At 44.0% G+C, this 72,089-nt stretch overlaps 1 protein-coding gene across 1 annotated transcript; it reads right to left on the minus strand.

Annotated features, from left to right (window-relative positions):
* Window positions 1-6,171: 6,171 nt before the first annotated feature.
* Window positions 6,172-37,463, minus strand: LOC120052428 (lysyl oxidase homolog 1-like). Its single transcript, XM_038999317.1, has 6 exons — window positions 36,356-37,463; window positions 20,277-20,385; window positions 18,448-18,585; window positions 9,342-9,498; window positions 8,951-9,046; window positions 6,172-6,291 (listed from the first exon to the last, which is right to left on the minus strand). The coding sequence occupies exons 1-6, from the start codon at window positions 37,461-37,463 to the stop codon at window positions 6,172-6,174; spliced, it is 1,728 nt and encodes a 575-aa protein (XP_038855245.1).
* Between the last annotated feature and the right edge of the window lie 34,626 nt (window positions 37,464-72,089).

Genomic DNA, 72,089 nt, shown 5'->3' on the forward strand with positions numbered 1-72,089 from the left:
AGGCCATGGAATGAAGATCCATGTAGCTATGACATGATTAAGTGTTCTGTGACTGGTTATTAGATACATCAATTACCTGTCCACTCCCTCTGGCCTCGTGGGAGTTTTAATAGATGGATCTCTAGGACAGTAAGCTGTCCTGTACCTCTCCTATGGGTGTGAATGGACCTCAACTTTGTCCTGAGTGACGGTCTGTGACACCCTCACAATGAGGATAATGTCAGATTTAACTCTGCAACACTGTACAGCTCACCATGCATTTTACAAGTCACTCATCACCCTCATCGACCCTCCTCACACCCACTGCTTCCTTTCCTAGAGCCTAAGAAGTACAAGACCTCAGTTGAACCCCATAGAGCCACGCCAGTAGTATGAGAGTTCTTAGATGCCAAAATGTGTTCCCAATGTTTGCACAAAACTGAATCACATGCCATAACTTGGATTACATTCACACTTTTCCATTTTTTATGTAAGAGCCTAGAAATGCCTACACACCCTGTTTATAAAGCTGATGTCAAATTATGTACAGTAACTCACTGCAGTGAGTATTCTGTTACCCTGTCCTCTCTTTCAAGCAAGCACACACACACACTCGCACACACACACACACACACTCACTCACTCACGCACACACACACACACACACACACACACACTCACACACACTCACACACACACTCGCACACGGACACACACACAAATACCTGGAGGACTTTTTTGGAAGTGTCTGTGTACCGTAAGGAAAAGGCTGAGAGCAGCCTGAACAAATAGCCATCACAGAGAGGAAGTCCCGTCAGAGTGGTCAGGGTAATACAGGGACAAACAGGAGGAACATAACAACCGTGGGGATGACACAGGAAATATTGGACATTTTGTTCTCCGGAGATGAAAAATATTTTAATTCCGAAGGATGACAATGCTTCCTGAGCAAACACCACTGACTTTCGTCACCCAACATATTAAAATCATAATTGTTCACTCAATCATGATAAAACATTGCCTTCAATGTCCAATGCAGCTGTTTTTATCTCAATATCAAACATTTCTGGGTAACAAATTAAGTACCTTACCGTGATTGTTTTAAATTAAAATTGTAAAAAAATTGCTTCTTATTAAGAACAATTTCTCAAGCAACAATTTTGCTAGGACTATATGGGCATGGTCTGAGTGGGGATGGGAAACTGAAAACTAGCTGTTATTTGCAGAGAGGTTTGGAACTCTCTTTCTTATTGGTCTATTAACTAATTTAACGCATGGTGATGTCACCATGGAAAGCCGAAACTCCCTCCCACCAAAACACGCTGATATTTCAGGCGGTATTTTCAAACAGCTCTTATACTAAAAGCGCATTGATCATTATCACTATTTCGCAGTATTATTCCAACCTTATAGTATGGAAATATATATACAATACAGGTAAATCTAATTTTTGACTGCACCGGGCCTTTCAAGTATTACAGCAAAAGTAAAGTTGAAGTGAGTTTAACAGAGGGCAAATCCCTGTTTTTAAAATCTTATCCTGCTGCATTAGTAATACAGGAAAAGTATCGGCCAAACTGTTACACAGGCAAACAGTCCCTCCCTCACAGTATGAATCTAGGCTGCTCCACTCTCCTGGTGAGACAAGCCTGTGAAATATCCTCAAACACTTTCACTCAGCCTCTCTGTGTGTGTGTGTTAGTATGTGTGTGTGTGTGCGTGCGTGCGTGCGTGTAGGTGGGTTGTATCTGTTCTTTTCTCCTTTCATTCTCTTCCATTGGGTTTTTCAAAGAAACCAAATCAACTCTTCTTTGTTTGAAGAACCTTCTAATAACCCTTTCTACCGAAGGTGATTGTTGCTTTTAGGAAGTCTTCAAAAGGGTGGATATTGCTTGCTGTGATATGTTCTATACCCCCTACTCAGGCTTTCCTGTTACCTCTTGTTGCTTTAAGTGTGTATCACTAACCCACATATTTGTAGTCCAGTTAGATTGGCCTGTACTGTGGGGTCAGGAATGCTCAGTAAAATAAGCCTAAGCCCTTCAGCTGCTGTTGGAAAAGCATCATTATTAAGAAACACATCAACAAATGTTACTTTTCAGTATTGGGGTCATTTGAGAAAGCTTTTGCTTTTGATAAAAAAGGCTACACTTATTTGTATTTCTTTACCGAAGGCACTGTGTGTCCATATCCATATTCTTATATGGACTTTATGGCATTGGATGCTCATAATGATGTTCAACTGTAAAGCCCAATCGAGCTGATCTTGCAACATGTCTCCGGACAGGAGATGTGTGCTCTGTTTCAGGCTTACTAACATAGAGAGAGACTGATGACCACCAAGCCTGCCCCGAGACACAAAGTAATTAGTTGTGCGATATCACATGATGAATGCATGACACAAATGAGACAGCCGTGTCTCTTGCTTGGCCATGAAGAGCTGTCTGTATATTTGTATTCACCGTATATTTTTGTGAATCTGAAAAGGTCTGTTTTGCATTCCTGCCTGGATGCTGCATGATAAATGTACACAACTACACAGACAGACCTACAGTAAATGCCATAATGCATTAAACATACCGCACCTGACAGAGTAGGAAACCATAAATAACTTTTCAATATTCAAATCTCAGGGCATTTCTGAATCAACAGCACTGTTTGTTTGGATGTGTGGCCTATTATGTGAACGCCCCGGAGCAGTGGAATCCCAAACTGACACTGGAACTCTTATTTACACATAATAGGGACAATAAAATGAAGGTACCATAACAAAATGGATGTATGTCCAAATCCTAACATGAGATACACACATGAAACTGGAACTTTAAGTACTTTCCAGCATTGAAGTTTGAATACATTTTTGATCCATTTTTGTGCTATTATCCCACAAAATGCAACATATTTTTTTTAAACGCAATGACAGAAACCACATCGGTAACTACAGCCTGTAAACAACATTCACATGTCAGTCCAAACACCTTATAGAGGTGAAAATATATGTCTTTATTGGGTATGTCATTTTTGACAGGTGTTCAAGAACAGAAGAATTCAAGCAAATCAACATATACTCATATATTTAATAATACCTGCTATAATCCACAAGTCTAATAGTGTCATTCCATTGATTGAATAGAATCTCCTAATTATACTTTCCACCTGTCTTGGTAAACATACAATATCAAGAGCAACCAGAATACAAAGAAGTGTTGGTCAATGACAGCATTGATAGACTACTATGTACAATGTTAAAATGGTAACGTTAACGTGTAATATGGTATATAAACAGTATACAAGACTAGACCTGTTCTGCATTTGTTCATGTTTCTAAATCCTTTCTCTTAAGTGTTTTACTGTAGGTGTGTGTTGCAACGGAGTGTGTGGGAGGCCATAGTGGGCCATCATCACAGGGATGTGTAATAGAAACCGTACACTCAACTGGAAACAATAGCTCACTCTTTTAGAGGTAGGTAGAGGCGGCATTTCAGCACTCTGTCTGTCTGTAATGCCAAGCTAAACCTACTAGTGTAACGCATCACAATGATAGGTTTTTTACCACATCAGTTTCTTTTTTACAGTCACTCTCTGCCGCAACACACTCAATTTGAACAAATCAAAACTATGATCTGGATTTGCATAAAAAACGATATATGAGTTCCTGGAATTTCACAAATACAGCAACAATTCAAACACAGTACTAAAGACCCTTTCGTTAAAAAAAGAGAAGAATCAAAATACAATCAATTAAAACAAGTACAGTTCTCCATAGCTAAAACCATGCATCAGTGGGTTAATTGTCATGTACATTCTTCTTACAAAGCTACAGATAACCTATTTGGCATCTGACCAGTGTTGGTAGTTAAAAAATAAAACTCCAATGTAAGTTTTATTCTGGAAAGCACCTGGTTGAAAATAAATGGCAGTTCTGCCAACTAAGCTTTATGTTTTCCTGTGAGACAAATACAAAAATGAAGGACGAGGACGGAAACTGACTTCGACGGTATTTAGAGGCGGTAACGCTCTAGGTTCTGACAGCCTCTTTGTGTTGAGTGACTACTTGATGGAGACTAACGTGTGCAAACAAACAAGACCTGGTTTCTCCCCTCTCTCTAGTCTCTCCATAATATTACACTATGCAAATGTTCTCAGAGAATCACCATTTTTCAACCTGGCACAAAGAGGCAGAGAGAAGAAGAAAAACAACACTATAATGGTCCTAGTGAGTCACTGGCTGGGCTGCCATGTCTTCCTCCCAGACAGCATGGATGAATGCACAATTTTTTGAATTTGTTGAATTGCAGTTGAGCCCAGACTCGTCTGGGACCACTAATTTCAGCACCAGCTCCATTTCACACCTTATTTATAAACTAAACCGAGCCACTCTGCTCACAGCTGTGAGCAACGTATTCACAATGTCCAAGATGTTTACTATTTCATGGACAAAAGCCTCATTAAGGCTGTCAGAGTAGAAATAAGAGCAGTGGGGTTGGTCTGGGAGAGAAGGTTGTGGATAATATAGAAGGAAAACAACAATGGAGACTGTGGGAGACTGGAGTGTTGAGTTTGGTATGGGTTTTCAGTTTGTGTGCTTGTGTAAATATCCCCATGTTCTCTTCAGTGCCACTGGAACCCTTGTTCACTCTGGGCCCAGGAAACCAAAAACAGCACAAACAAAACAACAGCAACAACAATAACAAAATGAATTCCATTCACATTTCAATGGAACAGCACTGTCCTGGAGGACTCACCCTGGCTGGGCAGCCTTCCCACGTCCGATCAGGACCTTCAGGATGGACACAGAACAAACAACACAATGAGGCGGTGTTCATAACACGGAGAGACAGAGAGGTTAGCGTACCTGTCCACACATTCTTACTAAAGGCCTTTTCTGTAGACCGAGGCAACGTTATTATAGTAAACTTAAACTGAAGCTAAAACGAAAACAAATCATGAAAAAACTATTTAGAAACCGAAATGAAATAATGAACAAACCCGTTTGAAAAACGAAAACTATTATCTTTGACTCCAAAACGAACTAAAATAAAATAAAACAATCAGGAATTATGTTGTTTCATTTTTTCCCCTAAACTTTGGACAGAAATCGAATGGGGTTTTCATGCTTTTGAAGTGTTTTAATGCTACTGAAATGCTGCCAGGAGATGGAGAAGTTTCAAATAGGCCTAGTTTGTGCATCACTGTCACTAGCTATCACTAGGTAACAAGGAAAAAAATCATCTAAGTAGCTAACTTGATTCGCCTTTAGGAACGGACTGGCCGAAATGTCAGATTGGCTGGTGCATTTTTAGCCCAGTGGGCCTGTCTAACATTTTTGTTGTTGCACTAAATCAGCATTATCTGGCTAAAATTGGGGGCCTTAAATAAATAAAATGGGCTGGTGAGGGGGCCTCAAGTGAAAAAAATGTCTGGTTTATCAGGGCTGATTTCTGGTCCCAGTCTGCCCCTGTTCTTCTTATATGTACCACTAAAGTTAAAAAGCATTGGATTGGCGTAAACATGGGTGAGAGAGAGTTTCCTTCCACCATATCTTTTAGTACCAGTCTCAGCGCTTGAGATGGAGTTTATAATTTAAACCTAACCTAACCTATGACCTGATCAATCAGCCCCAAAAACGTTACAATAGAAATGGCTCCACATGCTTTCTGTCCCTAACACAAAAACGAAATTGCATGTTTGTTGTTAGTTATTCACAACTAGGACATACACAGAGGGTATATACTGTCATTATATGTTTCGATATCATTCCAATGTCAAATAAAACTTCACATATCACTGTTGTCTCATAGGGTGACATGGTTTTCTGAATGCTTTAGCCCACTCACCATTTATTTATCTGTGTACTCCCTATATACTCCATAGAAATAGAGGTGATTTACCACCTCACCTGTACATTTGCATAGCTCTAAAGCTAAGTATTTTTCATAAAAAGGATTTATCAGTAATTCGGAGTGTAATAATACACTTCCTAATCAACCCATTGAAAGTACCAATAGCCTTACTGCTCCTTATGAGAGGCAGTATAAAACTGTCAGTAATCATTCATCTTGGTGACATTGATGAACATGATTCACAGAATCATTAGGTAATAAACTAAAAAACATGAGTTCTAACAGGTAGTTTGGCATAATAATGAGAGCTTGTCTTTTGACTAGTGTCATAAAAGAGACGTTGCTGTACTCACTGAGATATCTTGCAGTTGGTTGTTGTGACGAAGCGTCCCGTGTAGTGGATATTACACCTCACCACATTGTTGGTGAAGTCGGACTCCAAGATAAGGTACTTGGGGTTGACCTGGAGCTAAGAGGCAGAGGAGGACACAAGAGGATACCACTACAGCTAGGCAGGTAGGAATAAAACAATAACTTACACAGTACTATTATCAGTGGAATTCTGGGCAGAGACTGGTGAGAGAATCTTGATTTGAGATACTGTATGTGTAAATAAAACATTTGAAGTGCTGCTTAAATCATTTGTTGATATCAATGGGGAATTGATGAGGAACTAAGATAGCTATATGTGTGCTCTAGGCTAATTTATGTGCTCTCTGACACCTGGAGTTGCATGGCAAATGGTCCAGGAACAAAGGACAATGCCCAAGGATTAGTCAGCCCTTCCCCTTCTGAGGGGCCAAGAATATTCGCCCCTCAGAGGGGGAAGGGCTGACTAGTCCTTCGGCATTGTCCTTTGTTGTATCTCTGTTATCTCTATAGTATCCACATATGGTTTCTATCTGAAACTTGTTCACTGAGGATAACTCTGATGCTATCTATATATATGTATTATCTCTGTGGTTACTGTTCACTGAGGAGAACTCTGATGCTATCTATATATATGTATTATCTCTGTGGTTACTGTTCACTGAGGAGAACTCTGATGCTATCTATATATATGTATTATCTCTGTGGTTACTGTTCACTGAGGAGAACTCTGATGCTATCTATATATATGTATTATCTCTGTGGTTACTGTTCACTGAGGAGAACTCTGATGCTATCTATATATATGTATTATCTCTGTGGTTACTGTTCACTGAGGAGAACTCTGATGCTATCTATATATATGTATTATCTCTGTGGTTACTGTTCACTGAGGAGAACTCTGATGCTATCTATATATATGTATTATCTCTGTGGTTACTGTTCACTGAGGAGAACTCTGATGCTATCTATATATATATGTATTATCTCTGTGGTTACTGTTCACTGAGGAGAACTCTGATGCTATCTATATATATGTATTATCTCTGTGGTTACTGTTCACTGAGGAGAACTCTGATGCTATCTATATATATGTATTATCTCTGTGGTTACTGTTCACTGAGGAGAACTCTGATGCTATCTATATATATGTATTATCTCTGTGGTTACTGTTCACTGAGGATAACTCTGATGCTATCTATATATATGTATTATCTCTGTGGTTACTGTTCACTGAGGAGAACTCTGATGCTATCTATATGTATGTATGATCTCTGTAGTTACTTGTGTCTGTATAGGGTGAACTCTGAATTACTATATGCAAAAAGATTTGATGTTCCTCTCAGGAATTCTGGCTTATTTACATTGGTCTCATCCCCCACTCAAGCCTTTCAAATGCTGTGACACCCTGTGTAGATTGGGCCTGGGAGTGTTTAGGTTACTGCCAACTTGGTATCATTTGATTGATCAGTGGTGGTTGGTTTTGGGTTGAAAGGTTACACCTTCAGATGTTATAAATGGAATTAAATGCCTTTGATCTCTCTCTCATCCTGTATCCAGTCCATGCCCCAAAAATGGTCAAAGACTCCAGTCACCCAAGTCATAGACTGTTCTCTCTGCTATCGCACGGCAAGCGGTACTGGAGCGCCAAATCTAGGACCAAAAGGCTCCTTAACAGCTTCTACCCCCAGGCCATAAGACCGCTGAACAATTAATCAAATGGCCACCTGGACAATTTACATTGACCCCCCACCTTTGTTTTTACACTGCTGCTACTCTCTGTTTATTATCTATGCATAGACACGTTACAAATTACCTCAACTAACCTGTACCCCCACACATTGACTCGGTACCGGTACTCCCTGTATATAGCCTCGTTATTGTTATATCATTTTCTTGTGTTACTTTTTGATGATTTTTTTTTCAACTTTAGTTTATTTCAATATTTTCTTAACTCTATTTCTTGAGCTTCATTGTTGGTTAAGGGCTTGTAAGTAAGCATTTCATGGTAAGGTCTACACCTGTTGTAGTCTGAGCATGTGACAAATTACATTTGATTTGGAGGAAGGTTGAAGGATCAATTCCAATTTCTTAGGCTTCCAGGCCTCTGGACTAGTAAACATATTTTTGTTCATACTTTGTCCTGTAAATTAATCTTAGAATCTACTGTATATACTTAGAATAATGCCTTGTAATGCTTGTTAATGCTTTGTAACTTAAGCTTTATGGCTTGTAGGTGAATCCATTCATTGTACAATGTTAATTAAATACCTGCCTTTGATATAGACAATTCTCAGACCAATTCTTGCTAGTCAACGTCAACTCATTGCCTAATGCTTACTTGTGTATTTTAATTATCTTTATGGAGTCAGAGAAACATTTTAATAGGCTAATTGTTTAGTCTTCTTACGAGTCGCATGTGAGGTATTTATAATATCATATATACTGTATATAGACATGTCAAATATTACTGTCCACTACATGCAACCCAAGTTAGGATTTGTCCCACACTGAAACACTTGAGGTCAACACAGACAGGTAGAGAGCGATGGGACTGAATGGCAGTCAAAACTAGTAGATCAGTATGAGCCACAGTCTAGGAAACGTAATGTTTTATAGCTTTAGACAACTTTCCAAATGTAAAACTTTCCGATACATTTTTCCAGTAACCTTTTCCTTTGGAATGTTGCCTTTGGAATGTCGCCTTCCTGGAAGATTACCAAGTACACATCAGAACTTTCCTCTGCTCTTAGTCTCACCTTTAGTATGTAGTTCCCAGGTTGGATGTCTGTTATATCGATCCACTGGCAATCAATATCAGCGTTGTACGTATCGTAGCAGCCCGGACTCAGACCCTGGAGGAACATAGAGGAGAGTTATTCATGTGGAACATCAACAGACTATGCTTATAGCTCAGCACCAGAGAGACGTGCCTGCACCATCTCTGACTCATAGAAAGACTGAGTGGGGTGGAAGAACTGTTAAACAAGAGACATGTTGTAGTTGCTCGCTGAAATCTCAGATGATGATACATTGTTGCAGTACCTGGTGCAAGACCATGACACCGACTTGCCGTCGGACAAATGAATGATGCCATGCCAAGTGTATTGGCAAATCTACCTTTGTGAGATATGGTGTTGGTGTATCTACCTGAGTGTGAGATGTACAGGCATAACGCTTCAGGTGACCAAAGTCACAGGTGGTGTCCTCCAGACAGAAGCTGGCCTTGTGTCCCTCAGCCACCTTCCTTCCTGTGGTGACCTCCAGCAGGTCATAGTGGCTGAACTCATCCATGCTGTGGTAGTGTCTGTGGGTAGACAGAAGGGCAAATAGGTGGTCGGTAGTGCAAAAAGAGGGGAGTAAATGTCCACTTTTACCTTATTAAACCTCTCTAGGGTACGTGGGACGGTAGTGTCCCACCTGGCCAACATCCGGTGAAATTGCAGAGCGCCAAATTCAAAATACAGTATTATAAATATTTAACTTTCATAAAATCACAAGTGCAGTACATCAAAATAAAGCTTAACTTCTTGTTAATCCAGCCAAGGTGTGAGATTTCAAAAAGGCTTTACGGCGAAAGCAAACCATGCGATTATCTGAGGACAGCACCTCGCATACAAATGCATGACAAATAATTTTCCAACCAGGCAGTTGCGACACGAAAGTCAGAAATAGCGATATAATATATGCCTTACCTTTGAAGATCTTCTTCTGATGGCACTCCAAAAGGTCTCAGTTACATTACAAATGGTCCTTTTGTTCGATAAAGTCCTTCTTTAAATCCATAAAAACTCAGTTTAGCTGGCACGCTTCAGTCAATAATCCACCCAGTTTCCCTCCATCAAAATGCATACAAAATGAATCCCAAACGTTACCAATAAACTTATCCAAACAAGTCAATCAACGTTTATAATCAAACCTTTGGTACCCTAATACGCAAATAAACGATCAAATTTAAGACGGAGAATAGTATGTTCATTACCGGAGAAAAATAACAAAGAACGTGCTTTCCTCCACATGCTTGGAAACACTACAGCCAAAATGGGAAAACTACAACTTCTCCCTCATTAAAAAAAAAAAACTGCCTAAAACTCTTTCTCAAGACTGTTGACATCTAGTGGAAACCCTAGGAACTGCAATCAGGGAGGATTTCACCCTATAATAAAAGTGCCAGCCATTGAAATCAGTGTTATGCTGATTTTTTTGGGGGGGGATGGTTTGTCCTCGGGGTTTCGCCTGCCATTTCAGTTCTGTTATACTCACAGACATTATTTGAACAGTTTAAGAAACTTTAGAGTGTTTTCTATCGAAATCTATATTATACATATCTATATATATATATATATATATAGATATATATCTATATATCTATATTATATGCATATCCTAGCTTCTGAGCCTGAGTAGCAGGCAGTTTACTTTGGGCACGCATTTCATCCGGACGGCAAAATACCACTCCCTAGCCCAAAGAGGTTAAAATGAATTTGTGACAGGTAAAAAGCGTCTGTGTTTAGCGCAGGAGAGAGAGGAGGCATGGAACAGGGTGGTCAGCAGGGGAACAAAGAAGAGTCTAATTTTAACATTTATAAATTCAGTTAATGACAGGTACAACAGCCAATACTAGAGACATGCTCAATTTGCATAAAGTATAATTACATGATAATCAGTAAACCAACACAAAGCAAACTGTTTACTGCAGGCCACCATCCAAAGTCTTTAAATTAGATGTGCTTGTTTATTCGAACAGCCCATTGCCCTCACCTGTCAACACTTCAACTCGGTGCAGCTTGACTGAGCATATCACAATGTACCAAAGGAGACTATAATGTAATTAATACCTACAACCATGCACTGATGAAGCAAGACATTAACAATCGATTGATGTATGAGGTCTCGTTAATTACTTTATATCAATCTGGAAAGTTTTAATCACTACCGCAAGAGAAGTGAAGGATTGAGCATGTGTTTGTGTGTGTGTGAATGTGTTTACACAGCTTTAACAGTGTTGGAATGCTGCGTTTTGCCACTGCTAGCCTGGTTACCCATGAGAACAAATCATATCCTCAGAATGTGAAATGAGTTACACCACTCCGTGTCTCAGTGTACTGCTGGTGCTGGTCCATCTGAAATCATTTACTCTAATAGCCTTTTACCATCTTGTAGCTGGGATGTGGACCAATGCCAAGTGTCAGACAGTGACCTGAGAGGGCTGGCTGTTTACTGTTGCCCTCTGCAGACCAGCATGTTGTGAATATCCTTTCCATACTAACTGTTAACACTGTGGTACTCAGATAAATCAGACAGATACCGTTACACTGTAAGGTTGAGAATACAAGTGACATACATGGGGGATTCCTTTAAATATGCATTAGAAACAGTGTTGCACTGTGAATAAGAAGGCTTCCTCTGTCTTATTCAGTCTCCTGCTGTTTGGAATAAATGGCAGCATGGTAAATGTTAAACATATTGCATCTTGATTCCCAGATACATTAATGGCCTCGTATTCCCGCCAAGTTAGATTTCCTATGAAAGACGTCATCTGAACTGTGAACACAGCGTCTAATGGCTGAAAAGCTGGAGTGCTTTGTCAACCTATTCATCTCACATGTACTTAAATGTATCCTAATCCTAATTATTGAAATTAATCACCCTTTCTTGCAATTTTTACCGAAAGTCACATTCCAGATTCCAGACACTAAGAATTTTGTCAGTGTTTGTTTTGGTGAATGTAGTGCAGGTGTGGTAAGTGCTGGAGCTGGTTCAGTCAGTTGGACTCAGACTGTATAAATAATAACCTAGTCTCCTTACCTCATGTTCCCTGTTTTAACATAGCTACAACTTTTTACTGGCGTAGTCATTAAAGATTGAATGGAGGCTTGGAGGGAAAGGCAGACGGGTACTTTCCACCAATGGAGGAGGTGACAAATGAAAGAAGAAGTCATTCTTTCCATAGCAGTTGAAGATGGTAAACAGCTCCTCTCAGGTGAGGAACAGTGTGTTTCCGCAGGCTAAAAGCTACACCATGTGATTCTCTAAGGGGGATCTGCACCGACTACACAGGGAATCTGTAAACCCAGAGGAATTGAAAGGGCTGCACACTGGGTATCCTGAGAGGGCAGCTCTCTGCAAAACACCCTCTGTATGTGGTGTGTGTGAGTGTGTTTGTGTGTGTGTGTGTGTGTGTGTGTGTGTGTGTGTGTGTGTGTGTGTGTGTTTGTGTGTGTGTATGTGTCTATGGGCAGGGGTTTTGAGGCAGGTGTTCAGTGCAATGGGGGTTTCAAATATGGCCATACTTTTTTCCCCACGACAGACGTTTATTTATAGATGGTAGCCTTGAGATTGTTATCTCTCTGTGAGAGTGGGACAGACAGGGAGACACTGGGCCTAGAGCTGTCTGGGCTGGAGGGCCCTTTTCCTCGCCTTGGAATCCTGGATCTCCCCCTGTGACTATGTCAACTAGAGAGAATTAACTTTTGGAAGGACACAGGGAGAAGGCTGGAATAAGACTGGCTTGTAATCCTAACAGACAAACATTCCAATCCAACTTTGCACTTTATACCCATGAGTCATTTCCCAGTTGTGTTCAAATGCAATACAAAGACTTCCAGGAGGCCAGGCAGGAAAAGGGGGGAAATATTTAGTGGATGGTGTTTGCATTCCATACAGTGCAACCAGATTACAGGAATCCCAGAAATGTATCACATTACACCTGGGCAAACAGTAGCCATGGCCTTTGACCTTAGAGGTAAGGGGTCACTGTATGCTTGTGCTGCATAGAGATAAAGAGAAGAAAAAGGACAAAAGATATCTGCATGTACGTGCCTTCGGAAAGTATTCAGACCCCTTGAGTTTTTCCTTATTCTAAAATGGATTCAATAAAATAAAACTCAATCTACACACAATACCCCATAATGACAAAGTGAAAACATGTTTTTAGAAATTTTTGCAAATGTATTAAAATTAAAAATCAGAAATACCACATTTACATAAGTTTTCAGACCCTTTGCTATGAGGTACGAAATTGAGCTCAGGTGCATCCTGTTTCCATTGATCATGCTTGAGATGTTTCTACAACTTGATTGGAGTCCACCTGTGGTAAATTCAACTGATTGGACATGATTTGGAAAGGCACACACCTGTCTATATAAGGTCCCACAGTTGACAGTGCATGTCAGAACAAAAACCAAGCCATGAGGTGGAAGGAATTGTACATAGAGCTCCAAGACAGGATTGTGTCTAGGCACAGATCTGGGGAAAGGTAGAGTTCATCTTTGGAGATGGGAGAACCTTCCAGAAGGACAACCATCTCTGCAGCACTCCACCAATCAGGCCTTTATGGTAGAGTGGCCAGACGGAAGCCACTCCTCAGTAAAAGCCACAAGACAGCCAGCTTGGAGTTTGCCAAAAGGCACCTAAAGACTCTCAGACCATGAGAAAAAAGATTATCTGAAATCATTTACTCTAATAGCCTTTTACCATCTTGTAGCTGGGATGTGGACCAATGCCAAGTGTCAGACAGTGACCTGAGAGGGCTGAAACCAAGATTCAACTTTTTGGCCTGAATGCCAAGCGTCACGTCTGGAGGAAACCTGGCACCATCCCTACGGTGAGGCATGGTGGTGGCAGCATCATGCTGTGGGTGTGTTTTTCAGCGGCAGGGACTGGGAGACTAGTCAGGATCGAGGCAAAGATGAACAGCGAGATTCTTGATGAAAACCTGCTCCAGAGCGCTCAGGACCTCAGACTGAGCCCGGTCGAACATCTCTGAGGAGACCTGAAAATAGCTGTGCAGCAACGCTCCCCATCCAACCTGACAGAGCTTGAAAGGATCTGCAGAGAACAATGGGAGAAACTCCCCAAATACAGATGTGCCATACTTGTAGTGTCATACCCAAGAAGACCCGAGGCTGTAATTGCTGCCTAAGGTGCTTCAACAAAGTACTGAGTAAAGGATCTGAATACTTATGTAAATATGATATTTCTGTTTTTTATTTTATTATTTAGTTTTAGAAAAATAATAAATTACACATTTTAATAAATAAACATTTCTAAAAAACTGTTTTTGCTTTGTCATTATGGGGTATTGTGTGTAGATTGTGTGCAGATAGATGATCCTAAAATCAATTTTAGGATAATGCTGTAACGTAACAAAATGTGAAAAAGGTCAAGGGGTCTGAATACTTTCCGAAGGCACTGTACGTCATCCGGATTTTAACTGTGTACATCTGTTGTACTGTTTGATCATTATTGATCACTCTATTTTGTAAATGGACAGAAATGTAATATTGAGATGTACATAATTCTTAATAGAGAAATCTGAATCTAATGATGCACACTGTATTTAAATTAAACAGAGTTCATACTATCTGTTTTACTCCATAAAACACTGATTCTAAGGTTTTATCCTAAACTTTCTGTACCGTACAACATTTGCTCAATACACAAATTAACATATGGATGGATTAAGGGGGCATACTCTGACTACACATTGTATTGAAATATTCCATTGGGGTGCAAAATGTAGGACAGTAAAGTTGATTTGACAAAGAGTGTTCGTTTTCTCAAAACAAGCACACTTGTTACTGTGTTCTTTATATTTATTTAACCAGACAAGTCAGTTAAGAACGAATTCTTATTTACCATGATGGCCTACCCCAGCTGACGCTGGGCCAATTGTGCAGCACCCTATGGTACTCGCAATCCTGGCCAGATGTGATGCAGCCTGGATTTGAACCAGGTACTGCAGTGACGCCTCTTGCACTGAGATGCAGTGCCTTAGACCACTCGGGAGACGAGGAGTTCTGTGCTGTTCCACTAACACAAAATCATGTCACCATATAATATCAGGCACCAGGCCTATGATGCCAGGGCACAGATTGACAGGAACATTAATGGATTCTATTCCCATTTCCATCGGCTAGTCAAATCAAGCTGTTGCATTGGCTAACTCCCGCCCTGGAAACCAATGTATAAACGAACAGTGATGTCAGCAGGCAACATTGCCAATCTGCTAATGGGCAGTCAACATTCCATAGAGCTGAGGACAGTAAGTACAGCCTGAGACTTGTTGCACAAACCCAATGAACCCAGACATACTGTGACCAACAAAACCGTTGTGGAACGCAAGGTCATAGAAGAGGGGCAGGGCAGAGGGTTTCCAAACATATCAGTGATGTCATGACATACTGTATTAAGTAAAGTCATATTTCACCAAAAAGAGCAAATGTGAACGCACTGAACTCAGCTAACCAAACTAATAGAAAACGAATGAGCTAAACAGACAACTTTTAATGTCACGTGAAACAGCAAATCTGATTAACCCTGTAGAGCAAGGATCTTACAGTTTTTAGCATAGCAAGGTTGTGTACAATGGCAACGGAAAGGATGGCTGCCGTTTTATGGGCTCTTTAACCAATCGTGCTATTTTGTTTGTTTTTTCGCATTGTTTGCAACTTATTTTATACATAATGTTGCTGCTACCGTCTCTTATGACCGAAAAGAGCTTCTGGACATCAGAACAGAGATTACTCACCTCGAATTAGACAAATCATTTTTCTTTAATGAGTCGGAAGAGAGGGATTTACTCCAGACACCCGAACAGGCCCTCATCCCCGTCATTCGCAGGAGAAAGAGACTGAGTTTTCGAGGAAGGAGATCGGGGTGCCTTGTTAGGATCCGTCAACGAGTGGCTAATCTGCCTTTGCCATTGGTACCATTGGCCAACGTACAATTGCTGGATAATAAAATGGACAAACTAAAAGCACGTATATCCTACCAACGGTACATTAAAAACTGTAATATCTTATGTTTCACCGACATGAATAACATGAATAACCGACATGAATAGCTGACGGGTTATACACTGTACCGGCAGGATAGAAAAGCGGCCTCTGGTAAGACAAGGGGTGGCACTCTATGGATAGTTGTAAACAACAGCTGGTGCACGATACCTAAGGAAGTCTCGAGGTTTTACTCGCCTGAGGCAGAGTATCTCATGATAAGCTGTAGTGGCTTCTACCTAGAGAGTTTTCATCTGTATTTTTCATAGCTGTCTACACAACACCACAGACCGATGCTGGCACTAAAACCGCACTCAATGAGCTGTATACTGCCATAAGCAAATAGGAAAATGCTCATCAAGAGGCGACGCTCCTAGTGGCCGAGGACTTTAATTCAGGGAAGCTTAAATCAGTTTTACCTAATTTCTATCAGCATGATAAATGTGCAACGAGAGAGAAAAAAATTCTAGACCAGCTTTACTCAAACACAGAGTACAATCCACAGTACAAAGCTCTCCCTTGCCATCCATTTGGCAAATCTGACCCTAATTCTATCCTCTTAATCCCTGCTTACAAGCAAAAATTAAAGCAGGAAGCACCAGTGACTCGGTCTATAAAAAAGTGGTCAGATGAAACAGATACTAAACTATAGGACTGTTTTGCTATCACAGACTGGAACATGTTCCAGGATTCTTCTGATGACATTGAGGAATACACCACATCAGTCACTGGCTTCATCAACAAGTGCTTCGAGGACATCGTCCCCACAGTGACTGTACGTACGTACCCCAACCAGAAGCCATGGATTACAGGCAACATTCGCACTGAGCTAAAGGGTAGAGCTGCCGCTTTCAAAGAGCGGGACTCTAACCCAGAAGCTTATAAGAAATCCCACTATGCTCTCCGACGAACCATCAAACAGGCAAAGCGTCAATACAGGACTAAGATTGTATCGTACTACAACGGCCCCGACGTTCGTCGGATGTGGCAGGGCCTGCAAGCTATTACAGACTACAAAGGGAAGCACAGCTAAATAACTTCTATGCTCACTTCGAGGCAAGTAACTGAAAAATGCATGAGAGAATCAGCTGTTCTGGACGACTGTGTGATCACGCTCTCCGCAGCCGATGTGAGTAAGACCTTTAAACAGGTCAACATTCACAAGGCTGCAGGGCCAGACGGATTACCAGGACGTGTACTCCGAGCATGCGCTGACCAACTGGCAAGTGTCTTCACTGACATTTTCAACTTCTCCCTGTCTGAGTATGTAATACCAACATTTTTCAAGTGGACCACCATAGTCCCTGTGCCCAAGAACACTAAGGTAACCTGCCTAAATGACTACCGACACGTAGTACACATGTCTGTAGCCATGAAGTGCTTTGAAAGGCTGCTCATGGCTCACATCAACACCATTATCCCAGAAACCCGAGACCCACTCCAATTTGCATACCGCCCCAACTGATCCACACTGCCCTTTCACACCTGGACAAAAGGAACACCTATGTGAGAATGCTATTCACTGACTACAGCTCAGCGTTCAACACCATAGTGCCTTCAAAGCTCTTCACTAAGCTAAGGACCGTGTGGTGCAAGGCAACAATCTCTCCCTCAACGTGTTCAAGAGCAAGGAGATGATTGTGGACTACAGGAAAAGGTCCGAGCAAGCCCTCATTCTCATCGACGGGGCTGTCATGGAGCATGTTGAGAGCTTCAAGGTCCTTGGTGTCCACATCACCAACAAACTATCATGGTCCAAGCACACCAAGACAGTTGTGAAGAGGGCATGACAAAATATATTCCCCCTTAGGAGACTGAAAAGATTTGGCATGGGTCCTCAGATCCTCAAAAGGTTCTATAGCTGCACCATCGAGAGCATCCTGACGGGTTGCAATACTGCGTTGTATGGCAACTGCTCAGCCTCCGAACACAAGGCACCTCAGAGTGTAATGCGTACGGCCCAGTACATCACTGGGGACAAGCTTCCTGCCATCCAGGACCTCTATACCAGACGGTGTCAGAGGAAGACCCTAAAAAAGACTCCAGACACCCTAGTCATAGACTGTTCTCTCTGCTACCACATGGCAAGCGGTACCGGAGTGCCAAGTCTAGGTCCAAGACGCTTCTAAACAGCTTCTACCCCCAAGCCATAAGACTCCAGAACATCTAACCAAATGGCTAACATATATTACCTCAATTACCTCGACTAACCGGTGCCCCCGCACACTGACTCTGTACCGGTATCCCCTTTATATAGCCTCGCTATTGTTATTTTTACTGCTGCTCTTGAATTATTTATTACTTTTATTTAAAAAAAATTCTTCAAACTGCATTGTCGGGTAAGGGCTTGTAAGTAAACATTTCCCTGTAAGGTCTACACCTGTTGTATTCGGCGCATGTGAGAAATACAATTTGATTTGATTTAAGTATCATAAAACAATAGCATATATGGGTTTGGGGAGACACTGGTTACTCACTGATGGCAGCTGTGCCACTCCCAGGTGTGTCTGGGTCGGTTGGGCATGAAGTCAGCCGTCCCCTGGTTCTTAACCCTCTGTGGGAAGCGAAGGAGGACTCTGATGTCATAGTCTGTAGTCTCAGCGCTGTAGGCAGTGCTGTGGGGAGACAAACACAAAGTATGGAATAGCAATGAGTGAAGGAAAGTACAGATGGCTACAGAGAACTAGTCTCCCAAGGGTTGTCCCGGTGAGTTTCTGATACCTCAGGCTCACAATGTGTTCCTGCAACTAGACAGAATTGAGCGGGCCTGGAAAAGCTACAGGGAAGGAATATGATAAATAAATAATTCACATTACAGATTACTGTGATTAATCTCCATAGCCTACTGCACACCTTTTCAGTCTTGTAGCAAGGAAATATTTGTAGTGGATAGGCATACACTGTGTAGAGAGTTCCAGTATGAACACATGTTTTAGAATTGTTTTAATATTAACCTGCATTCCAAAGTATCAGTAAATATCTTTGTAATTGTTGTTGACATTGGAGTGTATAGCACATTATACAAGGCCATCTGTCCATGATTGCTGATAACACAGACAGGATATGAGAGGGCTTCGAGGAATGGCTGTGCTTGAGATGGGAAGGAGGGCAACCAGGAGAGGCAGTGGGACAACAAAGTTCATCGCCATCATTTAAATGCTCTGCAGCCTGGGCAATTGTACCGTACCCATCTAACCCTGGGGCCAAAGTCAGAGGCCCATTATGTGTGCTGCGACTGCAGACCAAACCACTCAGAGAACCATTTACTGACACGCCAGGTTAGATAGACAAGCTTTAGGCTGTGTTTACACAGGCAGCTCAAATTTGAACTTTTGCCCAATTATTGGGAAAAGATATGATCTGATTGGTCTAAAGACCAATTAGTGTCAACATATCCGAATTGTGTAAATGCAGCCTTAGTGACAGGCATAGGTGACCAGATTTTAGGTTATTGATGTTGCACTGTGAACTGGGTTCCAAACTTTATATACTGCAAATTAGATAAGGAGTAACTTTACTAAGCAGGTAGATATAACAGTCCGGTGCTGAGACATTAAATGAGAATATTCACCGATAGGTGTAACGGATGTGAAATGGCTAGTTAGCGGGTACGCGCTAATAGCGTTTCAATCAGTTACGTCACTTGCTCTGAAACCTAGAAGTAGTGTTGCCCCTTGCTCTGCAAGGGCCGCGGCTTTTGTGGAGCGATGGGTAACGACGCTTCGAGGGTGACTGTTGTTGATGTGTGCAGAAGGTCCCTGGTTCGCGCCCGTGTCGGGGCGAGGGGACGGACGTAAAGTTGTACTGTTACATTGAGGCTGTTGACCCGGATCACTGGTTGCTGCGGAAAGGGGGGTGAGTGTAACGGATGTGAAATGGCTAGCTAGTTAGCGGGTACGCGCTAATAGCGTTTCAATCAGTTACGTCACTTGCTCTGAAACCTAGAAGTAGTGGTTCCCCTTGCTCTGCAAGGGCCGCGGCTTTTGTGGAGCGATGGGTAACGACGCTTCGTGGGTGACTGTTGTTGATGTGTGCAGAAGGTCCCTGGTTCGCGCCCGTGTCGGGGCGAGGGGACGGACGTAAAGTTATACTGTTACATAGGCACATGGAATCTTTCAATCTGTTCTAACTGGAGGAGACTGATTGTTCATCAGAATGTGTATACTGGCTTACAAAAACTGGTGATAATTTTTCATGCCATTAAAGTGTGCAGAGTGACTACTAACAACATTATGTGTGTTCTCTTCATCCAAAGCAAATACAGACATTTATTAAAACACTTAAAAGGTTTAAAATGGTCTCTTACCTTGCCAAGCATTTCTCCTCGGCAGCACAACGGAGAGAGTACATGTGAGCTCTCTGGATATACGTGGAGGCCTGCACATAGTTTGGATCAGGAACCAGGTCTGGCAAACCTAGAACAATACACTTGGCTCAACACATAGTATCCTTCAACAGCAATTGATTCAATCATGTTAGTACCAGCACCTTGATGCCAATGTCAACTTTAACAGTTCTGCATCATCCCTTGACAGAATATAGAGTATTGATGTGGTGCACCGACCAGTGGGGTCATTCCTCAAATAAAACAGCACAGCTTTACACCTATTTATCAGCTATATTTAATTCCCCTGCATCGTGTTATTGTAAGGACTTTGATACAGATGCAGTAGAAGGTCCTGCCTTAAATCACATGCAGCTTATAAAGCCTTCATAAACACTGCAAAAATGTGTTACAAATCATCTATAACCGTATGTCATGCTTTATCAATGGTTCATAAATGTGGCATAACTGTGTGACATAACCACCAATGTCAAATGTGACACAACCCACTATGTCAAATATGACATAAACCTGCGCTTTATAAAGGGTGGTATAAGCACCGCTTAATAAAGGCCTTATAAATCATATTAAATTGAGGCTTCACAAAGCATTTATAACTCTGTCATGAGCATCGCAACGGCAGGCTATTGGGTTTGATTCCCAGGACGACCCATACGTAAACATTTATTCATGCATGACTGTAAGTCGCTTTGGATAAAAGCGTCTGCTAAATGTTCTATATTAATTCACTAAAACATTTCTAGGATGGCCCAACCTCTTTCCCTCTTGGGTGCAGAGTCAATATTGGACCTGAACTCAACTTCCTCCAAAATGCTGTGTTGCAGAATGAAACACACTCTAATGTGCAGTCATGCACAGCAAAACACGTTGGCAGGGCCTTTTTCACACTTTTTAAATTGAAAAACAACCAAATTGGATTTTCTGTGTTCACAACAATGCTTAAAACTTCTTAAGGCTAGGGGGCACTATTTTCACGTCCGGATGAAAAGTGTGCCCAAAGTAAACTGCCTGCTACTCAGGCCCAGAAGCTAGGATATGCATATTATTAGTAGATTTGGATAGAAAGTTTCTAAAACTGTTTGAATCATGTCTGTGAGTATAACATAACTTATTTGGCAGGCAAAACACTGAGGACAAGAAACATTTTTGAGGTCACTCTCTTTTCAATGGGTTTTCTATGGGGATCTAGATTTCTAAGGCACTTAGAAATGCAGTTCCTATCGCTTCCACTGGATGTAAACAGTCTTTAGAAATTGGTTGATGTTTTTCCTTTGAGAAATTAAGAAGTAGGGCAGTTCAGAACGAGGGTTGAGTGAAGTGTACAGTTTGTTAGAGGCTCGTGACCTGAAAGCTGGCTCCACTTTGTTTTTATCTGCTATTGAACGCAGTTTATCCCATCTTAAATTGTATCGATTATTTACGTAAAAAAATACCTAAAGTTGTATTAGGAAAGTTGTTTGAAATGTCTGGATCAAGTTTACAGGTAACTTATTAGATACTTTGTAGTCCTGTTGCGCGAGTTGGAACCGGTGTTTTTTCAGAATCAAACGCGCCAAATAAATTGACATTTTGGGGATATAACGACAGAATTAATCAAACAAAAGGACCATTTGTGATGTTTAATGGACATATTGGAGTGCCAACAGAAGAAGATCTTCAAAGGTAAGGTATGAATTATACGTTATTTCTGTGTTGTGTGTAGTTTCTGTGTAGTGTTGTGCCTGGTGGGTCGAATTATGATTTTCATGTGTATGTTTGATGGGGTGCTGTCCTCAGATAATAGCATGGTTTGCTTTCGCTGTAAAGCCTTTTTGAAATCTGACACTGTGGCTGGATTAACAAGAAGTTCATCTTTAAACACTTGTATGATTTATTCATTATTATTATGAGTATTTCTGTTTTTGAATTTGGCGCGCTGCTATTTCACTGGGTGTTGTCAAATCAATCCTGTTAACGGGATTGGCGCGCAAAGGGATGACTAAGAAGTTTTAAACCACATTAAGGGATGACTTTTGATGTCTGGAAAAAATCTAAGAAACTAAGATTTTTGAGTGTTGTTGACCTTTAATTCAATGAGCATGCCCTGCACTGTTGTTTGGTTTGCGGATTTTCTGTAGTGAAGTAAGCGCACATGTAATGTGATTCGGGCGCCAATGGAATTGGTTGAGTAAAAGGCCAGGAACACCGTATTATTCAGAGCCCCATGAAATGACACCATCTATACATTCTAGAGACCCTACTGAGTATTGGCTACAATACTAAGCCCATACGTATTCCATATACAGTGATTCATATTGGGGGCATTGATTTGACCTTGGAACATATTTTAAAACCCAAATGTAATGCAAATGTCACTTAAATATGAAAAATATGAGTCATTGTTAATGTTTAGACAGTTATTGTTCATATCTCATTAATGGTTATTGACACTTTTCTGCTATTACGTTGGGCACATTTATTTTTTTTAAATCAGAAATTCCGTGACACGGAAGTACTTTTTTAGTGTTGCCGACGAGACGCTGATCATGTGATGAGTTCAAATGCCCACTTGTGCTGCCGCTTGACAGTAAAAAACAAGTAAGTTAACCTTTATTTATTGTAATTTAAATTAGTTTGTGGTAATTAAGTGTTGAGTTAGATTACATACTATAGCTACCTCAATTGTTATTTAAAATCATTTTGGTGACTTCACAGGATTTGCTAGCTAGCCGAAATGTAGCTAGCTAGCAGGCTCAGCAAAATACAAATCCCCCTAGATACAGCCACGTCTCATAGTCACGTCATGATAGTAATATTACGAAGTGAATATAGTTTTCCATCTTCCTTCCCATTTAGAGTTAATTAACATGAACATATTAGCATCTCCTGGCTTCCACGCATAGCATACAAGCCACTGACGCAGACCTTTAAAACATCTACATTTTAAAAAGTCAATAAATCCATATAAGAATAGTCTACACCATCACAATGAATCCATTATTTATTTTAGACAAGTCTAAGGAAACATGATATGAAGAAAATGTAGTCTATTTCAGAAAAACAGAATTGCATATTCTGAGCTCTCCTTATGTTAGGCCCTGATCTGGCTATGCCATATGGCTGTGGTCTACACTAGGTCCTCACTACATATCCGTCGCCAAACCCACTGGCTACAAGTCATCTATAAGTCTTTGCTAGATAAAGCCCTGCCTTATCTCAGCTCACTGGTCACCATAACAACACCCACCCGTAGCACGCGTTCCAGCAGGTATATTGCACTGGTCATCCCCAAAGCCAACACTTTCTTTGGCCGCCTTTCCTTCCAGTTATCTGCTGCCAATAACTGGAACGAATTGCAAAAATCTCTGAAGCTGGAGTTTTATATCTCCCTCTCTAACTTTAAGCATCAGCTGTCAGAGCAGCTTACCGATCACTGTACCTGTACACAGCCAATCTGTAAATAGCACACCCAACTACCTCATCCCCATATTATTACTTACCCTCTTGCTCTTCTGCACCCCAGTATCTCTACTTGCACAACATCATCTGCACATCTATCACTCCAGTATTAATGCTAAATTGTAATTATTTTGCCTCTATGACCTATTTATTGCCTACCTCCATACTCTTCTACATTTGCACACACTATACATAGATTTGTCTATTTTTCTATTCTATTGTGTTATTGACTGTACATTTGTTTATGTGTAACTCTGTGTTGTTGTTTTTGTCGCACTGCTTTGCTTTATCTTGGCCAGGTCGCAGTTGTAAATGAGAATTGGTTCTCAACTGGCCCACCTGGTTAAATAAAGCTGAAATAAAAAAATAAAAAAATACATTTAGCAGACAAGATTTGCTTAGAATTCCATTGCATTATTTTATATTATTATATATTATATTATATATTATATCTACATGGCATGTGCGACTATGATTTTAGAGGGTAAATCAGTTTAATATTACAGATAGATTGTGGCTTCCATCAATGTAATTGTCTGCATCATTTCCATTCCCCCATATTTTTTTTTTGTAAATATACACCAACGTTCAAAAGTTTGGGGTCACTTAGAAATGTCCTTTATTTTGAAAGAAAAGCAAATTTTTGGTCCATTAAAATAACATCAAATTGATCAGAAGTACAGTGTAGATGTTGTTGTATGTTGTAAATGACTTTGTAGCTGAAAAAGGCAGATTTTTTTACGGAATATCTACATAGGCGTACAGAGGCCCATTATCAGCAACCGTCACTCCTGTGTTCCAGTGGCACGTTGTGTTAGCTAATCCAAGTTCATCATTTTAAAAGGCTAATTGATCATAAGAAAACCCTTTTGCAATTATGTTAACACAGCTGAAAACTGTTGTGCTGATTAAAGAAGCAATAAAACTGGCCTTCTTTAGACTAGTTGAATATCTGGATCATCAGCATTTGTGGGTTCAATTACAGGCTCAAAATGTCCAGAAACAAAGCACTTTCTTCTGAAACTCGTCAGTCTATTCTTGTTCTGAGAAATGAATGCTATTCCATGAAAGAAATTGCCAAGAAACTGAAGATCTCAGACAACGCTGTGTACTACTCCCTTCACAGAACAACGCAAACTGGCTCTAACCAGAATAGAAAGAGAAGTGGGAGGCCCCGGTGCACAAATGAGCAAGAGAACAAGTACATTAGAGTGTCTAGTTTGAGAAACAGATGCCTCACAAGTCCTCAACTGGTAGCCTCCATAAATAGTACCTGCAAAACACCAGTCTCAACGTCAACAGTGAAGAGGCGACTCCGGGATGCTGGCCTTCCTCTGTCCAGTGTCTTTGTTCTTTTTCCCATCTTAATCTTTTCTTTTTATTTGCCACTCTAAGATATGGCTTTTTCTTTGCATCTCTGCCTAGAAAGCCAGAGTCTCCACTTTTATATAATGTCAAAAACACGATTTCAAATTTTGCTACATAAGACCGAATCCAGGTGGTGAGTCACATATTCGACATAGTGGGTTATGTCACAGTTGACATTGGTGATCATTTTATGTAGCGCTTATGAAGCCTTTAGAAGCTGAACGTCATTTAAAGAGGGACCTAAAATTTTGTGTAGACTTACGACCACAAGTTACATATGGCAGCACATTCAGATAGGTGGAAATAAGGGTCCTGTGGTCAGTAGTCAGGAATCACTAATTACAGTACATTCCTGATGATCATCTTAGCAGAATTAGTACTCCCTCCCTATAGGTCACTATAGATTCTGATCTTAGTGTATAGAAAAAAGCTAATCATGCCAAGAAAAATAAAATGAGTATACATGAATGAGTCATTCATTCGTTAAAAAATTCTTCCCTAGAATCTGAATGTGAAAGTGAAAACATGGTTGGTACACACACAGGGAGAAATTATGCTAAGACGCTGGGGCTTTCCTAATATGATGTGATGTTTCACGACACTAATCCTAATATGAACCTGTCATTCCATGTTAACCTTTGGCATGAAAAATACATTCAGACTATTCATATCTGGAGGGGATAATGCTAAGCATTAGAAAGTCGACTTCACCAGAATACTAGACAATTATGTTCTGCTACAGTATCCAAAGTTTATATTTCATATTTGTTGTAGGCTCCTAGTAATCAAATATTGAAAGATATTTCACGTTTATGCAAGAAAATGTGAGAGATGGAGGGATAGAGAGAGAGAGAGAGAGAGAGAGAGAGAGAGAGAGAGAGTTTGAGTTTTTATAAAACCTTTATTTTATACTCACGTGTTAACATAAATAATGACACACTGCCTTTTCAGAAATGAAACAACAAATGTAATTCCTAAACAAAATAAATAAAATAAAAATACAAAAAAACATATACATTCAACTTATTTCATCAACAAAAAATAATTTCCCCTCCTCTACAAAACAAAGCGCTCCTTCGTAGGCCCACTTCTCCTCAAACAATAGGAGATCTTTTACAGCTGAGAAGAACTCAAAATCCACTTTTATTCTTGCTTTCACTAATCCTTTAAAAACACATCTTACATCCTGCCCATATCCCGTTTCTATCTTATGTTTCCTACTCAGAAAAATTGACATCTTAGCTTGTCCCAAAATAAAATTTAACAGTTGACATTTTCTTTTCTGTTGCTTACTATATTGAAACCCCAAAATAAAAACAGTGTTATTGAAAATCTCCCCTACAGCTTTAAACAAAGATTCCAGCATTTCCAATAGAGGTTTTATCCTCTCACACTCCATAAAACAGTGAAAAATGGTTTCTCTTATATTACAAAACGGACATCCATCTCTAACATCTGAGTTAATAACAGATACAAAAGCATTAACTGCAATGATGCCATGTAAAACCCTCCATTGCATATCACCAGTACCCTTTTGTAACGGTGGCTTGTACAGTGCTCTCCATTCTGGCTTTACCTTGTCATCAATGCCCAATTTTACCCTCCATGGAGTGTCTTTTCTATTTTTCAATTTATCTTTATTCAACACCTTGACACACCCCCTATACAAGTCCTTCCCATTCACCTCATCCAAACCCACCTCTTCCAACCCTCTCAAATCCAGCAATAACGCCTTTCTTTCTGACTCTGGGATATTTGGTGTAATCCCTAGTCTTGGAAATGAGACTTCTTCATCTTGTACCTTCTTCTTGTGGCTATTAAGCATACCCCACTCTTCCGCTGACAGAGCCTTCCTGCAGCTTCCCAGCAGTTGTCCGACAATCCTTTCCGACCTCACCCCCAAATGTTCAGCCACCCGTCTTCCATCCATTAAGGCGGGCCCAGCCATGGCCATGAACTGTTTTAAGGTGATGATTTTGCCCTTCACCAGAATCTTGGAGAAATGTGGAACAGCTGCAGTTGTACAATCCAGTCTTGCCCCATACACCAGAGGTTCCTCCAACAGCCAATGCACTGACTCCGCTGAAGTTCGTCTGGACACCTTCATTATGCTCCACACTCTGAGAAGGCCTCTGTAAAACGGAGGTACTCCCTCCCTAGAAATCTGGCTACTATCAACCAGAAATAAAGCCTTCTTTAAACCTAATCCTCCAACCCGCTGTAATACAAGACCTGCCACCCCTCTCCACACCACATTTTCCGGTCCATAAAGCAACCTTTGAATAAACTGAAACCGGAAAGCAGCAGCCCTACTAGCAAGATGTACAAGACCTTGTCCCCCCTCCTCTTTTGACAAATACAAAACACTTTGTGGAACCCAGTGATATTTATCCCAAAAGAAATCCACAATAATTGCCTGTATCTTAGCCAGAAGGCCAGATGGTGGTTCTAAAACTGACAACCGATGCCACAGTGCAGAGGCAATCACATTGTTAACTATAATAGTACGCCCCCTATATGACATACGAGATAGCAACCAACGCCATCTCCTCATCCTCCCTTCCACCATTTCAACCACCCCAATCCAATTTTTTTCCATAGTCCCCTCATCTCCTAGGTACACTCCAAGATACTTAAAACCTCCCTTACACCATTCCAGCCCCCCTGGCAAAGCCATGATCCCTCCAGACCATTCTCCAATCTGTAAAGCACAACTCTTTTCCCAATTTACCTTTGCAGAGGATATTCCCCTAAAACGATCAACCATTAGACTCAAACTATCCACCTCCGCTTGATTTTTCACTAACACAACTACATCATCAGCATAGGCTGAGAGACGAATAGGAGGAATATCCTCTGAAAGGTACACCCCTTCAATGCGACTTCTAATGCTATTTAGTAGTGGCTCTATAGCAATGGCATATAACATTCCTGACAAAGAACATCCCTGCCTAATACCTCTACACACTTTAAAAGGAGCACTCAAACCACCGTTAACTTTCAATACACTTTCAATGTCACCATATATCACCTTTATCATGGCAATAAAACCAGAGCTGAACCCAAACGCCTCAAACGTGTGCCATAAATATTGATGTTCAACTCGGTCAAATGCCTTTTCCTGATCAATTGAAATTAGACCAGCATCCAACCCAATAGCCCTAGAGACGTCCAAAAAATCACGAATCAGAGAAATGTTATCCCCTATCTGCCTGCCAGGAACACAGTAGGACTGGTCCGTATGTATGATTTGCCCCATCACCTCCCTCAGCCTGTTGGACAAAGCCTTTGACAAGATCTTATAATCAGTGCACAATAAAGCCACCGGCCTCCAGTTCTTCACCTCCCTAGGGTCACCCTTTTTGGGCAGTAGGGTGAGGACAGCCCTTCTGCAGCTTATTGGTAGTAACCCTCCGGTTAAACTATCATTAACTACTGCTAGCCAATCCTCTCCCAACATAGCCCAAAAAGACTTAAAAAAGTCAACGGAAAGCCCATCAATGCCTGGTGCCCTTCCATTTTCCATGTCTTTTAATGCAGTGTATAACTCCTGCAAAGACAATGGTTGCTCAAGCTCAACCTGAGCTTCTGCAGCCACCTGTGGGAGCCCATCAAGGAACTGCTGTGTCACTGTTTTATCCTCTTTGTACTCACACTTGTAGAGCTCAGCATAGAACTCTACTGCCCTCTTTCTAATTTCACTAGGGCTAGTGAGCTCTTGTCCAACAGCTGATTTGAGACAATGAATAATTTTTCTTTGTCCATTCTTTTTCTCTAAACCAAAGAAAAATTTGGATGAGGCATCCATTTCAGAGATTCCCTGAAACTTACTTCTCACCAATGCCCCCTGTGCTCTGATACCCAGCAGGTCTGCCAATGCAGCTTTTTTCCTCTTGAGGGCCTGAGTATGGCCTCGATCTCCTGTGGTCTCAACCAACGTCATGAGTTCCACTATTTCAAACTCTAGGGCTTTCATTGATCTGGTGATATCCTTGGTGACATTCCTCGTGTATTGATTACAGAATTGTTGAATCTGGATTTTCCCTATATCCCACCACTGTTGAAGGGATACAAAACTGGCCTTTTGAGACCTCCACCTCTCCCAGAAAAAACTAAAACATTTCCTGAAGTGAGCTCAATAAAGTTATATTAAAATGCCAGTATGCGCTTTTGGGTTTTACATCGTTAATGAACACCAGCTCTGTTATTAAACAATGATCAGAAAATCCCACTGGGGTTATCACACTTGATTTACAGACCTGAGATTGATGCTCAAAACAATAAAACCTATCTAACCTGGCCATAGAGATGGTGTTCTCTCTCACATGCGCCCAGGTGTACTGCCTTGTGCCTCCATGTTGACTCCGCCAAATATCACACAGTTCATGTGTTACAATGAGGCGTTTTAAAAAAGTCCTTGAGGCTATATGAGGTTCTTGGTGATTTCTATCTAAATCGCTGACTGTGCAGTTAAAATCCCCAGCAATAAATAAATAATCTTCATTGTTACATTTCTCAATGGTATTTGATAATGTCTCTAAAAAACATACCCTCTCAACTGCCACCACTGGGGCATATACATTTATCAGACACATAGTGATGTTTTCATACCTTGCTCTAACTTTAAACAACCTCCCCTCAACTACCTCTTCAACCTCATATGACAAAGGCAAAAACCCTTTTGAGAACAAGATAGCCACACCCCCACTTTTTGAGTTTTTATGACTACACACCACTGTCCCCCCCCACTCCTGTTGCACCATAACTTCATTTTCCAAATTACTATGCGTTTCTTGTAGAAAATTTATGTCACTTCCCTTTCCCCTAATTAACTCATACACTATGGCTCTTTTTTTACCATCTCTTGCCCCATTTACGTTTAAAGAAGAAATCTTAAAACTGCTCATGGATGAAAAAAATATACAGAGGAAGATACAGACACCACATCTCTTTACAGAGTTAAAACTGCAACTGAACTCTTTCATTTTCTTTAGAATTTACATCACTTATCACTCTCGTGACCACTTTCTTGAGTCTAGCAATTTCAGAGCTTGTCAAACCTCCCCCTGTAATTTTTGACATCAGAAACTTTGCTGATTCAATAAACAATTCACTTTCAGGGAAAAAATCAGTTACATTGTAATCCTGCATATATTTCTTCCCTTTTGTCAACTTGAGAAATTGACGTACCTTCTCAATCCCATACCTCCCTTCCACCCCATTTATCTCGCTATTTTGTTGTGACGCGTCAGATGACTCACTCTCGCTATCCTCCCCAGAAGAAAACTCCACCATCTCTACAACCTGTTCATCCTCAACTGATTTATCAATCTCTACCTTCCTCTTAGAATTAGACCCTTCACCACCCCTTAAATTCTTCCTCTTACTCCTCGGTACTTTGAAAACAGCTGCTTCCTTTTCCGTTATTTCAATCTCCTCTTGACCTCCAATTTCATTTTCCAGCACCACCTCAGCGACGGCAGTCGCAATCTCACCGACTGTTTCCCCTCCCTCTTTGTTCTGATCTACCACAATTGCCCCCGTATCCACAATGCCTTCCTCTCCTACTTTTCCAACCACATCTGCCCACCTTCTCCCTTCCCCTGCACCCTTAGCATGTTCATCCCTTCGCGGTGGTGCGTTAGCTGCACCAGCACTAGAGCTACTACCGGGCTCTGCGTGCTCATTCTCAGGACAACTACGCACCAAATGCCCCTCTCTTCCACAGCCAAAGCATTTCATTGATTCAGTAGAAGCGTAGAAGACATAATCAAATCCATCAATCTTAAAACTGAACGCTAAATTCAGTTCATCAACGTCCTTTTTTAAGATCATATGCACTTGTCTCCTATGAGACACGACATGTTTCAGCAACGGAGATTTGCATCCAAAAAGAACCTTCTTTATTGTAGATACGATTTGACCATGACGAGATAACTCTCGCTCCAACACTTCATCTCTAACAAATGGTGGCACGTTAGAAAGTATAACTTTCTTCGCCGGATTCATAAGCGGAAATACCAGCGTCTGTGTCTCCCGCAACACAACACCCCTCTCAACTATCTTATTCACCTTTTCAATGGAATCTAAGAATATCACTACAGCGCTATTCATCCTTGAGGCTGATTTGATGCTATCATACCCAATGATAGCACCCACAGCCAAGCTACATTCTTCCACTGAACACCCGGCCGCAGCAGGAATCTTTACTCCATGCCGCCGACTAAGTTTTTCAAACTCCAAACTTCCGCGAGTGGCCATTGCAACCAGCCCCACCCGCTGGTTGTGCCCTCGCAAAAACCAACCTCAACGATCCCACCACCCCTATACGTGCTTAGTGATAGTTAGACAAGATACCCTTAAAACAACTAAACTAATCAATATATATATATATACACACCAAAACCCAATAGAGTGAAAAGAATTCCAGTCGCTCTCACCATCACTCCTGCTTGACGCCTCACTCCCAGCATGCACTCCGACGAGAGAGAGAGAGAGAGAGAGAGAGAGAGAGAGAGAGAGAGAGAGAAGCACACTAAGGTAAAACAACAATGATCTCCCACCCCGCTGTTCCTAAACTGGGCCAGTGATCGACTCTGTCAGAGGAACAGAAGAATAAATAAAAAAGCAGGCCTGAGTTGTCAGAGCTAATGTGTGTCCCATTTCCAGTAAAGGGCATGCCAGAAAGGGTCACTGGGATACCTTATCACCACCCCCTTCCCTCCCCCTTTACCTCAACCTCAAAGGCCAGACATCCACTTAAATATGAACCAGTTGGAGCAACATAAAGTCAATCCCAAGTTTTGACCTCTGGTACCATTCAAAAAACCTACCATCTGCTTCATTTTGGTTCCAGTAAAATTGACAAAACAGTAAAACAACTGAAGGCATATGGGGATATGATATTTAGCGTTGTGCTTTTCTATTCCCACTCTGTCGTTACTGTTGTTTACAGCAGGCCTTGGATACAATTTGTTTATAGGAATTCTACAGAGAAAGCTTCCTATCTCCTCTGCCTGTTTAACGTCCAGGTGAGCCTTCCCCAGTTTAGACACAGGTTCAAATGAGGGTTCTGTCTTTCCTAGCACTGTGTACACATCCAATTTGTCATCTCTCTCTGAAGCAGACTTACAGGCCACGGGAAGCTTCCTGGGGCAGACCATGTAAACACTGTAAGGCCTGTGTGAAATGCAGAGGTTTTCCATCCAGCAGTGGACTCTTCTCCCTCTTCTTTCGGCAAGGCCTTTGTTCTCTGGCCCCCTAATCTCCGGAAACTGGTAATTGGGTATTTTTCAGAGGGATAGAGTGTGTCTGAACCAAAAGCTGATCAGCCCTCGAAAGCATTTGACAAGGCTACATACTGTATCATATTCTAAATGGGGCACTAGAGAAAATATGTTGGATTTTGCCATTTCTTTAATAATGTCTTTCCCTGAAAGTCTACAATGCACAACATGCCAACTCATCCCTTTTGCTAAGTCAATGGCATGTCATTTCTTTTTGAGAACAGCTCTTTCATTATAGTGGGTGCATGTGAGAATACGTGAGAGCTTATGAGTGGTGAGAGAATAGAGTGCAATACAAATATTGCACTATATAATAGTCTGTGACGGTTGCAGTCACAGCACTACGTGAACAAGACAAGCCCGAGCCTATTGCAACACACCAACACAGGCTCTTTCCACCACCTCATTGTATCATGTTCCCATTAAGGCCATTTGGCAATAAACAAGACAAGTTACTACTTATCTCTATTGATAACTCAATACAGTAACACTTCCCACCGGGCAAAAACTAGTTGAATCTACGTTGTTTCACACTAGTTAACAACTCAACCAAATATAAATCAAAACTAGACATTGAACTGATGTCTGTGGCCAGTGGAGTTATTTGGATAGCCCATATGTAGATGCTCTACAGACTATCACTAACATTTCAAATAACTATCTACTGACCCTAACCCTAAACTTAACCCTTACCCTAACCCTAGCCCTTGCCCTAATGTTGCTTATCAACAGATTGCTAATCAACAGATAGTTTGTTGATAGTATGACCATACATAGAGCATCTACAGATGGACTAGCCAGACTATCCAAATAAAATGTGACCCTCAATACTTCTGTATCTAATCTCTCTTTGATTTGAGTCAGTTCAATTGGAATCCCTTGCAGCCTGCGTATGCTTCTATTGACTGTCAGCCCATTGGAAGAACTTCTATCACATTGATTAAATGGCGTGTGAGAAAGCTGAGGCATCTGCACACATGTTGGCTGCGTCTAGGACAGAGAAGAATGCTTCCACATTCCAGTGTCTTAATGAGTGAGACTGAGTTATGGAACTGAAGCACATGGCACATTAAAGAGCCTGATGCACAGCCAGGCCAGGCAGAGGAATAGAGATATGTGTAAGTCAGTCTTCCATGCTCCCAACCAGAGGAGAGGATCCCATCTGATGTCCCACCCCCTCAGGCCATGGAGGCTCCTAGCAGCTAGAACAGAGAAAACGGCCACACACGTGTTGGCAATTGCGTCACTTTACGCCACAGGGCTTCAGTTACTCTAAATAAATGTTTTCCACATTGCCAACTTTGGGTTCCAATAATAAAGTCAGTGTCCACCCCCTACCCTCACCCTCACCCTGCTCCCTAACCCAGCCCTGTGATTGGCTCTCAGAACAGAGTCTATCAATTACCCATGGTTTTCAAGAAATGGTGTGTTTTTAATTACGAAACAAGTCCTGGGCCTTTTGGCTGGGCCGCTGCATGCCTAAGAGCAGCTCATTGATGCTCCCTCCCTCTTCACCTCAGCTCATACTAAATATTTGTTTGATTTCCTGAGGCAATGGACCCCATGTGTTACTGGGACTTTCCACGTCTCTCCCCGTCTCTCTCTCTCCCCGTCTCTCTCTCTCCCCGTCTCTCTCTCTCTCCCCGTCTCTCTCTCTCTCTCTCTCTCTCTCTCTCTCTCTCTCTCTCTCTCTCTCTCTCTCTCTCTCTCCCCGTCTCTCTCTCTCTCTCTCTCTCTCTCTCTCTCTCTCTCTCTCTCTCTCTCTCTCCCCGTCTCTCTCTCTCTCTCCCCGTCTCTCTCTCTCTCCCCGTCTCTCTCTCTCTCTCTCTCTCTCTCCCGTCTCTCTCTCTCTCTCTCTCCCCGTCTCTCTCTCTCCCCGTCTCTCTCTCTCCCCGTCTCTCTCTCTCTCTCTCTCTCTCTCTCTCTCTCTCTCTCTCCCCGTCTCTCTCTCTCCCCGTCTCTCTCTCTCTCTCTCTCTCTCTCTCTCTCTCTCTCTCTCTCTCCGTCTCTCTCTCCGTCTCTCTCTCCGTCTCTCTCTCCCCGTCTCTCTCTCTCTCTCCCCGTCTCTCTCTCTCCCCGTCTCTCTCTCTCTCTCTCTCCCCGTCTCTCTCTCTCTCTCTCTCCCCGTCTCTCTCTCTCCCCGTCTCTCCCTCTCCCCGTCTCTCTCTCTCCCCGTCTCTCTCTCTCTCCCCGTCTCTCTCTCTCCCCGTCTCTCTCTCTCCCCGTCTCTCTCTCTCCCCCTCTCTCTCTCTCCCCGTCTCTCTCTCTCTCTCTCCCCGTCTCTCTCTCTCTCTCTCTCCCCGTCTCTCTGTCTCTCTCCCCGTCTCTCTCTCTCCCTCTCTCTCTCTCTCCCCGTCTCTCTCTCTCTCTCTCTCCCCGTCTCTCTCTCTCTCTCTCTCCCCGTCTCTCTCTCTCTCTCTCCCCGTCTCTCTCTCTCTCCCCGTCTCTCTCTCTCCCCGTCTCTCTCTCTCCCCGTCTCTCTCTCTCTCCCCGTCTCTCTCTCTCTCCCCGTCTCTCTCTCTCCCCGTCTCTCTCTCTCCCCGTCTCTCTCTCTCCCCGTCTCTCTCTCTCCCCGTCTCTCTCTCTCTCTCTCTCCCCGTCTCTCTCTCTCTCCCCGTCTCTCCCCGTCTCTCTCTCTCCCCGTCTCTCTCTCTCTCTCTCTCTCTCTCTCTCTCTCTCTCTCTCTCTCTCTCTCTCTCTCTCTCTCTCTCTCTCTCTCTCTCTCCGTCTCTCTTTCCCCATCTCTCTCTTTCCCCGTCTCTCTCTCTCCCCCCGTCTCTCTCTCTCTCACCCCGTCTCTCTCTCTCACCCCGTCTCTCTCTCTCACCCCGTCTCTCTCTCCCCGTCTCTCTCTCTCTCTCTCCCCGTCTCTCTCTCTCTCCCCGTCTCTCTCTCTCTCTCCCCGTCTCTCTCTCTCTCCCCGTCTCTCCCCGTCTCTCTCTCTCCCCGTCTCTCTCTCTCTCCCCGTCTCTCCCCGTCTCTCCCCGTCTCTCTCTCTCTCTCTCTCTCTCTCTCTCTCTCTCTCTCTCTCTCGCTCTCTCTCTCTCTCTCTCCCTCCCCCCCTTGGTGTGGTACAGGCAGCACCCCCCTCTCTCCCATCCCGCTCACCCAGGCCCCAGTCACCCTCCTCCAGCCAGCCCCAACACTGAGGTCACCTCTATTCCCAAGTTCTGCATCCAGGTCTCCCCAAGAGCCAAGCCATTTTCAGCAGACTATTACTCCCCAAGCTATGACACAGTGAGCCCTGTGTGTGCGCTCACCACATTGGCAGGCCTTTCTCAACACCTGGTTTCAATAACCCCTGTGAGTGGGAAAAGATAAACCGTCCTTCAGTACAGTTTGCTTTTGTTTGGCAAAATGGAATTGAAAGACTTGAGCCAGTAAATAACAATGCTATTCTGGTCATTTAAAGGGATTTCCATGTACTGTGTTTTGGGCCTGAGAGATGTGAAATGAAAGACCTCTAGAAACAGTGTACTTCTCCAGCTGCAGAGGCACATAGCTGGGGAGACAGGTGGTAAGGGTTCTGCTCCCCCTGGGCTCACACTGTCCACCGCTGTCAGGAAGCAGCAGAGGAGCAGAGGAGAGGAGCCACATTCCCTTCTTGTTTTCTCTCCTTCAACTGAGGAAAAACTTGGATGTGACCCCACAAGCGCATCATCCACTTCACATGTGCACTACCATTAGGATCTGGTGGTTCCTTTGTGGTTTGCATGACTGTCTTGTACTGCTCACATCAAACAGTCTATAAAGTTGACTAAAAAGAAGATGACGAATCTCTCTAGTTTCTTTAGGACCACATACAGATAAACTTTCATACTCTCAAAACGAAATACTGTACATTCTGATGATTTAAAACATCTGGTTGGACAGTGGACAAAGAGCTGGCTTTGTTATAGGACATAAGACGTTGAACTAAATGACTTTGTGCATGTACATTGCGCATACCTCTCTGTTCCGGCCGGTAGACACTCCCGACGTTGACGCTGGGGTTCTCCACGGCCATGTTGGGGTTTCTTCCTGGCACCACAGGCTGGAGGAAAGGAGGCTGTGGCTGCACCTGGGGCCTACCGAACGGGGGGAACTGCTCGTACTGGGGGCTTCGTACTGGAGGCTGAGCGCCACCCACTGTCCTGTCCGGGGCAGCGGGCACTGTGTCGGCAGGGGCAGCAGCAGGATCCTCTCCTCCATTGTAGAGGCTGTGTGTGTATCTGCGGTCCAGGCCATCTGAGATGGGTGGCTGGGCAGCCCGTGCTGGCACAGCAGGCACGGCAGGTATGGCAGGGTTGGGCCCGTAGCCATAGGACTGGTAGTAACGGTAGCCATCCTCACCATAGTCCTGCGGGGAGCGTGGAACCACAGGTGCCAGACCAGCACCAGTTCCATACCCGACTCCAGTGTATCTTCCACCGACACCAACGTATCCTCCACCACCAGCACCATATCCTCCACCACCAGCACCATAGCCTCCACCTGTGGCCCTCTGGAAGGGTGGCTCCACGTAGCCCCGACCTGCTCCCTCCACCACACTTGGATCATAGGGCAGGGGGTAGGGCTGCTGAGGGAAGGGGTATTGCGGGTAGGGCTGGACAGGGACGTTGTAGGAAGATGAGAAGGATGATGAGGATGACGAAGAGGACCCAGTGGATGGCCTGAAGCGGGGGTTGGTGGAGCCTGTCCCCACGGAGCCCTGGCGCCAGTTGTCGGGCACTTGTCCGAAGCCAAATGGATGTCTGGCCTGTCCTCTCACGGTCTCCGAGCCTCCCCTGGAGGGGGCCTGCCTGCGTACGTTCCCTCCTTGTGGTCTGCGGGGGATTCGGGGGCGAGAGTCAGCCACCACCACTCTGTGACTTCTCTCCTGTTCCTGTGCTCCGGCAGGGACGTACTCAGCTCCACTGTTGAGGAGGCTGAACCTCCGGCCGTTGTTCTCCCACTGGATCATTTGTCTCCAGGGGGTGGCAGCGCCATCCTGCCCCACAGCCTGGTCCTGGGCCTGGGCCCATCCAAAGCCCAGTAGTACACACACCAAGCTCTTCACAACAAGAGGCAGCATCATCATGACACTAAACACACCTCAACTCACCACCACACAGAGAAAACAACCAACAGCCGCTCAAACACGACCAACCACCTGTACCCTATGTCAACACAGCATGAATCCTCTTCTAGGGGTATGGAGCAGCACGTGGTGGGAGTGTGGAGAGGATAGCAGGAGGATATGCCAGTGGTTCTGTCCATTCGCTGCTCCTTACAGCTGGCTAGAAAGGCTGAGGATCAGTCTGTGTCCAGGAGCAGTCATATCCGGGAGGGGGGGAGTGGGCTTCAGAGGCCCCGCTGGTGGTGCTAGTGTCTGTTAGTGCTGTGAGAGAATGCCCTGTCTTCCTGGCTGTCTAGCTGCGCTGTGACTGTCAGTTGACTGAGCATTGCTCTCACTCAGCCTTCTGGAGAGGAGTGCCTGCCTGTGTGCCTCGACTGCAGCCTTCTATTTGCTTCTCTGATTGCTTACAATGGGCTGTGAAAAAAAGCACTCAACTTTGTTTTTTTTTAAGGAGAGGTCCCACATGGCCCTAGTGCTAGAGTGGTTTCCTGGACTGACTTCTGGAGCCAGGAATTGCTCTGTAAGGCTTCCAGAGTCAACATCACCATCTGCAAAGGCATTCAGATTTATATCGCGGCTCACTTTCCGTTGCCCAAATTCTTTCATCATCCTGAACAAGCAAAGATGCGTTGAACATGGCCTGGATTCACCCACACAGGTGTCTAGCAAACCCTTTTACCTCATAACTGCGTACAGATGGGAAATAACTTGTACCAAAACTAACTTTAGAAAGGAATTGGTAACAGAGTCTTCCTCACTCAGATCAGTTCAGTTACAATGAGCAACAGGTTCCTTTAAACTGGAGAATTGATGAAGAGGAGAGAGTGTGAGGGACAGCTTTCAGAGAAACACAGAGGGATCAGATAGTCTTTGATTCAATACTTAAAAGAGAACGGCCATTGAAAACAGTCACTATTATTGCCTTCTGTATACTTATTTCCTGATATAAGGGGATTTTCCATCTGGTTATAGAGAAAGTCTTGTTGTTTTTTAATCTCAACAATCCACCCACTATGTAGTTGTACTCATGTTTGGAAATGTGAAGTGTCCCCCACCCCAAGACATATTATGCAATGAAGTTCAGGTCAATTAAGCAACCCACCCAGCATCTCCCCTGTGGCCAGTACAATGCACAATACACCCATACAGAGCTCCCAGATCAAACCGTGTGCACTGGCCTAATAGTACCCCCTTTTAAATGATATTGTAGGGTAACATTTTATATGAAGTTGCTCTTATACCTGTGTAGTATTGCTGTAATCACACTAGTACACAACTGTTCTCAAAGAAAGGTAAACACATTTCAAACATGGGGATAAACAGCAGATCTGGTTCCTGCTTGCCTTGACAGAGTGGAGGGAGAGAGACAGAGAGAGAGAAAGAGAGGGAGAGAGAGACAATATAATATTCTTCCTGTTATCAAAGTCAGCGGTTTCCAAGGTGTTTGAGTTGGCATATGCTTTTGTCGGGAGCGGGCAGAATGTGCTACAGACCAACAAAAGGACAACATTCCACCACCACAGACAGGATCAGAGGTTTAAATGAATCAGCCAACTCCGCTCGGCTCCTTTTGAAACATGACTCGGTAAAACAACCTGATTTTGTTTTTCTTCACATTTTTTGAAAGTCAGATCAATGTCCTGCAAAGAGCTAGCCTGGTTCCAGATTGGTTTGTGCTGTCTTTCCAAACTCCTATCTTTAAAAAAAAAAGTGACCTTTATTTAACAAGGCAAGTCAGTCAAGAACAAATTGTTATTTACAATGACGGCCTACAGTGGGTTAACTTCCTTGTTCAGGGGCAGAACGACAGATTTTTACCTTCTCAGATCTGGGATTCAACCCAGCAACCTTTCAGTTACTGGCCCAACGCTCTAACCACTAGGTTACCTGCCACCCCTCCTGTGGTCAACGCTAATGAGGAAACGTAGGAGGAGCTCCTCTAGGGAGTGGGCCACAAGGTTCCTGTAGAGGGCATCAATATGTATGTGATACTGTGATGCTGTATACAGCAAAGCAGAGAACTAAATCATTCCCAGGTGCCACTTTGCTACAGCGCTACACAATCTTCGTGGTTCAAGGCTGTATGGAGCAACCAGCACAAACTCAAGAGGGATGAGAGGGGATATCATTTGAGTATTGAAATGCTTTACCGCATCTTACACACGTCAAGCAGATATTCTTGGTACGGCCTTAGTTTAGATAGTTCTGTCATTGATGAATTAGGATCATCCAACAGGTCAAGACCAGAAAACGACCGTAGCAAGATAGCAAGCAGTTCAGAGGATAAAACAGGGAGGCAATTTCAACATATCTCCCCATTCGAGTGGTTGGAGTCACTAGCATTTCTCACATGCTTTCCCTTCTTGCAAAGTGGATTACCTGCTGAACAGAACAGAATAGGGAGCACAGCCGTGCTGTTGCTCTTCCCACTCCTGACTGCAGCACAGTTGATCTCTAATAGCCTGGTATGAGCAGATCATTATTTTCTTGTGCAGCTATCACAGGCTGTTAAAATGTCAACTACCTTTCATTCACCAATGGAAAATTATTACAGGTTGGAGGCAATTACCCTCGATTTACCATGTTATTTAACAGCAGGGGCACTGCTATGCTGCTGTTGAGACAAGTGCTCATTTATGGCAAAGTTCAGTGGCAGAATACATCTGGTTTTATTCTCGCTGTTAAAACTGTAGTACCGATGATTGCTGCCGATTCTCTGTTGCTTTCTTCTACTGTGTAGAATGCTACTGCCCTGGTCATTTCATTATTACTCGTCTCACTACCCCGCGGGACGGTTGCGCTAACGTAGGCTAATGCGATTAGCATGAGGTTGTAAGTAACAATAACATTTCCCAGGACATAAACATATCTGATATTGGCAGAAAGCTTCAATTCTTGTTAATCTAACTGCACTGTCCAATTTACAGTAGATCTTACAGTGAAATAATATAATGCTATTGTTGAGGAGAGTCCAAAGTTATGAACTTGAAAATGTATTAATAAACCAATTAAGCACATTTGGGCAGTCTTGATACAAAATGTTGAACAGAAATGCAATGGTTCATTGGATCAGTCTAAAACTTTGCACATACACTGCTGCCATCTAGTGGCCACAATTTAAATTGCTCCTGGGCTGGAATAATACATTATGGCCTTTCTCTTGCATTTTAAAGATGATGGTAGTTCGATTTGGGTATGTCATTTTAGGAGAACATTGAAAAAAGGGGCAGGTTTTAACATCAAGTATAGCCAAGTTAAGGTTCAGTTCAATGTACTTAATGGTTGGTAGTCTTTGCATGTTCCGAGTTAGTGGACCTCCTCAGTGGGCCGAGTTAGTGTCTAGGATTCCCAGTATTCTATATAAAGCAATGTAGTTCAACTATGTAGTCATATAGCTGACATGCATCTACATGCATCCTTCTGACATGCATCCTACTCTCCACTTACTCCATGAAGTTGATATAGCATGGAAGTTCACTGTCCTGATCATTCCACGATCCAGCATTTTCCTTCTACCCGGGGGGAGTGCATTCCAAGACCACTGTTATCCATCCAATCTACAGAGCTACACAGGTTATTTGAGGATAGATCCATACATAAGGTATCCATCTCTCCATCTCCCATGGCTCTCCCCATCACCACACAACACCCTTCATGGGACTGCCTTAGCGGGGATTTTATCTCCATTAAGCTGACATAAAATTATGAAATTCATTATGGAAGAACAGTGCAAGATTCCTGTAGTGGCAGACAATTGATGACTCTGTGACATGTCCTAGTTATGCTACCTCCATAGCTTTTGTTTTTAAAGACAAGTATTTCCCCCGAGGACACTGGGTTGTTTTTATCCCTTTATTACCACAGTCATACAGAATTTCATATCATTACAGTTTTTAGGCTTAAATTAAGTTTAGAGTTTTTTATTATTTTTTATTATAGAATAATCCCAGGAGATTCTCTTTCAGAATAAAACGTGTTGGTTTCAATAGCAAACCCACAAGACTGATTCTAAGTGCCCTAAAATCCAATCTTTAATACATTCCGTTGAGATTTGGTTTGAGCTGTGGCAGCTTCTCACGTCTCGTAGAAACACTGTGTACTTTGTGAAGAACAGTGACAGGAGACATTGATCTAAAGGGACTGTGTGGCTGTGTGCTGGGGAAACCCTGAGGGAGCAGGTGCCCCACTGAGAGAGAGCAACCCTGAGAGCTCCACATAACAGGACACAAGTATATGCTCTTGTTCTGTGATCTCACATCTACAGTATAGTCACTTTCTCAGCTTATGATCTAGGTGAAATGTCTATGTCCTCTTGCATGGTGTTGGTTCTATGGTTGTATGTAATTACCCTAGACTAAATGTACTACCATAGTCACATTATGTTTTAAATGGTACGTCTCAATTCAGCTACAGTATTTGCTCAGCGTGTGCTCTTTCACCCAAGTCCCTACAGTACGTCTGTGCTAGATAGATTCAGATGCCTTGAATACTGTCAGTACTCTCCAGATGTCTGTTGGGAATCACATTCAGTAGTGCTCTCATTCCCTCCTTCCGCTCCTCCCTCTCTCTTTTCCTGTCTCTCCTGGAATTTGAGCTCAGAACGTTAATCTTCTGAAGAATTGTTACTGTGAAATGAGAAGTAAGAAGTCCATCTTTTTGGCTTAATTCCGGTAATGAGAAGCGGTAGGTGGTACTTCTTATTTTACTGCTCCTTTGACGACTCCTGAGGAGCATAATACTAATGTCTGTTTCATCTTAGCCTGCTCACAAGAAAGTAGTCTCCTGTATTTAGTTACTTCCGCTCACGAGCCCAAGTTTCACTTCAGCATGTCCACTGCAATAATATATACAGCTGAGGGAGGCTGGCTATTGTAAGATCGTTTGGTCATACAGTACTGGATGAGAGGCTGTAGTCTTTGAAGTGAACCCAACTGTTTTCAATTACATTCCATTGGCATTCAGTGAGAAGGCGTGATGCACCTGCAGACAGTTTTCCTGGCTCTACATTAAGCACAAGGACGACCAGGCAAACGCTCTCAATCAACAAATCATTACATTCGGTTTCATCAAGGCATACAAAAATCAGCCTGGTAATGTTACACAGATTAACAACATGATACACAAATGAAGATTGCTTCTCTGTCAAGACAAAGCATGTGTTGGTCTACTTGTACTTCTTTAAACTATCTTCGTTACTTCTTGTAACATCTGATTTGCGGTTTTCCATACAAACCAGACAAAATCAAGTAAGCCCTTTCTGGCTGCTGGAACAAATCTCTTAGCTGAACTAATGAGAGAGCCTTAGGCCCAGTTCATTCAATATGGACAATCTGACTGGATTGACTTGGGCTCCAGGTGTACAATAATCACTACATGGTTCAGTCCACCTGCACCACTTGCCCCTGGTGCTTGTTGTTTTGTGTCTGTCTGTCACACACCACACGGCACACAAAGGACACGACCCCTACCTGTAACCGGGACAGGAACCTCTCCTTGGCATGTCAGGCTTCCAGATATTCTAACAAACATCAGTGGGGGGAGCCCTGCGAATGCACCACACGTCACAGGAATCAATGAAGGGTAGAGATGCTCGAGGGAGAGGATGTAGGCTAGACACAGGAAAGATGGGCATCGATGAGCGAGGGAAGAGAGTGGCTATTTACTGCCCCTGATAGATTCTGGAGACCCCAATGCGTATGTACTAGCACTGATGTGCTGTATGTAGGAGTGACGTGACTGATGACTGAACATAGACAGAGGTTACTCAGGGGAATAGAGCTGTCAGGGTGGCAGGACTCATTTGGTACTGATGAGAATGTTACTATGATACAAAGGCACCGGAGGGACACACGTTGATGAGAGAAACATGTAGGCACACGCAGGAACACAAGCATGCAAACGGACACACACATGCACACACACACACATACACACACACACACACACACACACACATACACACACACACACACATGCACACACACACACACACACATACATGTGCAAACACAAAAACACCGGCATGTCCATATTCCCACCCACACTCCCAATGCCACTATGTTATTGAAAGGATCCCTGACCTTCTGGTTTCCACCAATGTCCCATCGGTCGTGACCTCAATACGCTTCCCCATCTGCTCCCCAAATGTTACAGTGGAACATTTCACTGGACAGACAAATGAAGGAATACACAGGCGGTCCTCTCCTCACCTCTCCTCTCTCCTCACTGTTTCCCTGTCCTTCTCATTGAGATATTGTGACCTGCATCCCTCTGCCTCCAATGTAATTTTCTGCGCCTAGAGCTCATTTGAGATGGGGTTCCATCGGATGGTGGCCTTTCACACATGTGGCACATACAGGCTCAAGGGAAGGACAGCGGCATAACACCAAATCAAAATCCAAGATAATAATACAAACAGCCCCGCGGGTCTCTCTAATGACTAAGGTGAGCCCCAGACTCTGGCTCTGACTGCACCGCAATACTAATGAGCAGTCTCATGGACGGGGAAATGTCGAGGAGAGTGACTGGCATAGTAAGTGGTTCCTCATCTCACTGTGGGTTTCACTTGCACAACACCAGCACAGTTAGCTAACACGCCATGTTATGATGACTGGCCATGAAATCTAAATCCCAAAGAACAGAGGGAAAAACAAAGACAAAGGAGGGGGGAGAGAGAGAGAGAGAAAAGAGAATAGGAGAATTCCATTGTCATGTGTTTCCCAAAGCAAATGGAGCCTGTAAATTTGATGAAGCGGCCCATTCAATTAGCTCCCGACATCCACAGCTGTTCCCTTGGGAGTCGTCCTCACAGATGTTCAGTGTGCTGTTGTCTGCAAACCCCAGAAACTCTCTACTCTCCCCCTCTCTCTCTAGCCTGCTCTCTTCTCCTCTCCTCTTCTTCTCTCTCCAGTCTCTTCTCCCTCTCCTCTCCCCTCTTCTCCCTCTCATCCTCCTCCTCTTCCTCTCCTCTCCCTCTCCCTCTAGTTTCCTCTCCTCTCCTCTCCTCTCCTCTCCTCTCCTCTCCTCTCCTCTCCTCTCCTCTCCTCTCCTCTCCTCTCCTCTCCTCTCCTCTCCTCTCCTCTCCCTCTAGCTACCTCTCCTTCTCCTCTTCCTCTTCCTCTCCCTCTAGCCTCCTCCCCTCTTCCTCTCCCCTTCCTCTTCCTCTCCAGTCCCTCTAGTCTCCTCTCCTCTTCTCTCCCTCGAGCCTCCTCTCCTCTCCCTCTCCCTCTAATCTCCTCTCCTCTCCCTCTCTCTCTAGCCTCTACTCTCCCTCTTCCTCTCCCTCTCATTCTAACCTCCTCTCTTCTCCCTCTCCCTCTTCCTCTCCCTCTAGCCTCCTCTCCTCTCCCTCTTCTTCTCCCTCTGCCTCTAGCCTCCTCTCTTCTCCCTCTTCCTCTTCCTCTCCCTCTCCCTCTAGCCCCCTCTCCTCTCCATCTTCCTCTCCCTCTCCTTCTAACCTCCTCTCTTCTCCCTCTCCCTCTTCCTCTCCCACTAGCCTCATCTCCTCTCCTTCTTCCTCTCCCTCTAGCCTCCTCTCTTCTCCCTCTTCCTCTTCCTCTCCCTCTCCCTCTAGCCCCCTCTTCTCTACATCTTCCTCTCCCTTTCCCTCTAGCCTCCTCTCCTATACACTCACCAGCCAATATCACAACAAGGTCCTGGCTGACTGAATGATTATAAAGAAATAGCAGACACTTACTGGTCTGAATCTGAAATCTCAGACCGCTGCAGCTTGATATTGCTCAAGGACAAACAGACACTCTGCCTCATAAATGGCTCGCTTACTCACCAAGATAGTTTGTTTTTGTCTATTTTAATAACATCCAGACAGGGAGTGACAGACCCACAGATGAACAGACAGTCAGACAGAGGCTTTCCTTACGTGGACACAGACACACACAGTCTTGTACAATTAACCTTGTGGGGACACACAATTCAGTCCCACTCAAAATCCTATTTTCCCTAACCCCTAACCCTAACCATACCCTAACCTTAATCCTTACCCGAAAACCTAACCCTAACCTAAAACCGCACGCACGCGCGCGCACGCACGCACGCGCGCACGCACGCACGCACGCACGCACGCACGCACGCACACACACACACACACACCAGCCCTTTGTGACAGACATAGTGATTGATCTGATACAGCCCTGGGTGCCACTTCATTATGTGGAGTCTCATTGATAAGAGAACAGCTATACAACTATTTTCTTTCTCTTTATCTCTTCTGTGGGGTGGTGTTGCTACAGAGACATCTATGGACCCTGGCTAAATATCATTATTCATTTGGTTCCCAGGCTTTAGGTCATGATTAGTCTACTAATACTACAGTACAGCCCAGAAATTCCTGCTAAAGGCCACAAATATGGCTTGCTCTTTACCGAAGACTATGAACACACATACCATCTTTCAAAACCGCAGTTATACAAGCAGCATAGTTGTCTGCCTTCCTTCCCTCTGGATAATTGAATCATTTTATTCATTTTGGACAGGTGTTGAATGTGGAGCTTCGTACTGAAATTCCCACTTTAAACTCAGCCTCCTTTAAGGTCAGGGGTCAGGAGCGTGAACACAGGAACTTAGACACCTCACCCCGTTCTCTCACCCCCTCAGCCTCTCGCCTGACCCCATTCCCAAGTCACTGCTTGGAGAGAGAAGGCCATTGGCCTGAGTAACATACAAACACACAGCATATGTTCACTGTTTAATCTACAGCAATGGTTGGCTTCATGTATATAATTCAGTCAGACTGTGTTCCCAATCTGTGCTGCATCAGGCAGTAGACTATAACGACTAGAGATGCACACTATTCTTCACTCCCGTGACTAGACTCCATGCATATCTTATGTTACCTATAAAACACAATTAAGTCTCAGTTGACATGATAAGAAAATAGACTATTACAATAAATACTAAACTGTCCTTGTTCTCCACAGACTAAAGAGCAGAGCATTTCTCATTGATGTAGCTATGCTGTTCTGAGCGGCGGATGGTATTTCACTTCAGAGAGAGAGAGAGAGAGAGAGAGAGAGAGAGAGAGAGAGAGAGAGAGAGAGAGAGAGAGAGAGAGAGAGAGAGAGAGAGAGCGAGAGAGAGAGAGAGAGAGAGAGAGAGAGAGAGAGAGAGAGAGAGAGAGAGAGAGAGAGTGGAAATAAGAGGGAGAGAGCCGTGCAAACCCACACGCAGGGCCAAGCCAAAAACGGCTAGAGTATTTGTTCTCGGCTGCCTGATTTAGAGCTCTGGCATTTGGGATTTAGACGGGCAGGTTAAAACATTGTCCAGGCATTTCCTGACGGCACACGGTGTGAGGATAAACCTTGGCTGCTTCCACTTCACCAGATATAGATATAGACGCTAGACAGAGGGACATGTTCTTTCTCCATGTCAGCCCTGGTCTGTGGAGAGGCATGGTGGTAGGTCCAGAGAGTGTCACACACACAGACCGACAGAGTCTCTACACCTCCCTTCTACATCCTAGATCTACGGCATACTGTTCCCACCACACAGCAGGACATTAACCCTGTATACACCACTGTTCCTATCCCTGAAGGCACACATACAACCGGCTAACATATCCATGGGCACAGGCCAGTGGAAGAGTACATTGACATGTTGTTGTCGAAGACATCACTCCAGAAGTCCTGTAAATACACAGTTACAAAGACAATTATTTGTGTATGAAGAGAGAATATACTGGAAACAGTGAACATCTACCCCAGACAGTTCCAGTTGAGATTCAAGAGTTTTGACTGGTCTTCAGTCTACCATTGTTCACAACAACAGACCAATTTTAAGATAGAGAAGAGCAGGAAGATTTCCAGAGGCAGAACAGTAATGGCTGTAAACAAGCCTGACTCATCAGTACTATTCACTGACTCAATGACTGGCGGCTCTTTGGAAACCCTTTCATTTTTCTTCCCAATCTCATCCCCACTGTCTGCTGAGCGTTTTAGAGACAGGCTATTGGGCAAGGCTCAGAACAAATGCATTGGACCAAATGCATCATCAATACAAAGGGTCCTCTAATGACCAAGTTTGTAATGAGCACAAATTGTATTTTGTTTCTGTTCATTATCAGAACAATGGACTCACACTAATGGCATTAACCATTAGTGTGAGTCAAATAGGTTGAAAGAAGAAACCTACAAATTACTGCCACCTAGTGGCTGCCATGGTGGGTAAACGTGTAATGATTGACACTAGTTGAAAGATATATTTGCAGATGCTTGGGTGCTCTCAGACATTCACTGTTATACACTGAGTGTACAAAACATTAGGAACACCTTCCTAATATTGAGATGCAACCCCCTTTGCCCTCAGAAGAGCCTCAATTTGTCAGGGCACGGACTACAAGGTGTCGAAAGTGTTCCACAGGGATACTGACCCATGTTGACTCCAATGCTTGGTTGGTGGACCACTCTTGACGCACACTGTAAACTGCTAAGCGTGAAAAACCCAGCAGCGTTGCAGTTCATGACACAAACCGGTGCGCCTGGCACCTACTAACATACCCTGACCGTGTAGCTCTGTTGCTGCGCCGCTCCCTGCATATTAATGTCCTCTGCAATGAATCAGCCAGACCTCCAGTAAGGTGATACTCCCGTCCTCCGTCTTCGTCTCTCATAGGACACCTTCACAGCGCGCACACACACACACACACACACACACACACACACACACACACACACACACACACACACACACACACACACACGCACTAGAGCTCCCTTCTGCAGGCGCGATGCTGTGCATGACTACATCACACTACTGCACGTGGTTGGAGGACACGACAGCGGATGGATAATAGCACCATGACTCACTTTAGGGTCACATCATGTAATAGCCGATGCTGTTACTTAGCGTATGGCTGAATGTATGAGTGTGAGTGAACCTAAGTGGTCCAAATTATACTACCATATTAATGGGACGTTGATGAACAAGTGATTCATATTCCTTATAGGTCGCTGTATCCCGTTATAACAACCCTGGGTTCCACCCACAAGCGTACAGCAATAACTAAGGGACATGTAGGCCTTTAGGAATTAGGATGACAACTTTTGGGATGAGAAGGCCCAAAACGTTATGGTGACAGTCTACAGGACTGTAGGTGTGGATTTGGAGAGGGTAAAGACTAGCAGAGAACTTGTGATTCTGCTTGCATCTTCAATGTGCCCTTCGAGACAACAATATGCTGGGAAAAAATAAATAAATAAAGGGAAGGACATATTATTCTTTTCATGGTGCACTTCTCAGGTCTTTATCAAGCTGATATAGTATTCACTCTCAGCCCTTTCAGCCCCTGGATTCTACTCCACCAGAGAGATAAGAGGAGTGCCCTTTCTTCACCTGAGGAATAAGAATGCAGCGTTCGTCCCCGTCCCACCGCTCAAAAAAAACAACACAGGACTCCTCGTCCCGCCCGCCACGGCAGAAATGTCATCCCAACCCGGCAATAAATCACATGGTCCTGTGATGTGTTTACTTAGTACAGTAAGGAGCATGGCTATCATTCTCTGCTCTTATTTACATCTGTATACCGCCAGACACGCAGGTCTAGCCACTCCTACTGCTCCATCTTTCTGTCTCTGACACACACACACATTTATATAGGATGATATCGTCCTATAAAAAGTTACAGGACACTAAAATAGCATTACAGATAGAGTTACATAGTGTTCCTTTGTTGTGAATTGAAACACCTCTTCCAAGAAATGAAATAAGCCTCCAAGGATAATCAATAGGCAGCACTCGGTAACCACCAACCAGGAACAATTCTAAAAGAGAACCTACTTTTAAGTCTGCCCAGTCGAGGGGACAAAATGCCAGACGGTTATAATCGCTCTGAAATGCAATCTCCAACAAGCCAATAATGTACAGTACTCAAAGCACTAGACAGAATATCAAATCGTTCTTGGAAAAGGGCCCCAGTGAAATCTATGTATGTGGGCAGAGCATAGGTTCATCATGTATGCATTGACTACTTGACTATTGCAACACCCACCCAGGCTCTCAGAGGGCTATCCCTGCTTCCTCTACACTCAACAACAGAACACTTAACCTTCTACTGAGCCCCTCTTAGCCCTAACATGACACCATGTACTTTATTTTGGCCCCCAAGAACCGTAGAGGTTGAAAAAGTGGTGAGGAGAAAAACAGGAAGATCCTCTCTCCTCTCTCTCTTAGTCGTAACAGGAAATAACGCAGCTGCAGCCAAAGACAGCTACGAAACGATTTGATAAAAGAAACACCTGGCAATTACACTGCAGCTGCCCACATGAGAATAAGAGTGCATAACCTTGTGCAGTGACATGGTCGTCATTAAGCCCCCAGAGAGGGGAAACAGGCACAGCAGCTCTGTGATCACAGTGTCTGTCTGGCTCTCTGAAGCAGAGCAGGGTAGGGCTCACTGCTGCCTGGCTGACTCTCCTCCCTCTCTGCTCCCTCTCTCCCCAAAACTACATGATGATGGCCAAAGACACCATGACATGAAAAAGCAGAAAGTGTCATCCAAATAACACAATTTAACTAGGCGACTCAGATCCTCTGGCCCTCTGATCTCCTGTGGTCATTAGTGGGAAGGCTGTGCTCTTAAAGAGGCTTATGGAGGAAGACGTCTAATGCCAGAAGTTAAGTCTTTGCAAAGTATTACAGACTAGGACCCACTGTCCCAGGCTTTATAATCACTTTACAATGCATGATTTTGCTGATGATCATGGATGATAGTTAATGCATAAGTATTTTTATGTTAGGAACCATTCATTGAGTGGTGATGGTGAGTTCTGTGCTGGATTGGACAGTTATATACCCGTTTTAGTGAAAGAAAAAGCCAAGTTTGCTTGGGTGTTCAACCTAAAAAATGACTAATCTCTTCTTGCCAGCCTCAGGGATACAGGCACGGATACTTTATATGAGTCTCCCTAACAGCAGCACAGTCTGTCCTCTCCTCTGCTATGCCTACCTGCTGCACCGGCACCGAAAACACTGACAAAGTTAATTTCAAAAGCATGACTCAACTCTAAGTTCTTGTCTCCAACTCTCCATGTTAAAGTTAGCCCTGGTGTCCTGTATTTTCTCCACCCCTTATTCCAGCTGGTATTAGTCAAGCAACACTATTAGAGACATTTCCGCTGCTCACCATCAATGGCCCGCCTGGGTAATACTGAACAGACCAAACATACAGGATAATACCTTCTTTCCATGCCTGTTTTTCATTCATGTGCCAATATTGCAATTGATTTCATAAGTGGGGCAGAAGGTGAGCCAGCTAGGATAGATTGTCTGGTTGTTGTGCCTGATCATGCTGCCAGTTGGACTTTGTCTCAACAAGTGAATCTACTTTGTGATTGTATCCAATGCAGTGGATGCTGAGCCCAGAGAAGTGCAGGTATTTTTGGGAGAGGGGAACAAAGAGTATAGCCGCCTATGCATAAGGCCCTCATTTGTTCCGAAAGTACAGTCATGCTTCACTACGTCTGGACTGGGCCTCCACCACTGCACTGGCTTAGAGCAATGCTGTGTTTAATAGTCACATGTACAGGGGTTGCAGGTGGGATTGCAAGGTACAGTTCAAATCTTAGGCTCCGAGCTGCATGACTAAGTGAAATAAGTTAATCATCTTTGTGATTGTCCCCAATCACAAAGTAATAAAAAACAACAGCAATAGAAATAGAAGTAGCACTATATACATCATCACTGTAGCAGTGATCAATAAATACATGTCCATTGGGGTGGAGACAGAGTAAAGACTGTTGGGGGGGATGTCCATAGGGGGAGTAGCAGGGGAGCAGGTAGCTGAATAGCTACCGCTAGTCAGCCTGATGGTCATTCCTTTTGTCCAGGTGGGTAAGAGCAGTGTGCATTGCAATGGCAATTGCGTCGTCTGTGGATCTGTCAGGGCGGTAGGCGAATTGGAGAGGGTCGAGAGTGTTGAGGAAGGAGGAGGTGATATGGTCTTTGATTAACCTCTCGAAGCACTTAATGATGGTGGAAGTGAGTGCTACTGGCCGGAAGTCATTCAGTTCAGTTACTTTCCCTTTCTTGGGCACAGGGATGATAGTGGACAACTTGAAGCAGGTGGGTATAGCGGCCTGAGCTAAGGAGATATTAACAATGTCAGAAAACACAACAGCCAGCTGGTCTGCACATGCTCTGAGGGCACGGCTAGGGATGCCGTCTGGGCCGGCAACCTTGCGAGGGTTAGCACGTCCTCAGCGGAGACTGTGAGTGTGTAGCTCACGTTGTCGAATTTGCGTTGTTTAAACCAAACTATTGTCCCCGGTCACCTTGCCCTTTTTATAAGCAGCATCTCTCTCTTTCAGTTTTCCTGCAAGGCTGCTATCAATCCACGTTTTTCAATTCAGGAACATTTTGAGAGACACTATCGGTATCACATCATTTATGCATTTTTCTATGAATCCGGTGCCTGAGTCAGCACATTCATTGATGTTATCTCCAGAGGTGACACAGAACATATTCCACGTGATTAAAACAGTCTTGTAGGCTGTCTATACTTTATATGCGTTATATTTAGGACAACTGCCAATCATAGAAATGATAGGGCCGCCTCTGTCTCTGAGCAATCTAGCCCTTATGCTATGCTGTGTCACACCTGCTCCCCGGCATTGCTGATTCCTACAAATGTCAATAAGTAGGTATGATGACTGTACTGTAAATTGGATCTTAATCATTGTTGGGGCATTTATAACATTGTAAATGCATAATGCATTTATCGATGCAGTCATGAATAAATACTGGTCCAATAATGCAGACCTCAGGTAATGCCTGTGTCTTGGAGAGTCCATATCTGTCTGTTTTGAGGAATGGCTACTGTTTGGAGATTAATCATGTTTGGACGCGGGTTGGAGATTAATCATGTTTGGACGCGGGGACGGGAGTCAAGCCGGGACGGGGATGTGAAGCGGGTGGCGCAGGGCAATGACTCCTATCCTGGGTCCACTGGGGACAAGCAGGAGGCTTGAGGGATTAATTGGGAGCCTGTTGCATGGTGCTGGCTCCATGTAGGGTCTCCATTCACTCTGGTATGGGAGAGAGGATGGGTAGGGGGCTGCATCAGAGAAGAGGGGCTCCATTGCTCAATTAGATTTCAGCAGGGATCTTCAGCATCGCTAATAAACAATAACTGACATGTTACAGCATTACTTTACATTTGCTCAGTTCCCCCCGAGAAAACTATAGAACCCCCCCTCCCCAACTGAATTTCCTTTTACAAGAGGATTGGAGTGTATGTATAGATGATGAATCAAATTAGGACTTAGCCAGTGTTGTGTTTGAGTGCCTTGCAGAATGTGGAGAAGGAACCTCCATTGGTTAATGTTTTCCTGTAGTAGTAGTTTTTTGTTGTGCTTGTGTATTTAAGTGCGAGCGATTAAGCATGAAGAGCTATGTGAATGGACGATCATTATAGCCATTTAGAAATGAGCACCGTGTAGAATCCCAAGCAGAATAATATATGATGTCTTTGTTTATGGAACCTTTGTTTGAAGGGGAGTGTACAGAGTGTATGGTTTGTGAGTGTACTCAAATAATGGGACACTTAACTCACTAGGGCGTGAAACATTTCAATGGATGCAATTAAAGCAAGGCAACTCTCATTTTACAATGCGCTCAAGCCTATCAAATTGATCACACTTTTTCAGCAGCGGATTCTGAATTGCGGAGAGGGGGAAAGGAAAACATATGGTCAGCGGTTTCTTTTCAACCCTTTTCACTTCTTCTCGTGTGAGGTGTACTCGGGTGCTAATGTTCTGCAGCTACTGGAGGAGAGAGAGCTAGGCAGGCAGCAGGCGGGATAGTGTCGCTAGCTGCTCTGTTGTGTACAATATGAGAGTCAGCAGGATAAGAGTTTGGCGCCCTATACACACGCACGCACGCACGCGCGCACGCACGCACGCACACACACACACACACACACACACACACACACACACACACACACACACACACACACACACACACACACACACACACACACACACACACACACACACACACACACACACACACACACACACACAGAGAGACATCCTGTCAAGAAAGAGGTCAGCTGAAAGCGGAAGCCAGACAAATTACACATCCACACTGACAAAGGGGTTGGAGAGAGGGAAGGTGCATTGTGGTTCCCTCCAAGGGCCTGGATTTGTCTCAGATGAGTAATGGTGTTGGGCCCGGTGCTGGTTGATCATACATGCAATCAGTGTGAACCAGATGCTTTCAGAAGACTCAAATCCAGTCTGTGAGAGGACAGTTGGTTTCCCAGGCCCGTGCTTAAAAAGTAATCTCATCTTCACCAGTAGATGGCGTGGATGTCCCAACTCTGCTGCTGCCATACTGGAGATTTTTCACTGCTTCCTTCATTTCACTAGTTTTATAATGATGCTGCTGAATTACATAAGAGTGCAGCATCCCTCTCACTCTCTCTCACCAGGCTGGCTCTCCATAAGAAATGGTGCTTTAGATCTTCTCTGCTGAAAGTCCCTCGCTTTTTTTTCTTTGTTAATGCGCAGAGCTCCATCATAGAGCCACCAAAATGTTTTTTCTTCTTTCTGTACAGTGATAGAAAAATCCAGCTTTGATCACTGACCTAATTAATGAACCAATTGATGAATGCAAATACCAGATTAGCTATGCAAATGTCACAGCGGAAAACAAATACTCTGCCCTCATTTGGAACTTCTGAAGGCTCTAAAGAAATTAGAAATGCATGAGACAAGATCTTGTTCATGATACATTTAAGAAAAAGTAAAGCTGTGGATTAGGGTCTGCGGCTGAGCTGAGTGACGATCTTTTGGGGGACATTGTGGCGGAGAAGGGGAAAGGGAAGAGACTTCACACCGGCGAGGCCCTGATGTGAGAAGAAAATAATGAAAAAGAGAGCAGAGAGGCTTAAAAAAGTCCTCTTTCTAAAATGACCAGTTTTTTCCCCACAAGCCTATGCCATGTACTAAGGATCAGTGTTCCTCCATATGCTACTCATGTCCGTTTCTGCACTGGAGGGTCCAGGGATTAAGTTGCTGGCCTTGGAAATGAAGCCAAACTGGTCTGAGTTTCACTGTGCAATATATATATACAGTACCAGTCAAAAGTTTTAGAACACCTACTCATTCAAGGGTTTTTCTTTATTTTACTACTTTCTACATTATAGAATAATAGTGAAGACATAACTATGAAATAACACATATGGAATCATGTAGTAACCAAAAAAGTGTTAAACAAATCAAAATATATTTTATATTTGAGATTATTCAAATAGCCACCCTTTGCCTTAATGACAGCTTTGCACACTCTTGGCATTCTCTCAACCAGCTTCATGAGGTAGTCACATCTACAGAGATAAATTGGGATCAAGTCTGGGCTCCGGCTGGGCCACTCAAGGACATTCAGAGTCCTGAAGCTACTCCTGTGTTTTCTTGGCTGTGTGCTTAGGGTCGTTGTCCTTTTGGAAGGTGAACCTTCGCCCCAGTCTGAGGCCCTGAGAGCTCTGGAGCAGGTTTTCACCGATCCTGACCAGTCTCCCTGTCCCTGCCGCTGATAACATCCCCACAGCATGATTCTGCCACCACCATGCTTCACCGTAGGGATGGTGCCAGATTTCCTCCAGACGTGACGCTTGGCATTCAGGCATTCAGGCCATTTCTCATGGTCTGAGTCCATTATATGCCTTTTGGTAAACTCCAAGTGGGCTGTCATGTGCCTTTTACTGAGAAGTGGCTTCTGTCTGGCCACTCTACCATAAAGGTCTGATTGGTGGAGTGCCGCAGAGATGGCTGTCCTTCTGTAAGTTTCCCCCTCTTCACAGAGGAACTCTGGAGCTTTGTCAGAGTGACCATTGGGTTCTTGGTCACCTACCTGACCAAGGCCCTTCTCCCCCGATTGCTTAGTTTGGCCTGGCGGCCAGTTCTAGGAAGAGTCTTGGTGGTTCCAAACTTCTTCCATTTAAGAATGATTTATTTATTTATTTCACGTTTATTTAACCAGGTAGGCCAGTTGAGAACAAGTTCTCATTTACAACTGCGACCTGGCCAAGATAAAGCAAAGCAGTGTAACAAAAACAGCAACATAGAATTACACATGAACAAACATAATCGATAACACAATAGAAAAATCTATGTACAGGCAGTACAGGTGGCACAGGGCTGGTGAGTGCGGGGAGGAGGCACAGGACGTACTGGACTGTGGAGGCGCACTAGAGGCCTGATGCGTGGGACCGGTACAGGTGGCACCGGGCTGATGACACGCACCTCAGGGCGAGTGCGGGGAGAAGGTACAGGACGCACTGGGCTGTGAAGGCGCACTGGGGATACAGCGAGTAGAGCCGGCGCAGGATATCCTGGACCAAGCAGGCGCACTGGAGACCAGGCGCGCTGAGCCGGCACAACCCGTCCTGGACAGATACCCACTTTAGCACAAGTGCGAGGAGTTGGCACAGAACGCACCGGGCTGTGAATGCGCACTGGAGACACAGTGCGTATCACCGCAAAACATGGTGCCTGACCGGTCACACGCTCCCCACGGTGAGTACGGGGAGTTGGCTCTGGTTCAAAACCTGGCTCTGCCAACCAACCCCGTGTTCCCCCCCAAAAAAATGTTGTGAAAATGTTGTGAGGCTGCGAGGCTTCAGTCGTGAGGCTTCAGTCGTGGCCGCGAACCCCGGTGTCGTCGTTGTTCCTCCCTCGCTGCCTCCGTCTGCCCTCATGGAAGGCGATCCTTTCCAGCCAGGTTCTCCTCCCATGTCCAGGATTCCTTACCGTCCAAGATATCCTCCCATGTCCAGGATCCCTTACCGTCCAAGATATCCTCCCATGTCCAGGATCCCTTACCGTCCAAGATATCCTCCCATGTCCAGGATCCCTTACCGTCCAAGATCTCCTCCCATGTCCAGGATGTCTGCTCCTCCTGGCCACGCTGCTTGGTCCGTTTGTGGTGGGATCTTCTGTCACGATCGTTATAATGAATGGACCAAGATGCAGCGTGATATGTTTCCATCCTTTTATTTGGAAGAGAAACTTAAAGAACAATAAAGTGAACAAACGAAACGTGAAGCTCAGAGTAGTGCTCGCAGGCAACTATACCTAGACAAGATCCCACAAAGCACAATGGGGAAATGGCTACCTAAATATGATCCCCAATCAGAGACAACGATAAACAGCTGCCTCTGATTGGGAACCATACCAGGCCAGCATAGAAATATAATTCACCTTGATAACCCACCCTAATCACACCCTGACCTAACCAACATAGAGAATAAAAAGCTCTCTATGGTCAGGGCGTGACAGGTAAGCTGCTCTGACAGCTGATGCTTAAAGTTAGAGAGGGAGATATAAGACTCCAGCTTCAGTGATTTTTGCAATTCGTTCCAGTCATTGACAGCAGAGAACTGGAAGAAAAGGCGGCCAAAGGAAGTGTTGGCTTTGGGGATGACCAGTGAAATATACCTGCTGGAGCGCGTGCTACGGGTGGGTGTTGCTATGGTGACCAGTGAGCTGAGATAAGGCTTTACCTAGCAGATACCTATAGATGACCTGGAGCCAGTGGGTTTGGCAACGAATATGTAGTGAGGGCCAGCCAACGAGAGCATACAGGTCACAGTGGTGGGTAGTATATGGGGCTTTGGTGACAAAACGGATGGCACAGTGATAAACTACATCCAGTTTGCTGAGTAGAGTGTTGGAGGCTATTTTGTAAATCTCATCGCCGAAGTCAAGGATCGGTAGGATAGTCAGTTTTACGAGGGTATGTTTGGCAGTATGAGTGAAGGAGGCTTTGTTGCGAAATAGGAAGCCGATTCTAGATTTAATTTTAGATTGGAGATGCTTAATATGAGTCTGGAAGGAGAGTTTTTACAGTCTAACCAGACACCTAGGTATTTGTAGTTGTCCACATATTCTAAGTCAGAACCGTCCAGAGTAGTGATGCTAGTCGGGCGGGAGGGTGCGGGCAGCAATCGATTGAAGAGCATGCACTTAGTTTTACTTGCATTTAAAAGCAGTTGCAGGCCACGGAAGGAATGTTGTATGGCATTGAAGCTCGTTTGGAGGTTTGTTAGCACAGTGTTCAAAGAAGGGCCAGATGCATACAGAATGGTGTCTTCTGCGTAGAGGTGGATCAGAGAATCACCAGCAGCAAGAGCGACATCATTGAAATATACAGAAAAAAGAGTCGGCCCGAGAATTGAACCCTGTGGCACCCCCATAGAGACTTCCAGAGGTCCGGACAACAGGCCCTCCGATTTGACACACTGAACTCTATCTGAGAAGTAGTTGGTGAACCAGGCGAGGCAGTCATTTGAGAAGCCAAGGCTATTGAGTCTGCCAATAAGAATGCGGTGATTGACAGAGTCGATGAAGACGACTGCACAGTACTGTCTTTTATCGATAACGGTTATGATATTGTTTAGGACCTTGAGTGTGGCTGAGGTGCACCCATGACCAAATCAAATCAAATTAAAGTTTATTTGTCACATGCGCTGAATACAACAGGTGTAGACCTTACAGTGAAATGCTTACTTACAGGCTCTAACCAATAGTGCAAAAAAGGTGTAAGGTGAACAGTAGGTAAGTAAAGAAATAAAACAACAGTAAATAGACAGGCTATATACAGCTCGGAAACCAGATTTCATAGTGAAGAATGATGGAGGCCACTTTGCTCTTGGGGACCTTCAATGCTGCAGAAATGTGTTGGCACCCTTCCCCACATCTGTGCCTCGACATAATCCTGTCTTGGAGCTCTACGGACAATTCCTTCGACCTCATGGCTTGGTTTTTGCTCTGACATGCACTGTCAACTGTGCAACCTTATATAGACAGGTGTGTGCCTTCCCAAATCATGTCCAATCAATTGAATTTACTACAGGTGGACTCCAATCAAGTTGTAAAAACATATCACGGATGATCAATGCAAACAGGATGCACCTGAGCTCAATTTCGAGTCTCATAGCAAAGAGTCTGAATACTTATGTAAATAAGGTATTTCTGTTTAAAAAATGTCTAAAAACCTGTTTTTGCTTTGTCATTACGGGGTATTGTGTGTAGAGTGATGAGTAAAAAATACGATTTAATCCATTTTAGAATAAGGCTGTAATGTAACAAAATGTGGAAAAGGTCAAGGGGTCTGAATACTTTCCGAATGCACAGAGGGCAGGGGAGAGGGATCTGCCAGTCAGTGATCTCTACTTAAATTCAAACTCTTCTTTGACAAGTGGACAAACTGGTCTCTGACTGACCTATGTTTCTTTTTGCCTATGCATCGCTGTTGTTATCCAGTTTAATACCTATATAAAGGACAACATGCTAAAAACACAGGGTGAAGACTCCCCCCTCTCTCCCTGTGTGCATATGATGCATTCAGAAAGCCCAGGGTTTTTGGAGCAGTGCCGTGTTCGTTGATCTCCAGTGCATGCAGCTGCAGCCAATAATGCCGTTATCTGGCCAGATTTGCATAGGTAAGTGGCAGCACTCTGGTGGAGCTGAGCTGTGCTGCAGCAGGAGGCTGACCCAATGCCAAGACGTTGAGACAGAAACACTTTCCCTCAGCCTACTAAAAGGTTAAAACAGCTTGCTACCCCACTCTCTCCTCTCCATGGGCCTCAGTGGCAGCTGTCAAAGCTCTGCTGTATGAATAACCAGAGTACACTATTCAGAAATCATCTACTGGCTGGGTTACCAGAGTACACTAGTCAGAAATCATCTACTGGCTGGGTTACCAGAGTACACTAGTCAGAAATCATCTACTGGCTGGGTTACCAGAGTACACTAGTCAGAAAGCCTCTACTGGCTGGGTTACCAGAGTACATGAGTCAGAAATCCTCTACTGGCTGGGTTACCAGAGTACACTAGTCAGAAAGCCTCTACTGGTTGGGTTACCAGAGCACACTAGTCAGAAAGCCTCTACTGGCTGGGTTACCAGAGTACATGAGTCAGAAAGCCTCTACTGGCTGGGTTACCAGAGTACATGAGTCAGAAAGCCTCTACTGGCTGGGTTACCAGAGTACACTAGTCAGAAAGTCTCCACTGGCTGGGTTACCAGAGTACACTAGTCAGAAAGTCTCTACTGGCTGGGTTACCAGAGTACACTCGTCATAAAGCCTCTACTGGCTGGGTTACCAGAGCACACTAGTCAGAAAGTCTCTACTGGCTGGGTTACCAGAGTACATGAGTCAGAAAGCCTCTACTGGCTGGGTTACCAGAGCACACGAGTCAGAAAGCCTCTACTGGCTGGGTTACCAGAGTACACTAGTCAGAATGTCTCTACTGGCTGGGTTACCAGAGTACATGAGTCAGAAAGCCTCTACTGGCTGGGTTACCAGAGCACACTAGTCAGAAAGCCTCTACTGGCTGGGTTACCAGAGCACACTAGTCAGAAAGCCTCTACTGGCTGGGTTACCAGAGCACACGAGTCAGAAAGCCTCTACTGGCTGAGTTACCAGAGTACACTAGTCAGAATGTCTCTACTGGCTGGGTTATCAGAGTACACTAGTCAGAAAGCCTCTACTGGCTGGGTTACCAGAGCACACGAGTCAGAAAGCCCCTACTGGCTGGGTTACCAGAGCACACGAGTCAGAAAGCCTCTACTGGCTGGGTTACCAGAGTACATGAGTCAGAAAGCCTCTACTGGCTGGGTTACCAGAGTACACTAGTCAGAAAGCCTCTACTGGCTGGGTTACCAGAGCACACGAGTCAGAAAGCCTCTACTGGCTGGGTTACCAGAGTACACTAGTCAGAAAGCCTCTACTGGCTGACACAGGCCTTTGATGACTGATTTGTGATTTTACATGACTTCAAAGACATTAACAGAAGTGATACTGTGCTTTAAAAACAGTTCTAGCCATCACGTAAGAAGAAAACAATGCTTTTTTATTAAGAAGGAGGGAAAGCTCTCAGAGTGAAGTGCCTGTGCCTGCTGAACCAAAGCAGCCTCAGTGAGGAGTGGAGAAAATCCTGTTGACCTTGAGCCAAATGAGACTTTTAAGCTGTTGACAAACACTTCCATAGTAACCAACTTTGTGGTAGCGAGCAGGCTCTTACATTTCAACTCCAATACTGAGTGAACCAAAGGCGGCACTTAGGAATCCAGGAGCTATTCAACCTGGCAAGACTCCAAACGCTGATAGGACGAGAGACCCAATGGATGAGTTAAGACTAGGCTGAACATTACTACTAAACTACTACAGAAGTAGAGGCTGCTGTACAAAGCCTCTGTACTCCCATCCAGCCTGACATGATCTGGCGTGGCGCCTAGAGGAAAATATCACAGACCTCTAGCCCATCAAGTCTTAACAGACCCATGTGGACTCATCTGCAGGGTGAACGGAAGGATTACAAACTCAACAGAGCTCAATGTGAATCTGACCCATTCACCACCTGAAAGAGACACTCACCCTCAACTCATTGTAGGGTCATTGTCAGTGCCAGCGTCTTATCTCCGCCACTACCCATGCAGCTCCCTGTGGACTTCTTATTTGGAGTCATTAGATCCTGCAGAATATATTACAATAGGAAAGTAGATGAGAAGGGAACGATCATGATGGCATCTCTGGAAAGGAAGCTTTAGGGATTGATTTTCCCCAGTGGTTCAATAATTATTGGGCTTCACTTGTTCTCAATCCAAGTTTGTGGGACGGGATGTTGTTTGACCTTTTAGATTCAAACAACATGTCATCATAGACACCTGCAATCATAGACGTGGGAATGTAGCTAGCTGGCATGTTTTCTCTCCATACAAATAATGTCACACATATTCTGCGGTGTCCTAAAGGCCTACTGTCAAAAGAAAGAAGCATTTTCAGTCAACCATTCTAAAGTCAATAGGGGCTTATGAGTTTAACTAACTCCATCAGCAGTGGGCCTGAGTTAATTAAACCTTTGGAACAATGTCACGGACCAAAGAGGACAGCATTGTTACAGTACCTCACTCTGTCTGACTGTGTGAAGGAAATGCCATTACCTCAATGTTCCCTTAGTCAACTGAGAAAACATTTTCACACAGAGAAGAATGCTCACAGCCTCGGGCTATGTTAATTCAACATTTCGTCATCACTGTTTTCTAGCTACTACTAATGAAGTACTTTGTGTTTGTTGGTTAGCTAAAACTATTTCATCAACAGTTATAAAAGACCAAACTCTGCATTGTTACTGTTCCTAGCCAAAATACTTCAGTCATGTTTCAAGTCACATGATCAAGTTTAGTTTTACAACTTCAAATGGACCTGTAGAATGTAGTCTGCTTGCTCCACCCTGGTATTAAGCTTTTAAATGTTTATAGCTCATTATCAACCAGCAATTAGAGCCAGTTCAGCAATGTGGAAAATGGAATTTCCTCCATCTATCGTCCCAGGTTTTCCAATGAAGTGGCTTGCACTTGAACGCACCGAGAGACAACGGAACCTGGGCGCCGCTTAATTAAAAGAACCCAGCATCTGTTTCTTCAAACAATTAAATATGAGCGGTATTAACTTGTGGTATTTAAAAAGAGTTTTGGCACTATATATTCCTTAACAGATGATTTAACAAACATCTGTTGCCTTTTTCTGCAATGAACAAGAGTTTCCATCAGTCTGCCAAGCCTTTTTGTTACGCTGCCATTTCTCTCGCTTCAGATGCTCGCATCACATAAGTCTCGCTTGGCAGCCACAGACGGTTTGGGTGACCTCAGACTTCTCCTCAATCTATAATGTTCTATACTTAAACACAACTTCAGAGTAAATCTTTAAGAATTTCTTCTAGAAGCTGTCTCTGTGCAACAAGTAGGCCTATAAGCCAGTTGGTGAAAGCTTTTTATGTTTTGGAGGTCTCTAGGGTTTGTAACATGCTCAGCATTCATACAAAGGCTACTCATACAAAGAATAATCTTCAAAGATTCTGACAGATCAGATATGGTCAAACCTAAATTGTCAAACAATAGAAGAAGGTTATTTTCCCTTGTAGTGAATAAAGTTGTACGGACCGCAGAGCATAACTGACAGCTGAGTTGAACAGGCTGGGTGGCGTGTTGCTGATGCCCTTGTTTCTTTTGAAGGCAGAGGAGGGCAGTCACCATGGTGCCTGCTGCTGGCTCTCCTCAACTGCTTCCTGAGGGATGCTCTGATAGACATACGGACAGACAGATGAACGGACAGACAGATGTGAGCAGGGCATGAGTCTTCACTGTGTCTCTCAGACTGTAGTTACAGGGAATGTTATTGTAATCAAAGGTACTTCTGAAGACGGACTTGTAATGCTGGGTCATTGTTAGTGGGGTTATTAAATTGTGTGTGTGTTTGTGTGTGAGAGAGAGAGATAGATCGAGGGAGAGAGAACGGGAGAGATGGAGACAGAATGTGCATATGTGCAACTCCACCTATGGTGAAGCACACCTCTCCATAAACCCTGTCTCATCTCCCCTGGTATCCAGACACAGGCTTTGAGTGATTTCCATTAATTCCTCCTGTCAGCCCTGGTCCTCCCGTCCTCCCAGACGCAGCTGAGGAGAGCTGAGCAGAGCAGCATGGAGAGCATTGTCACTTCCCCCTTGCCACCAGCACCACCTCCACCAAGCTGTCTGTCCGTCTCACAGGAGTGCCCTTGACTGCCTCATCATCCTAGCGTTCTCCCGATCATTAAAAAACACTCCTCCTCGCTACACACTCCTTTTAATGTGGTCCGCCATGAGGAGAAAACAACAGCATCAGGCCAGTCACAGTGCTGGTAATTGATTTACAGTGCATTAAGTGACTCTTCACAGCCGTTGGCTAGAGTTTCTTTCAGGTACTGCAGTAATAATAAGATTCTCGTTTGAGTTTCAGTTCAGAGCGGCGCCACAATCCTTTGAGGTCCATGTCTGGAGTAGGGCTATACATAATTAAAGTTCACAGCATAACACTGCTGTGCTGTCCCAGCAATGGAGGGTGATGCCACTTACTCACGCTGTCTTCACAAGACAGACACACGCTGATGAAATGGAAGCAGAACTCTGTTCACTCAAGAGTCCTCTGTGTGCCTCAAGAAGCAGAGTTGCGGAGACATCTTGGAAACTGAGCCAAGTACACAGCAAAAAGGGTTAGCCCTGACCTCAACAAAATGTGCAGTAGAACAAATGGTACAGTACAGTGAAAACGTATTGAGCAGGACATGGGAGTGTGACATTTAGCTTAAGCACCATTTCTAATAGCACAGGCTGTGCAGTTTGTGTTTAAAATTACAATGTCACCTTTTTGCTCGGGGCCTGTGCTTGTCTGTGCGGGCATGACGGTGCATGTGTGTGTGTGGTGTGACTCAGCAGCACAGTCATGCATCTGCTGTTGTCCTTCCACCGGCTCTGAGGAGCTCTGCTCTACCGTCGTCCTTTATCATAAAGGCTGGTTCAGAGAATATTAAGAAGTCATCTGTTTATTCTGCTCACTATACTATTTATAGGAACACCAGCAAGGAGGAAACCCTACAGAGGTCACAGTAACGGAGGGAGCAGACACCAGCTAACCAGCTAGCAGAACCATGCTGTTCACACACAGAGCCGGAAGAACACATATAGCTTTACAGCCAGTCAAATCAGTTAGCTTCGGTTGCGACCCCCCAACACGAATCGGCTTGTCATCCCCCTTACGGAGCAGCAACGGACCTGTCATCTGAAAGCAACAGAAACAGACTGGACAGTCAGACAGATTGAGCCCCCCTCCATTACCATGCAGGTCCAATAAGCCATGGGATACAGTCATCAGTGTAATATGATAAATTGGACACAGATGAAGGAGAACAATGCTCTCTTCTAATGGCTTGGGGTCTCATTTAGAGACAGGGCTAATCTTTACACTGCTCTCCATCTTAGTCATGGTGCCTCTCCTCTCGTAAACCCAAGTGAGATGGCTCTCCTCCTCCTCCTCCTCCTCCTCCTCCTCCTCCTCCTCTGCTGACATCCCCATTAGAGCGATCCCCTCTGATAAATGCCACGCAGATTACAAAAGGGCCGATTCTCATTTCAACATCCTCCTCGGGCCGCGCTTGAAGACAGCCCCAGTCCTCTGCTCCCCGCCCTTTAAATAACGCCTTGTTTTTCCACACAGTCAACCAGGAACCACTGCACATGAATAATGTATGTTGGGTAATCAGAGCGGCATCTCACTGACTGGCCACAGAGGGGGAAAGATTGACAAATATGGGCCGGGTTTGGTTTTGCTGGACAATGTATGTTTAATACATACCACGTTTGATATATACCACACGGATCATTGGACTGTATAGGTAAACCATGAAGCTTATCCCCAATAAATGAAGTAAATGTCAAGGGACTTCTCAGGTAGTCATAGAATTTTGATGAGGACACTTCCTTAAACAAATCAGTATTGAGTATCTGCCATCCCATGGGATTTTAAGCAAATGGATAAGACTGTACTACATTGTAACATTATATAGTATCTATGAGGTCTCATTTTACCAGCAGCTCCATCATTGAAGTTAGGTCTCTGAGGACGAGACATTGTTATTATTGAAGAGCGATCCATCAGGAGTGTTTGGGGGGGTGCTGACGCCACACTGAGAGGTCTACAGACTATGCAGTGAGTTAGTCGATCAATCAGAGACAAAGTACATTCTCCCTCTCCATGGCAGTGGGACAGTCTGTTATCACTGTAACCGCCTCTTCAATTATAACGCCTGTGGGGTGCAGATCAAAGATAATGCCAACACCCACGAATGGGCCTTTGAGGCAGCTTACAGTGTTTCTTTCTTTCAGGAGCAGTTAATAAAGGCACTGGGACCTGCACTCCATCAAAAGAACTGGCTCTGACCCATGAATGTGCTTTCTGTAATAGACAAAGAGGGAAGGAACTCTAATGGGAACGCAGTGCTGGATCTTCTGCAGGTGAGAAAAGAAGCCTTGTTCTTCCCTGGTTTAACTTTCAAAGCAGCCTCTTCACAGGCCCGACCGACTCCTCCATCACAGCACAGGAGTGAACGGACACAAAAATATTCAGGAATGAGGGATAGAGGGCCATCTCTGCTAAGGAGATACCCCCCCCACCCTCCAAAATGATCAAATGGAGAAAAAAAAGTTAGCTGACTATTGATTTTTTTTATGTATCACGCCCAAAGTCATCCATCTCAAATGCATAAAATATCTGAATTTGAAACAACTGAACCACAGAGAACTCATATTTTTTATGCTGGTGAGAAATACGCATACAACTTCCAAGGCTATTTGAGATCAACCTAAGCTGACCGCAAGTTCACAATAATTGCATCAGATTTCATATTCAAGAATTAGGTGCAATATTCATAGATTCCTGCGAAACGTATCAATAAATGTAATCTCACTGGTCTGTAATACACATACTTTTGCCCACAACAAAATAAAGTGCTTGACTTTAAATGCATCTAACTTGTACACATTTAAAGACAGTATTTCAACAGTAATACCCTCTTATCATCTGTCAACAGAACACAGCTCAAGTGTATGCTTTTAAAGACTGCACAACACTTTGAACAATGTAATTTCTGAAAATTGTCTGACATAGTCTCCAGTCAGTTACCATGGTGGTGGGGAATAAGGCTTGGTGCTAGCTTGCTGCTGCTTTACCACACAGTGAACCTGTTGTTGAAGCTGTTCAACTCTCAGTGGCAGACAGGCTTTGTTAGAAACGCTGTGTAACTAGGGAAAGCTGAAAGCTTCACGCAATCTGAGGAATAATAGGGTTCTGAACACTCCATTTTCTCTTCCAGGAAATCCAGACAGACAGATTTCTAACTGAAGAACATCATGTTTATTTTTACTAAGGCCCCTAGATGGAAACAATGTTAACCATAGCCCTGTCTTCTCAGATAGGGATTGTAAATAAATGTCTCATTCTTTGCACAGTGCTTATAAGAGTGATCTCCAGATGCGAAGACACAGACCAAAGACAAGGATGCACTTGACTAAAGTAAGATTAAAGAGTGTACTGAAAGTGGCTGTGCCATTGAATTAGATTTTGGGACATAGAGGGGCAGTTTCCCGGACACAGATTTAGCCTTGTACTGGACCATTTAATAACTAATATTTCATTAAAATCCAACAGCAGATTATAATCTCCAGTAAAACCAACCCTGCTCTGTGAAACTAACATTTAATGCCAGTTAAAATGATCTCTTTCTGTCAGAGGATGAACTTAAAACAACATTTTGAAAGGATATGATGGCCAGAGAATGAGAATCTCACGGTCGTTCCATTTGATTTCCATAACTTTTTGACAACACCCCTTTTGTTATGTACTACATTTTCTATACATATTTGCCCACTGTAGATAGAAGTGGTCAGAAAGTAACTTTTTGGGCCTGAATGCTAAAGCATTTAGGACAAAGAGGTGCTCAAAGTTTACCCATTTTGCATACCCTGCCATGAGACATGCATGTCTTGTTCACTGGAAAAGGTAAACAGTTGAGATTGATATAATTTAAAAGCTTCTCAAAAAGTTCTTTCAAACTATTTTATAAATGATTTAAAAAATATTTTTAAATAAAATGTACAGTATGTCATTTTATATCCTCGTAACGTCAATTATCTAAAAACGCATCAACTCCAATGTAGTATAGAACCTATTTTACATAAACTGAAGTATTTGAGATATGCCCGCCGCTATTGGTTGAGACACAGAATGAAAAATGGCGCCGGAGGAGATGGCTGCCGTTTTACGGTCTCCTAACCAATTGTGCTATTATGTGTTTTTTTTGCGATATTTGTAAATGATTTTGTACATAATGTTTCTGCAACCATATCTTACGACAGAAAAAAGCTTCTGGATATCAGGACAGCGATCACTCACCTCGGATTAGACAAAGATTTTTCAAACAACAACATCAACAAGCAGGACTCACACGATATTCTCCAAACACCCCGCAGGGCAGACATCCCAATTATTCGCATAAGGAAGCGACGCAGAGGAAGTAGAGCCGGATGCCTCGTCCGGATCCGCAGAAGGCGAGTAGGAAAGCTGCCGTTACCGTCAATATTACTCGCCAACATGTTATCATTGGACAATAAACTAGACGAGGTACGATTACGAATATCCTACCAACGGGACATCAAAAACTGTAATATCCTATGTTTCACGGAATCGTGGCTGAATGACAACATGGATATTCAGCTAGCGGGATACATGCTGCACTGGCAAGATAGAACAGCACACTACAGTAAGACGAGGGGGGGGGGGCGGTCTGTGCATATTTGTAAACAACAGCTGGTGCACGAAATCTAAGGAAGTCTCTAGATTTTGCTCGCCTGAAGTAGAGTATATTGTGATAAATTGCAGGCCACACTACTTGCCTAGAGAGTTCTCAGCTATACTTTTTGTGGCTGTTTATTTACCACCACAATCAGATGCGGGCACTAAGACCGCACTCAGTCAGCTGTATAAGGAAATAAGCAAACAGGAAACCACTCACCCAGAGGCGGCGCTCCTAGTGGCCGGAGACTTTAATGCAGGGAAGTTTAAATCAGTTCTACCAAATCTCTATCAACATGTTAAATGTGCAACCAGAGGGAAAATAATTCTAGATCACACACAGAGACTCGTACAAAGCTCTCCCTCTCCCTCCATTTGGTAAACCCGACCACAACTCTATCCTCCTGATTCCTGCCTACAAGCAAAAATTAAAGCAGGAAGCACCAGTGACTCGGTCTATAAAAAAATGGTCAGATGAAGCAGATGCTAAACTACAGGACTGTTTTGCTATCACAGACTGGAACATGTTCCGGGATTCTTCTGATGACATTGAGGAATACACCACATCAGTCACTGGCTTTATCAATAAGTGCATTGAGGACATCGTCCCCACAGTGACTGTACGTACATACCCCAACCAGAAGCCATGGATTACAGGCAACATTCGTACTGAGCTAAAGGGTAGAGCTGCCGCTTTCAAGGTGCGGGACTCTAACCCGGAAGCTTACGGGACTCTAACCCGGAAGCTAAGATCCAATCGTACTACACCGGCTCCGACGCTCGTCGGTTGTGGCAGGGCTTGCAAACTATTACAGACTACAAAGGGAAGCACAGCCGCGAGCTGCCCAGTGACACGAGCCTACCAGACGAGCTAAATCACTTCTATGCTCGCTTCGAGGCAAGCAACACTGAGGCATGCATGAGAGCATCAGCTGTTCCGGACGACTGTGTGATCACGCTCTCCGTAGCCGACGTGAGTAAGATGTTTAAACAGGTCAACATACACAAGGCTGCGGGGCCAGACGGATTACCAGGACGTGTGCTCCGGGCATGTGCTGACCAACTGGCAGGTGTCTTCACTGACATTTTCAACATGTCCCTGATTGAGTCTGTAATACCAACATGCTTCAAGCAGACCACCATAGTTCCTGTGCCCAAGAACACAGGAACGAGCTAAATCACTTCTATGCTCGCTTCGAGGCAAGCAACACTGAGGCATGCATGAGAGCATCAGCTGTTCCGGACGACTGTGTGATCACGCTCTCCGTAGCCGACGTGAGTAAGATGTTTAAACAGGTCAACATACACAAGGCTGCGGGGCCAGACGGATTACCAGGACGTGTGCTCCGGGCATGTGCTGACCAACTGGCAGGTGTCTTCACTGACATTTTCAACATGTCCCTGATTGAGTCTGTAATACCAACATGCTTCAAGCAGACCACCATAGTTCCTGTGCCCAAGAACACAAAGGCAACCTGCCTAAATGACTACAGACCCGTAGCACTCACGTCCGTAGCTATGAAGTGCTTTGAAAGGATGGTAATGGCTCACATCAACACCATTATCCCAGAAACCCTAGACCCACTCCAATTTGCATACCGCCCAAACAGATCCACAGATGATGCAATCTCTATTGCACTCCACACTGCCCTTTCCCACCTGGACAAAAGGAACACCTATGTGAGAATGCTATTCATTGACTACAGCTCAGCGTTCAACACCATAGTACCCTCAAAGCTCATCACTAAGCTAAGTAACCTGGGACTAAACACCTCCCTCTGCAACTGGATCCTGGACTTCCTGACGGGTCGCCCCCAGGTGGTGAGGGTAGGTAGCAACACATCTGCCACACTGATCCTCAACACTGGAGCTCCCCAGGGGTGCGTGCTCCGTCCCCTCCTGTACTCCCTGTTCACCCACGACTGCATGGCCAGGCACGAGTCCAACACCATCCTTAAGTTTGCAGACGACACAACAGTGGTAGGCCTGATCACCGACAACGACGAGGCAGCCTATAGGGAGGAGGTCAGAGACCTGGCTGGGTGGTGCCAGAATAACAACCTATCCCTCAATGTAACCAAGACTAAGGAGATGATTGTGGACTACAGGAAAAGGAGCACCGAGCACGTCCCCATTCTCATCGACGGGGCTGTAGTGGAGCAGGTTGAGAGCTTCAAATTCCTTGGTGTCCACATCAACAACAAACTAGCATGGTCCAAACACACCAAGACAGTCGTGAAGAGGGCACGACAAAGCCTATTCCCCCTCAGGAAACTAAAAAGATTTGACATTTGTCCTGAGATTTTCAAAAGGTTCTACAGCTACAACATCGAGAGCATCCTGACCGGTTGCATCACTGCCTGGTACGGCAATTGCTCGGCCTCTGACCGCAAGGCACTTCAGAGGGTAGTGCGTATGGCCCAATACATCACTGGGGCAAAGCTGCCTGCCATCCAGGACCTCTACACCAGGCGGTGTCAGAGGAAGGCCCTAAAAATTGTCAAAGACCCCAGCCACCCCAGTCATAGACTGTTCTCTCTACTATCGCATGGCAAGCGGTACTGGAGTGCCAAGTCTAGGACAAAAAGGCTTCTCAACAGTTTTTACCCCCAAGCCATAAGACTTCTGAACAGATAACCAATGGTTACCCGGGCTATTTACATTGTGAGCCCCCCCCAACCCCTCTTTTACGCTGATGCTACTCTCTGTTTATCTTATATGCATAGTCACTTTAACCATACATCCATGTACATACTACCTCAATTGGCCCGACCAACCAGTGCTCCCGCACATTGACTAACTGGGCTATCTGCATTGTGTCCCACCTCCCTCCAACCCCTCCTTTTACGCTACTGCTACTCTCTGTTCATCATATATGCATAGTCACTTTAACCATACCTACATGTACATACTACCTCAATAAGCCTCAATAACCGGTGTCTGTATATAGCCTTGCTACTCTTATTTTCAAATCTATTTTTACTGTTGTTTTATTTCTTTACTTACCTACACACACACACACACACACACACACACACACACACACACACACACACACACACACACACACACACACACACACACACACACACACACACACACACACACACACACACACACACACACACACACACACCTTTTTTCTCTCGCACTATTGGTTAGAGACTGTAAGTAAGCATTTCACTGTAAGGTCTACACCTGTTGTATTCGGCGCACGTGACAAATAAACTTTGATTTGATTTGAGCATTCTCTTGAATACAGGGTGGATGTAATTTCAATCATTCAGAAAACAGAATTCATAGAATGGACATATCCCTTCAGACCACTGCTATTTAACTGGTACATCATTGACATTTCATTTACATTTTAACTTCCAATTACTACCACAATTCCACCCACCGTCGAACGTCAACTTAAATAGTGTCGTGTCTTTGGCTATGCCGGATTAAGTGATATGACATGCTATTCTATAAAATCATTTCTCTGTAATTAATATTACCTGATCAAGCTAATCATGTAAATGTAATTAACTAGAAAATCGGGGCACCACAAAATAATGTTTATAGAGCTGTTGTCTTCTGAATAAACTCTTAAAGACCTAGTAATCTTTTACCTCAATAGCAGTCAATATTTAATCGTCACCTTATTAAGTCTCATCTGAAAGTTGTAAATTCTTGGTTATCTTCACGAACCCAGGCTAACAAGTTGAATCAGCAATGCAAAATTTGGTTGAATTATTTATTTACTAAATACCTAAATAATCACACAGATTTACATCTACACAGAATGGGTCATACATTGATTACAAATTATGTCATAAAGGAAAACGTCCCTAGCGGACGGAACAGATATGACGGCTGGTTACACAAAGAAAAGGGGTTGGGTTTTGAATGAAAGAGCGGGAAGACTGAGGAACAAAAAGATTTTGTGTCTCTATCAGGCCGTAGGCAGCTACTCTATCGTAAATACAGAATCTTATGCATTCTAAATAACCGCCCATTTGGAAAAGGAAAATGCAATAAATATTTACTCTGAGCTGCGCTTCGTACGGTTGGTCATAGATGGAAGGCCCGGTTGTCCTTTGAAGAATGTCTGGTGGTAGAACGGACACTTGGTAGTACCGTCGTCCTGTGGTAGAACAGATACTCTGTCCGTCCTCTCCTAGCCCACGTCTACAGTTGCTGCACTAACGCAACGGCTAGGAGGTATCACTTCTTTATGTAATAAGAGTTCAAAGTTCATACCAAGTTGCCATACTTTAAGCTCAAGCTATATTCTGGCTGGTGTAGTCGAAATTCATCCTTTCGGCGTGTCGATCGTCACCTTCACATTGAAATTCGATGCTAATTTCCTTAGGTTCTTGCTGAGTTTGGCTTAGTTTTGTAGGTGGTCTTTGTCCTTT

This window comes from Salvelinus namaycush, chromosome 1 (assembly GCF_016432855.1).
Source record: "Salvelinus namaycush isolate Seneca chromosome 1, SaNama_1.0, whole genome shotgun sequence".
In the NCBI taxonomy this organism is placed as follows: Eukaryota; Metazoa; Chordata; class Actinopteri; order Salmoniformes; family Salmonidae; genus Salvelinus; species Salvelinus namaycush.

Coding starts and splice junctions, on each gene's coding strand:
- LOC120052428 (XM_038999317.1), bottom strand. CDS start 37,463: ATGATGCTGCCTCTTGTTGTGAAGAGCTTGGTGTGTGTACTACTGGGC. Junction 18,586..20,276: donor GAGGAGAAATGCTTGGCAAG/GTAAGAGACCAT, acceptor GTCTCCCCACAG/CACTGCCTACAGCGCTGAGA. Junction 9,047..9,341: donor CCTGTACATCTCACACTCAG/GTAGATACACCA, acceptor ATGTTCCTCCAG/GGTCTGAGTCCGGGCTGCTA.